At 36.0% G+C, this 72089-nt stretch overlaps 2 protein-coding genes and 1 pseudogene across 2 annotated transcripts; 2 read left to right on the top strand and 1 right to left on the bottom strand.

Annotated features, from left to right (window-relative positions):
- Positions 1–9532: 9532 nt before the first annotated feature.
- LOC136235476 (cytochrome P450 CYP82D47-like) lies at positions 9533–13642 on the top strand. Its single transcript, XM_066025171.1, has 2 exons — positions 9533–10460; positions 12885–13642. Exons 1-2 carry the CDS (start codon positions 9558–9560, stop codon positions 13506–13508), a joined length of 1527 nt encoding a protein of 508 aa, XP_065881243.1. The 5' UTR covers positions 9533–9557; the 3' UTR covers positions 13509–13642.
- A 20060-nt stretch (positions 13643–33702) lies between these two features.
- Positions 33703–36868, top strand: LOC136236036 (flavonoid-6-hydroxylase-like; annotated as a pseudogene).
- An 11516-nt stretch (positions 36869–48384) lies between these two features.
- On the bottom strand, positions 48385–54055 carry LOC136200895 (uncharacterized). Its single transcript, XM_065991400.1, has 2 exons — positions 53769–54055; positions 48385–51390 (listed from the first exon to the last, which is right to left on the bottom strand). Exon 2 carries the CDS (start codon positions 51319–51321, stop codon positions 48673–48675), a length of 2649 nt encoding a protein of 882 aa, XP_065847472.1. The 5' UTR covers positions 51322–51390; positions 53769–54055; the 3' UTR covers positions 48385–48672.
- Positions 54056–72089: the final 18034 nt, after the last annotated feature.

Genomic DNA, 72089 nt, shown 5'->3' with positions numbered 1-72089 from the left:
TTAGATGAAATGAGTAAAATTCTATAAGTAAACAGAATACATTATTTATAATGCATAACAATTATGAAGAAGATTTTTTACCTTTGCATTATTAACTACCATATTTTTCAATAGAAGGTTCATGTTCCTGCCCTCTTTTTGATATTGTACACATCCTGGAGTGTATAGAAGATGATTATGTTCTTCTTTAAACTGTGTCACTTCATAGTTTCCATTGTCGGAAAGTTTGATAATCATTTTAGCACTGCATCCTACGCGACTGAGTGTCCTTTTTCTGGTTTTTATATCACTGGATATTGCTTTTCTTTTGTGATATTTGTAACCTTCTTTATTGCATACAAAAAATTGTTCTTTTATAACACCTTGTTTCTTTCTTGAAGTTGATATCCTACTATTAAATCCAGCAGCACATGCATATGATTTGTAGAATTCTTGAGCTTTATTATAATTCTCAAATATCATTCCAAGAGCAGGTTTTAACTCATTTGAACAATTAGGAATCCATATTTTTGTTCCGTTAGGGCTGAGTCTTGTTATTACTTCTGGTGTGTAAGGTACAATTGCAGTAGAAGAGTAAGTAGGCGAAAGCAAATCTACAAAACATGTAAGAGAGTTGAGATTAGGACAAATATGTACTTTGAACAAATGGTACATTAGTTCGGAATAATTAGTATATCTAGTTCGAACAACTAATATATTATTATGGAACTAATGATATATTCACATGGAATAACAATTACAATTTGTTAGAATTTACAGTACATTTTTTGTTAATAATTAGTATAATAAATCTATTATCAAGTCTGAGAATAAGTTTAGATCAACTATTATCAAGAAATCCATATATATCAGATAAATTTAAGATAAATCTATTATCAACAAAAATGTAAAGTGTCAGATATGAGCAAAATACCTGGAGATGATGTTGTGTTGTGTTCCATATTGCACTGATTGTTGTCTTCAGATTTCATATTTTGGTGTTCGTATTCCATATTCAGATTGAATTATATGAATGCAGATGAGAAATCGATCGATAATGTTGATTTCAAGAGAATCGATCAGTAATGTTGAGAGTAGAAAAGCGAACCTTAATTCAACGGAGAAGAAACTCAGAGTTTAATCTGAATACAGATTTGAAATCGATCGATGATTGTGAGAGAATAAAATCGCATTTTTGCTATGAGGAACAGAGTAGAATTGAGATATTTGATTCGCGCGTTTTTCCTGTGTAGAACAGAGGAGAAACGCGTGTTTTTTTTTTTGAATTTTATTGCCAAAATGACGTAGTTTTGTTATGTCACACAATAAGCTCATTGTCACAACTTAAGCCCTTGTCACGCTGGATCTCACCCCTATATATATATATATATATTTGAAAAATTATTAATTTATAGAAATAATAAAATAATACATTTATAAAGGGTTGTTCTACAAAATTATTATCTTTTTAATTTATTAAAATTGATCATTTTTTGAACTGGTTAACGAAAAAAATTACTATTTAAAAAATTATTAATTTATCAAATATTAATTATTAATATTTATATATTTCTTTTTTTTTGGTAGAAACAGGAAAGAAAACAAACCAACACCGAGACAAAAGCTAACCTGTGATCAGCCTAGGAAAGCTAACCCCAACTCTGTCCTCTAAAAGGAGAGAAGAAAGATAGATAGGAGGATCAGAAAGGGTGGAAACACCTAACATCCCCTCGTGCCCAGCTGCTGCCAAGCGATCCGCAATTCGATTTTGTTCTCTGTAGATGTGGCTGAACTCTAAGGACTCAAAGGAGGAGCCAAGACTTCTTATTGCTTTGATAAGGTTCTGGCTACTAAGACAAAAAGCATGATTATTAGAGATCATACTAATAGCCTCCATATTATCAGACTCCACAGCAAGCCTTTTAATACCCAGCTTTCTGGCAAACTTGACTCCAGAAAGAATACCCCAAAGTTCCGCTAAAAAGGATGAGCCCAAACCCAGGTTATGGGTGAATCCAGACAACCAGGCACCTCCCGCGTCCCTGAGCACGCCTCCAGCCGCGATCTTTCCATTGGTGAGACAGGAGCCATCCGTGTTCAACTTAACCACCCCATCCTTCGGCCTACACCACCCAACGAGTTGAACCTCTTTATTCTGGGTAGAATTGGCAAGGGGGTCCCCTTTGAAGCTCCCCGTAATGGTAAGGAGCTTTTTAGAGAAGAACTCGGGTAAGTTTTGAATAAAAACAGTCTTCTCACCAAAGATCTCCTCGTTTCTCCACTTCCAAAGGTGGTGGCAGATAATAGCAAATAAAATGTCTCCCTGCTCCATGCTAGCCATTAGCCTACCTTTAACCCCATTAGAGAACCAGTCATTCTCAGGGTAGGCAAAGAAGGAGGGGAGAATGTGGTGCGGAAGAACTTTCTGCCAAACCTCCTTACTCTTAGGGCAGTCCCTAAGGGCATGGCACAAAGATTCAACTTGGCCTCTGCATCTACTGCAAGCACCTGAATCCGCCAAGTGACGTCTATGTCTATCCGAATTAGTCAGCAACCTGTCCTTGACTCCAAGCCACAGGAAGCTCCTCATTCGGTAAGGGATTTTCAGAGCCCAAATGGATTTCCAAGTGTCCGAAAGAGGGTCGGATCTGTCAAGAGTAAAAGCTTCAAAGGCAGACTTGTAAGAGTAAGCTCCATTTTTTGTCAGGGCCCAGCAATGCCTATCCTTGTCCTCCTCAAGGTTACTAATCTTCACTCCCCTGATTCTGAGGAGAGAATCAAGGCTCAAGAAGGAATCAAACATAGACCAAATCCAGTCCCCATCAGAGTCCACCACATCGGCAATCCTCCAGTTGCGGAAATTGCTAGGCGGGGGAGAGCAGCAAACCTCTATAAGAGGTTTATCTCCGATCCAGGTGTCATAACAGAAGCTTATGGACTTACCATTACCCACCTCCAGGCCAACCCCCGTGCAGAACTCAGCAAACACAACACTGAGCCCTTTCCAAAGGAAAGAACAATTGTCAATCCTCTCTTTAGGGCCCCCAAAGATTTTGTCCTTTCGATACTTGCCACAAAGCAATCGAACCCAAAGAGAAGAAGGGTTCTGCCACATTCTCCAGAGGAGCTTCATCAACAAGACCTTATTGTTATCTTTAGCTTGTCTGATGCCAAGACCCCCCCTGCTTTTAGGCTGGTAGACCTCCTTCCAAGGGACTAGGTGAATCTTCCTACCCTCTCCAGACTCACCCCAAAGAAAACACCGGTTGATTTTATCAAGCTCATTGAGAACCGGCTCAGGCAACTTACATGCTTGCATGATATGATTGGGAGCTGCGCAGTTGACAGACTGAATTAAGGTTAGACAGCCAACCAAGGAAAGAGAATTGGCCTTCCAACTAGCACACAACCCATTAGTTTTGTCCAGAGTCTCCTTAAAGGAGGCTTTGGAAACTCTGTCACTATGAAGGGGGATCCCAAGATACTTTCCCAAGGATTGGGTAAGAGGGATACCCAAAAGATCGCTAAGCTTATTACAGAGGCTTCTATCCATGTTCTTAGAGCAAAGCATCCGGGACTTGCGGACATTGATCTTCTGGCCAGAAGCAACGCAAAAGCACTCCAGGATATTCATGACCACACCAATTTGCTCCTCATTCCCTTCCACAAAGATCATCACATCGTCAGCGAAGAACAAGTGGGAAATAGGAGGGCAAAATCTGTTAATGGACACAGGATGGAGACTCCCCTTATTCACAGCTTCTTGAATTAGGTGAGCCAGCCTTTCCATTACTATCACAAAAAGGAAAGGGCTCATAGGATCTCCTTGACGGATACCCCTAGAAGGAGAAAACTCATTAGACAGATCTCCATTGATCAGAACCTGGAAAACAGGAGAAGACATGCAACCTTCAATCAAACTCATCCAGTTCTCAGGAATACCAGCTTTACTTAAGCTATCCAAAAGAAAGCTCCAGTTTAAACGATCATAAGCTTTCTCCAGATCAAGCTTGAGAGCCACGATCCCTTTCTTACCCTTCCTCATTTTCATGGAATGGACCATCTCCTGGGCAATTACCACATTGTCCATCATTTGCCTACCAGGAACAAAGCTATCTTGATTTTGGCTAATAATCTCAGGAAGGATCCGCCGGATCCTATTCGCCACAATCTTAGTGATAGCTTTGTATAAAACATTACATAGGCTGATCGGCCTTATTTTTAAAAAGGAGGAGGGCTTTTCAACCTTAGGGATCAGAACCATGAGGGTTTTATTCACCAGGCTAATCTCGTTGGAACCGCGGAAGACTCCAAAGATAAAATTATAGACACCTTCCTTCACCGAGTCCCAGTGTTTATGGTAGAAACTAGCAGGGATACCATCGATCCCTGGAGCTTTAGTAGCTCCAATACTGGTGAAGGCAAGATCAATTTCTTTCCGGTCGATAGGATGAAAGGCATCAACAATTACCTCCTCCTCCAGCCTAGGAAAGGTGACCCCAGAGTGGGCTTTGTCCAGATCCACAACTTCCTCTTTAAAGAGGTTTTTATAGAACTCAAGAGCAAGGCGACGAATATCTTCTTCCTCATAAATCCAGTCACCATTAGAATCTTTAATAACATCGATCTGGTTCCTTTGCCTTCTAATAATAGTAGAAAGGTGGAAGAATCTGGTGTTCCGGTCACCATCCTTAATCCAAGCCTTCCTAGATTTCTGGAACCAAAGGAGCTCTTCTTGTCTAAGGACCACTTCCAGCTCGTTCTGGAGAGATCTAAGATGACAATTCATACTGTGGTCAAAATGGATCTCCAAACAGCGTTGGATGCCTTCCATCCTCCTTAAGAGTTTATTTTTCCTTCGGATAATATGGCCAAAGATGTTTTTATTCCATCCCACCACATTTCTTCTAAACTCCTCAGCAGCAAGGAGAACATTAGAATGGGGTTGCCAATTATCCTTAACAAAGTTCCTGAACTCAGGATGGGTGTCCCAAGCAACAAGGTACCTAAACGGTCTATTCCCTTTGGGCCGATGACCTTTAACTAGCTTAACGAGGATAGGACTATGGTCCGAGTGGAGAAAAGGGAGGTTCAGCACGTTTACCTCAGGAAATCTATAGATCGCCGCTACATTCGCATACACTTTATCCAACCGAACAAACACGTTGTTCCTTTTCCAGGTGAACTTGTGGCCAGCCGCACCAAGGTCTGATAGCCCGCAAAGATCCATATTCTGCTTATGGTTAAGGCACCGGTTGATATAATGATTGCCCCCCCTTTCTGATCACTCATCCGGGCAATATCATTAAAGTCACCAGCGACCTACCAAGGATCCATCATATTCATACTAATAGAGAACAGGATCTCCCAAAGCCTCTTCCGGTTAGTCAGGATCGGATCGGCATAGACAAAGGACACAAAGAAAGGTTTGTTGCCAGGATAACACGCCTTGCTATGAATGAATTGGTTATCAATAGTAATAATATCAATACTTACACGACCTGGCTTCCAAAAAATCCAGATCCCCCCTGCTCGACCAGTCGCCTCCGACCTTACACACTTCCAATTCTTAAACTTTTTAACCACCTCATCTGCTTTAGAACCACTAACCTTGGTTTCAAGAAGAGGAAAACAAGAAGGGTTAAATTGCTTAATAAGATCATTAACATGGATGCGGGTTGCCTTGCTAGCCGCACCTCTAACATTCCAAACAAAGAAGTCCATCAGAAGGAAGACAACTGATCACAGGCACACACCCTAGAGCAGGTATTTATTCGGGGCTCCTGAGAGCCTAGAAGAGGTGCCAGCCGGCCCTCTTTTATCCCAAAAATCCAAAGAACCAAGGTTCTTTTTAAGGTTAGCCTTAGGTTTCTTCAAAAGAGACTTATTAACTCCTATAGACTTCCCAATTAGGGGGTCTACAAGGGGATTCAGGACACTAACCTCATTAAGCTTTGCTTTCCCTGTCGAGCCAGTGATCTGGGATTTCCCCTTGGCATAAGCTTTGGGATCGAAGAGAGGATTAATAGAGTCACCAAGGATGGTAGCTGGCTAAGCAGATTCCAGGCTTGGCATACTTAACTCCATGTGTTCAGCTGGTAACTCCGAATCCTGACCATCCACAATAGACAGGGCTCCGAATCTAGATCCTGAACCAGAAGATGAGTCCCTACCAACACCACTCTTAGTATCAGGAGGCCTAGCCTTGATCTCAGGAGCAATTTGGAGAGAGGTCATCTCCTTGCTGATGTCTGGAACTTGATTCCGAGAAGCATAAGCACGTGGCTTCCTTCAGGCTGACCTTTTGGCCAATATCCATGGCCCAAAATTCTTCTCCTCACCTTTGCTACCTTCATCTCTGCCTATGATAGGCACCACCACCTCCTCGACCACTTTCCTTTTTCTGGGGCAGCCATCATAGGTATGGCCAAACATACCGCATTCATAGCAGATATTGTGAATACCTTCGTATTCAATATAAAAGACTTTATTCTGAACGGAGAATTTAGACAGAAAAGGCTTAGCAAGATCAATGTCAATACAAACCCTGGCAAACTTGCCTCTTTCTGCCCCCACGGTAGTCTTGTCAACGTGGTGAACTTTCCCAACCAGGCCACCAATCTTATTCAGAAATCTTTCATTATAGTATTCAATGGGTAGACCTGGGAATCTAACCCAAGTAAGGATCCTATTAACAGAGCAATCATGCGGATTAAAATTTGGTACCCAAGGCCTCAGTGCTAAAACATGATTGGATATGATATAAGGTCCACCATTAATCACTGAATTGTAATCTTCTGCCCTTGTAAATTTTATGACATAATAGTCATTCTCCAGATCCGTGATGGTAACCTTCCCTTTCTTTGCCCATTGGGCCTGGATCCTCTGGGCAAAGTAATTGAAGCTTATCCTTTTCCCAAGAATAGTGACAATTAAGGAGAGTTTCCATTTGGATCTAAGAACCCGCTTGTCTTCCAATGAAAGTCGGATAACAGGACACAAATGGTCCTCTTGCTCACCATCCTCAATATCTGAGTCAGAAACATCTCCCTCAGAAACCTCCTCGATAATGTCATCCTCAATCATGGGTTCTTCCTCTACTACCCCCATTACCTTGTCTTTCCAAGATAAATTCCCCAGCCCTAATCCAGGGTTACCATGAATACCAGGATTAGACCTAGGAACTGAGATTTTTAGGCAAGCAGCCCCCTGGGCCAAAGCCCCGCTCAACGGGGGAGCCACAAAATCCCCAACATCCCTAAACTCCGTGCCATCCTTCGGGGCCTCGCCTTGGGCATCCATCTTTAGTGCCGGCAACCCCGCGTCGCTGCCTACACTCGTAGGAGCGCCAGGCGAAGGCCTACCGCCCTCCCCAGCCGGGGCGATAAAATCCGCAATGCAGGCCAAGGATCCCGCCCCCCGCTCATGCTCTCCCTCTCTTGCAGCCGGCAGAGAAACGGAGCCAGCGCTCCCGCCTACACCATCAACCAGTCCCAGCGCCCCCGAAGCCGCGACCGTAATCTGGCCACACTCCGAGCCACCAAGCCCCGCCCCAGCAACGCCTTCCTCCGGAACAGAAACCCGTTCCCTCGACCTTTCACGGATACGGTCGGTACTGAACCGTCTAACCCGCGGAGAAATATCCGCCGATCTCTTAGCCTCCTCCGCCAATCTTCCATCCGGATCCAGATCCACGCCCAGCCCCTTCGCCGCCACACGAGCCGTCGCCTCCTTCGCAGCCCGGCCGCCCGCTCCTCCCATCGTCACCCTAGACCTAGCCTCCCGTTCCTTCGCCATGAAAAATCGCCAAAAGAATCGCCCGTTTGTTTTTAGGATTTAGGTCTTAAATTCTACTATTAGTTATAGATAATTTAGTTATAACTAATTGAGAGAGAGAGAGAGAGAGAGAGAAATTGATCCTGTGTTTTAGAGAGAGAAGAGAGATCTGAAAGAGAGGAGATAGATCTAAAAGAGAGAAAAAAATCTAAAAGAGAGAAATAGATCTGAGAGAGAGAAAATAGATCTCAAAATTCTCCATCTTCATAAAATTCTTCACCATGACAACAGATCTGAGAGAGAGAAGATAGATCTAAAAGAGAAGAGATAGATCTCAAAACTCTCAATCTTCATAAAAATTCTTCACCATGACAACAGATCTGAGAGAGAGAAGACAGATCCGAAAAAGAGAAGATAGATCTAAAAAAGAGTGAAAGATCTAAAAGAGAAGATATAAATATTTATATATTTCTTAAAACTATTAAAAAAGTACTTATTTTATTAGAGAAAAAAAATACTAATTTTATTTTATTTTTTATCATTTATTAATGGAAAGATTATCGTCGTTCTTCATACTCTTTGAGAGTTCTTTGCGGTAGGAATAAAACTCTACAAATCATTTTGGATTCAGATTATCTTCATTAAATAGCTAAAGATACAGACAACGATAGCATTTATTGTTATTATAGCCTTGTCCAGGCTTCTGCCCTAGACAATAGATGTGGCTACTTAGGACCTCATATAATATATATATATATATATATATATATATATATATATATTATAAAACATATAATCATTTTCTTTAATATATCTTTAATATTTTATAAAATAATTATAAGAAAATAAAAACAATATTAAATATAAATTTTAATCAGTAATTTTACTAAAGCAACATAACAATTTTTAAATAATAATATTTTTATATAAATATTTTTTTTTACAAATTCTAAAGTTATAAAGTATTTTTTAATAAAAATACTTATATCATTTTATTATATGAAAAAAAGTACAAATACAGTAAGAAAAATAGTAAGAAATAATATAAAAAAACTATAAAAAATAAAAAAAGATATAAAAGATATATTTTTCGTCAAATTAAAATTATAAAGATAATATTCCCCACTCCGTCAAAATTTAACCCCCATTGGTAGGTGATCTGTAAATTCCACTGTAAACCCTCATCGAGGTCTGTGGTTTGCCCTGACCTTGGAAGTGGATAGACTTACCCTTACCTAAACTTTTTCCTACCAAAAAAAATTATATAAATAATTGTATATTAAAATTTCATTTATGGATTCAAAAAAAAAAAAAAATCATTTATATATAAAAACATGTCCACAAAACCGTAATTTATGATTGTAGCCTTAACTAAAAAAGGTTAAGCTGATAATTTAGTCTCATTTTATTATCTGATTTTAATTTTACTAATTAATTAGTTGTTAACATTTGATCATTATTCTGATATCATGTTATCTAACAAATTTACCAATTCAGCTAAAAGTTAAAACCATAGTTCACAAAACCAAATCTTCTACAAACATTGATCAATTGGAAAAAAATTCCACTCACGTTATGAACACTAAATTTTGAAAATCCAATTTGATTCAGAAATGTTGACAAAGAAAAAAATTAAAAATAATCTAATTTATTTAATTTTGTGAATGTCAAAGCAAGACAGCAAAGATCTAAGAATATGGACAAAAAAACCAAAACTGATTGTTCACATTTGGTGTCCTTTTTAGTAATATATTAAGACCTCAACTCCTACCCTTTTTCTGCATATTCTAGATTCTCCTATCATGGAAATACCCCACGACTCCCCCCATCTCATTATACCCTTTCTCATCCTCATTTTCTCCTTCCTCTTTCTCATTTCAAAATTCACCGGAAAAAAGAAACCCGGAGCCCCATTAGCCGGAGGTTCATGGCCTCTAATCGGCCATCTCCACCTCCTCGGAGGTCCAAAACCACCGCACATAGTACTAGGCGAAATGGCCGACAAACACGGCCCAATTTTCACCATCAAAATGGGGATCCGTCGCGCTTTAGTCGTCAACAACTCGGAGATAGCCAAAGAGTGCTTAACCACACACGACAAAACCTTCGCGAACCGCCCATACACTCTCGCAATGGACCTTTTAGGTTACGATCGATCCATGTTTGGCTTCAGCCCTTACGGAAACTACTGGCGCCAAATCCGGAAGCTCGCGACGGTCGAGCTGCTATCTAACCACCGTCTCGAGATGTTCAAACATGTCCGGGAATCGGAGGTCCGGGCAGCTTTACAAGAGCTGTATAAATTGGGGGGAGTGAATAAATTGGTGGAGATGAAGAAATTGGTTGGAGATATAACGTTGAATGTGATATCTAGAATAGTTGTGGGGAAATCTGGTGGATATGGGAAAGATGAGGGATGGAAAGAAGCGTTGAGGGATTTTTTTGATTTGTCAGGGAGGTTTGTGGCTGCCGATGGACTGCCGTTTTTGCGGTGGTTGGATATCGGTGGATATGAGAAAAAGATGAAGAAGACGGCGAAAGAACTTGATGTTGTGATGATGGAGTGGATTAAGGAACATAAACAGAAAAGAGCTTCTGGTGTTAATAAAGGGGAAGCAGATTTCATAGATGTGATGCTTGATGTTCTTGATGGAAATCAAACTTTTGATCGAGATTCTGATACTGTCAACAAAGCTACATGTCTGGTACGTAATTAATTTTCTTTTGAAGTAAACACTGTGTTAAGGCTGAGCATAAATCCTAGAGATTGTTGAAAAAAGATCCTTCGAAATAAAAAGATTTAAAATTAAACCGAAGATATCGTTACAATAGATTTTCTTTAATTAAACTTTTAATTTTAAGATAAATAATTTATTAGTTTTTATTTTTTTAGATAACATATTGAAAAACAAATTATAAGGTTTCTATCTTTTTTTCAATATTAACTCATTAATAAATTTTTTTTTGTTAGATTTATAACCGAATATGCCTAATTTTTTAGGATAGACATAATATGATACAAAATGACCATGTTACTTTATTATTTTTTATTTATATATTTATATTAAATACTCCCTCCATTCCATTATATAAGTCATTCTAGGATATTTCACACAAATTAAGAAATATATTGGTTAACTAAAAAAAATTCTCTCTCATGTCACTATTGGATAATAAGCATTGGAATATTAAAAAACACATGTACCAATACAAAAAATAATTCTCTCTCATGTCACTATTGGGCAATAAGTATTGGAATCCTAGAATGACTTATATTTAGGGAAAAAACTAATTTGCTAGAATGACCTATATAATGGAATGGAGGGAGTATAACGGTTAAAATCCTAAAAAAAAATAAAGAGGACCAAATGGTTAATATTGATAAAAGATAAAAAAATCTTATAATATGTTTTTCAAAATTAGAAAACTAAATAATATATTAGGTAAAAAAAATGATAATAATAAACTATTTACTCAATAATTTTATATCAAAATCCTTTTCATGGAAATGATTTATAATAAATGTGAAAGAAAGGAGGTTGAATGAAAGTTATTGATTTGAATTTCTTATGACATAATTGATTGCATGCTTTTAAGAAGTGATTTTGTTTTTATGACATGAATGAATCTCAAATGCATGATTGGATTGTGGTTGTTGTATGTGATAAGGAATTAATTAGTTTTTTAAGTTATGTGGGCAGCATGGGGGAAGATGGGGGAAGATCCAGTGGTATCTAACCCCATGTGTGTCAATAATGTTTCATGACAAAAATAGAAAATTTCTTTTGTTAAATAAATTATTTTTTTTTGGTAGGATTTGTTAAATAAATTATTAGTATGCAAGTTCAATTTATTTATTTTCAAAAATATAATATAAATTTTTTAAGTTTTCAAAAAATTAACTATTTAATCTATTCATTTAAGGCATGTCCTGGTATTTTACGGACTCTAGTCAAAATAAAAGATAAAGAGTTTCTAATATTAAAAAAAAATTATTTAAAAGTTTAAAATAGAAATTTAGTAAAAATTTTGGTCCATTTTATGCGTAAAATATCACATTATTTAGTCTGATTTTAAGCCTGAATGAATATTATAACTATATTTATAATAAATAAAAATTACTATATATATTAATTAAAAAATGGACCATTTTTTGTCATGAAACTTGGACAGCCGCACTCCTAACCTATACTCAGTTTTGTCTCCATCTACAATTTTGATATATAATAATTGAATTTTAGGATAATATTTTATTATGCTATGAGTTTATTATGAAAATATTACAGTAGTTAGAGCATCTCCAAGAGACTCTTAGTGCACTCTCTAAAAATAATATCAATAATTGACTCTTAGTGATTTAAGAGTGACTAAGATATATCATCTCCAATAATACTCTCTATATGCACTCCTTAACCTCAATAATAAATTATTAATAAAAAATGAAGTTAGGAGACACTAAGAGGTGGAGAGAGGCTCTCTATTAATAGAAAGGATGAAGAGACTCTTAGTGATTTGAGGAGCCACTAGGACACTGTTGGAGATGATTTTTAACTCTCCATCCTCAAATTTTAACTTAAGAGCCAAATTAAGAAGCTGTTAGAAATGCTTTTAGTCTCTCTATTTCTAAAAGCATGTTATAAAATTTGTTAGTTTTAACACGACATAAAATAAATATTAGATGAAAAATAGATTTATATTATTCCAAATAAAATATTATATTATTATAAATTTATTTACTTATTTTTAATTATAAATAAACTAAATAATAATATAATTTATTACTAATATTACTTTTCATACTTGTTTAAGAAAAAGAAATTGATTAATACTATTTTGGTATGTTATATATATATTTTGAAGTTAGACCTGAGTAATAGTTAACAATTAAATATGTTACATTAGCAAAATCAACAAGTCAATATATCACGTCTAACAAATAAAACTTCTAAATTAACGAAATTTAACACAATGTTTTTTAATTCACTATACAAAATACATAGTCTTAGAAACAAATATCACATTTATCTACTTGCAGGAATATAAATCCACATTGTTTTCTTCAATATATTTTTTCTATATTAAGTGTACTTGGTGGAAATATAATTGAACTCACACATATTGTATTATAGACTCTAATCCTAGCGGCTTCGGACACAACAACAGTCACTTTGATATGGGCTCTCTCTTTGTTAGTCAATAATCCCAATGTGTTAAAGAAAGCCCAAGATGAGTTAGACATCCACGTTGGTAGAGAAAGACAAGTGGTTGAATCTGATATTAGTAACTTGGTCTACCTTCAAGCCATCATCAAGGAAACATTTCGTTTATATCCGGCTGGACCACTTTCAATCCCACATGAATCAACTGAGGATTGCACAGTGGCCAATTACTATATTCCAACAGGCACAATGCTTTACCTAAATCTTTGGAAGATTCACCATGACCCACAAGTTTGGAACGATCCTTTCAAGTTTGATCCTGAAAGATTCTTTACCACTCACAAAGATTATGATGTTAGGGGACAACATTTTGACCTTATACCCTTTAGTAGTGGAAGAAGAATGTGTCCCGGTGTTTCTTTTGCTATGCAAGTTTTACATCTAATACTTGCTTCTTTACTACATGCCTTTGATTTCTCAACCCCGACCGGTGAAGCAGTTGATATGACTGAAAGCATTGGATTAACTAATCCTAGAGCTACACCTCTTCAACTTGTTGTCAATCCACGTCTGCATTCTTATCTCTATAAATAAATTGGCATATATATTTATGTATATTAGTTGATATATCATTATTAATGTGGAGTTGTTGATTTCAATATTATGGGAATAAGATATGTTTGTTGCAGTATAACATAGTATTTATAAGATTTGGTTATATTTGATTATATTTCTGATTTTAGGGTAGTTTTATACGCTTTCCGGGAGTTTGACTCTCGGAATGATGTGTTTGGGATTTAAAGTTCAGACGCTTTAGTAAATTTTGTTAGATATGTTAAGTAAATATTATGTATTTATTGCATTTACTATATTTAGCATAATTATAGGATTCAGTGTATGTATAAATACCCCACATTATTAATCAGAATACCAAGGGATTCATATTCCATCATGGTATCAGAAGCTATTTTTTAAGAAACCCTAATCCCCACGATCATGCCTTCTTCTTTTCTTCTATTCCAGCCGACCTCTTCTTCCTCACCTCTGCTTCGTCTCTCTTTCTCTGCCTTTTACTTTCAATATGACAGACAAAACAGCCTCCCCTACCCCTCACCCAGCCCTTACTATCTCCAATATTTCTACCTTCATCAAAGACCCTCTGGAATCTACCACAAGCCAATATACAACATGGTCCGAACTCTTCAAAATTCATGCTACCGCTTTTCAGGTTCTCGATCATATTATTCCCTCAACCGATGACAAATCGGAATCTTCTTCTTCGGTTATGCAAACACAGGACCCGGCCTTATGGGCTCGGATTGACACCATTGTTAAACAATGGATTTATAGCACTATATCCCGGAGTTTGCTCAACAATATTCTTATTCCCAACGCCACCGCTGCTCAAGCTTGGACCCGATTGGAGGAGCTTTTTCATGATAACAAAAATTCTCGGGCCCTGTATCTCGAACAAGAGTTCTCCAATGTGAAGATGGAGACGTTTTCTGATGTGACCTCGTATTGCCAACATTTAAAATCACTTTCCGATCAATTGGCAAATGTTGGATCCCCGGTTTCCAATGATCGCCTCGTGTTACAATTAATTTCGGGGCTAACCGATGCATATGATAATGTTGGAACTCAGATTCGTCATCTTGAGCCTCTGCCACAGTTTAATAAAGCAAGATCAATGCTTACCCTAGAAGAATCTGCCCGCAATAAGAAAACGGCGAACCAAACCGACGCCGCTGCTCTTACCGTCGCCAGCAGCCCCCCAAATGCAAGTAATTCTCCTCCGGCGACTCCTTATCGTCCGGCGTATCAGCGGCAGACTGGCGGGTAGACCTAGGCATGGGTCGGGCTGGGCCGGGCTCGGGCCGGGCCTGTCGGGCTTTTCATAAAGCCTGCTGAGCCCAAGCCCAGCCCAGCCCACAGGAAATTTATCGGGCTCGGGCTGGGCTCGGGCCTGAGATACGAATCCCAAGCCCGCCCGTCCAAGCCCATCTGTATATTTAAAAAATATATATAATTAAATTTAAAATATCACACCAAAAAAAAAGAATCCATACAACACAATACTTAATAAGTTTGGAAAAAATCTAATAAACTAATTGTCTGTCGAAACATCAAATCCAAAATAAATTTCTAACATAACAATAAAAAATAGATATCTATAAATCAAAAGCACCGATATCACTTTCGGAATCATTGTCGGTTTCTTCATAATCTTCACCGGAACTACCCGAATCATCACGTCCGAACAAACTATGCAACAAATAAACCAAAATCATGAAAAAAACACAGTGAAATTACCGAAATTAACACTAACAGGGCCGAGGATTAGAGAGAAAATGGGAGTGAGAAGAAAGACGGAGAAGGAGATAGTCGAGAAAACAAACCTGCTTCTGAAGGACTACGGTGGACAACGGCAGTGAAGGGCGGAGGTGTGAGTGTGAAGGACGGTAGGCTGCGGCAAAATCATGAAAAAAACACAGTGAAATTACCGAAATTAACAGGGCCGAGGATTAGAGAGAAAACAGGAGTGAGAGAAAAAAGAGGGAGAAGGAGATAGTCGAGAAAACAAACCTGCTTCTGAAGGACAACGGCGGTGAAGGGCGGCGATGAAGGACGGCGGTGTGAGTGTGAAGGACGGTAGGTTGCGGCTCTCTTTTCTTCTCTGCTGAAGTGGGAAGGACGGCGATAGATGAGGTAGGTTAATAAGAAATAGAATTCTTTCTTCGCTGGAGGGAATAGATTAGGTTAAGAAATAGAATTTTGATTTTTTTTATATAATTATAATATAAATTTATAATAAAACATTAATAATAATAATAATATTTATATAATTAATAATTATATAAAAACAATATATATTGTATCGGGCCGGGCCGGGCCAGCCCGATGTAATATATGCAAAGCCCAAGCTCGTCCATTTTTTAACGGGCTTATACGGGCTTGGGCCGGGCCGGGCCTGCATATATTTTTATGTGTCCAGGCCCGGCTAAATGGGCCCGGGCCGGACGGGCGGGCTCGCCGGCCCATGCCCAGGTCTACTGGCGGGTACCGCGGCGGACGCTACGGTGGCTGGAACTCTCGTGGCAGATTCCACCGTGGTGGCGGACGCAGCTCCAATCGCCCCTGGCAGAATCCTTCTTCTTGGCAGCCAAGCTATCCCCAATGGACTTACCCTCAATGGGCCTCCACACCTCAATGGGCCACTCCACCATGTCCCTATCCTGTTTGGCAGCAGCCTCGCCCATCAGCAGTCCCTCAAGCCCAACATCTTCCCATAGCTGCATCTCCACAATCTGGGCTGCTGGGCCCGCGCCCTCAACAGGCCCATCTGGGCTATGAGTATTCTCCAACAAATATTGAGCAGGCAATGCATACTTTGGCGATTCACCCACCTTCGGAGTCGTGGCATATGGACACCGGAGCTACGTCACACATGACGGCGGATGGAGGTAAACTCACATCTTATTTTAATAAGAGTAAAAATACCAGTATAATTGTCGGTAGTGGTCATTCTATTCCTGTTGTTGGCTCAGGTAATGCATGTTTAAACCCTAGCTCCAAACCTTTACATTTAACCAATGTCTTGCATGCACCCAAATTGATTAAAAACCTCGTTTCAGTCCGCAAATTTACCATTGATAATAATGTGTCTATTGAGTTTGATCCTTATGGTTTTTCTGTGAAGGAATTGCACACGGGGAGGCCTATCATGAGATGTAATAGTGCTAGTGACCTTTATCCTGTCTCGTCGACTTCATCACCACCTTTATCTTTTGCTTTGTCTGCTTTATCTAGTAGTATTTGGCACAATCGTTTGGGTCATCCAGGGGATAATGTTTTGCGAACCCTGAGAACAAATCATTTAATTTCTTGTAATACTTCATTGGATGATTCTATTTGTCATTCTTGTGTCTCTGGAAAACTAGTTAAACTTCCTTTTTATGCTTCTACTAATGTCTCAAGTATGCCTTTTGATATTGTGCACAGTGATGTTTGGACGTCTCCTACTTTAAGTTCTAGTGGTCATAAATATTATGTGATTTTTCTTGATCATTACACCAATTTCTTATGGACATTTGCTCTTGCACAAAAATCTCAAGTATATTCAGTATTTCTGTCTTTTCGTAATTATGTGCGTACTCAATTTGAAAAGGACATAAAAACATTCCAATGTGATAATGGTGGTGAATATAATAACTCTCAATTTCATGAGTTTTGCAATTTACATGGTATGCAATTTCGATTCTCTTGTCCTTATACTTCTCAAATGGCAAAGCGGAACGCACAATTCGTACAATCAATAATGTTATGCGCACACTTCTCACACACACATCTCTTCCACATATTTTTTGGCACCATGCTCTTTCTCATACTACGTATCTTCTCAATATTCTTCCTCACAAAGTTCTTGGTTTTCGTTCCCCCACTCAAGTCCTCTATCACCGTCAACCTACATATTCTCATCTCCGTACTTTTGGTTGTCTATGTTTTCCGCTAATTCCCTCTACTTCTCGCAATAAGTTGCAAGCTCGTTCTTCTCCTTGCGTCTTCTTAGGATTTCCGTCTAATCATCGCGGGTACAAGTGCTATGACATCTCAACAAAGCAGATTATTCTCTGCAGGCACGTTATTTTCGATGAACACACTTTTCCCTTTCAACAACCTAGCCCACCACCTGCTCTCTCTACTACATCCGACACCTCTTCTCTTTTACCCTCTTCTTTTATTTCCCCATCAGCCCAACCGAATCCCCTCCACAGGCCCATCACACCGCCTCAAGCCCAGCCCGTCTCGCCCCCTCACTTCCCCCAGCTTCCACGCAGCCCGCCCACCTCTCCCAGCCCAGGCCCAACTACTCCAGCCCCCCCATAACCATACCCATCTCACATCACAGGCCCAACACGCCTGGCCCCCATCCAGCTTCTACCCCGCCAAATCCATCTCCTCTGAACCAGCCCAATCCCCTTGTCTCACCAGCTACCGTCACCACAGGCCCACTAGCAGCCCCACCTACTCATGGTATGTGGACTCGAGCCCAGGACGGTATTTTTAAACCAATCCGCAAGTTAAATCTTCATACTTCCACCACTATTTCCCCTCTTCCTTCTAACCCCTCCCTTGCATTGCGTGATCCAAATTGGAGGAATGCCATGACCGATGAATATAATGCTCTTATTCAAAATAAGACGTGGGTCCTTGTACCCCGTCCGGTTAATGCTAATATTTTGCGTAGTTGGTGGATTTTCAGGCACAAACTCAATGCGGATGGCTCTTTCGAGCACTATAAGGCACGGTTAGTTGGCAATGGAGCAAATCAATTGGTAGGGGTTGACTGCGGGGAAACTTTCAGTCCTGTTGTCAAACCCGCTACTATTCGCGCAGTTCTGAGTATTGCTCTTTCCAAGAATTGGGGTCTTCATCAACTCGACGTCAAAAATGCCTTTCTCCATGGTGATCTTCATGAGACTGTTTACATGCATCAGCCTTTGGGATTTCGGGATCCTGCTAGACCAGATTATGTGTGTTTGCTCAAGAAATCTCTCTATGGTCTCAAACAGGCCCCTCGAGCTTAGTATCAACGGTTTGCAACCTTTCTCTCTACTTTGGGTTTTGCTCATAGTATGTCTGATCACTCTCTTTTTGTCTTTCACAAAGGCACGGAGATTGCCTATTTGCTTCTTTATGTTGATGATATTGTTTTGACTGCCTCATCCGGTGAACTGCGCTCCTCCATCATAGCTAAGCTGAGTCCTGAATTTGCAATGAAAGATTTGGGACCATTGAACTACTTCCTGGGGATATCTGTTACTCGATCACCAGGCTCTCTCTTTCTCTCTCAAAGGAAATACGCTTCAGAAATTATTGCGAAAACTGGTCTGAGCTCTTCCAATTATTGTACCACTCCAGTCGACACCAAACAGAAGCTCAGTATCTCTTCAGGCTCTTCCTATCATGATCCTTCTGAATACCGAAGCCTTACGGGTGCCTTGTAGTACTTGACGCTTACTCGACCGGATATATCATATGCGGTTCAGCAAGTCTGTTTATTCATGCATGATCCGAAAACACAGCACATGGCAGCTATCAAGCGAATTCTTCGGTATATCAAGGGCACATTGGATCTCGGTCTCACTCTTACTTCATCAACTCTTGGCTCATTAGTCTCTTACACTGACGCTGATTGGGGAGGATGTCCGGATACTCGACGCTCCACCTTTGGTTATTGTGTTTTTCTAGGTGACAACCTCATCTCCTGGTCAGCTAAGAGACAACCTACCCTGTCCCGCTCAAGTGCCGAAGCCGAATATAGGGGAGTAGCCAATGTTGTCTCAGAAACTTGTTGGATTCGAAATCTTCTTCTTGAGCTTCACTGTCCCATTCGGAAGTCTACATTGGTATATTGTGATAATATAAGTGCCGTTTATTTGTCCGGGAATCCAGTTCAGCACCGGAGGACCAAACACATCGAAATGGATATACATTTTGTACGCGAAAAGGTCGCCAAAGGCGAGGTTCGAGTCCTTCATATTCCTTCTCGACACCAACTTGCAGACATCTTCACCAAAGGTCTTCCTCAAGTATTGTTTGATGATTTCCGGGCTAGTCTCAACGTCCGTCCTCCTCCCGTTTCGACTACGGGGGTGTGTTAGATATGTTAAGTAAATATTATGTATTTATTGCATTTACTATATTTAGCATAATTATAGGATTCAATGTATGTATAAATACCCCACATTATTAATCAGAATACCAAGGGATTCATATTCCATCATTTAAAGTGTCTGAGCTCTAAGTCCTAGACATTATTTTTAGTTTACCGAAAAAATTGTCTGAGACTTTATGTCCATATCACATCCCGATCCTAGGTAGTTCGAAGTATAACTAATTTATTTTTTTCATGGCTCTTTAATCACCAATCAATCTCAAAATTCCAAACCCTTTGTTCCACTACAAAAAAAAAAGGTTTTTAGCGACGGTTTTTTTGCCCTGTACCGACGGTTTAAACTGTCGCTATATTGTTTACCGACGGTTTTTGTAAGTGTCGCAAAAGTGTTGTAATTGCCACTGTTGCTACATTACCGACGGTTTTTCACATGCGTCGGGGTAAGGTTTTTTTGTAGCGACACTTTTCTAAATGCGGTTTAAACCGCCGCTACAAGTGATTTTCGAACATTAAAAGAAATAGATTACTGACGGAATATTTGTCGGTAATTCGTCGGTAATGCAAAACTTACTAATTTTACCGACGGAAGATTTCTGTCGGTAATTATTTTTATGAATGATTTGCTGCTGTACATTTTTTATGGACAAAAATAAATTTCTGATCAACGATAAAAAAAAATATGATTTTCGAGAATATATTTCAATACATTGCCACTAGTAGCAAACATAACCGTATATTGCCATTCAACAATCAATTCAAGTACAATCAACAATTATGCACTCGTCTTGACATTAATATTGTCAAAATTTAGAACTAAAAGTAAGAACCACACATGACTAATCAGAAATACATGTTAAAAAATGCTATTAGAAAACAACCATAGTTTGTTTGTTTAAGAGAGTGGACTGCTCCAGAGCATTGTCTAGAGAATTTTTCATCGCATATAGAGGCCTTCTCTGTTTTAACCGGGAAAAAAACCATCATTAGACTAAACCCAATTATGGATCAAAATTGAAAGAAGAAAAAAGAAAATTGAGAAGAAATTACTTGAGAGACTTCAACGTCCTTGTGCCATATGATTTCGTCAATAATATGGTATAGTTCAAAATGCAATTGAGTACAGTTGAGCATGAACCAACCTATCCCCGGTCCATTTGTGGAAGTACTGCAGACACTTTTAACAATATCTTTAGGCTCTCTCAAGACATGTATGAGAATTCACCAACTGGATCAAACACTTAAACAAGCATATATTAGTAAATAAAAAATAGACAAATTAAATGTTTGATAAAGCAGAAAAATCAAATATGAACCATGGATCTATTACTCATTTCATGAATAGGATCAGCAGACACTTTTAACAATATCTTTAGGCTCTATCAAGACATTTATGAGATAAAATAACAACCATTATTAGTTACACCAAATAGGCTGAACTAAATATATAAGTTTAACATCCTCCTGCAACAAATATATCAAGTCAGATAGGCTGAACCAAATAAAAATTGTTTGACAGTCAAATTTCAAATTGGGCTTATAATATATAAGTTTACCATGTCACCATAAACAATTTAATTGGGCTTGCTTTTTATCCTTAGTGTCAAGTTTGCTGCAAAAGAAAGTGCAGGTAATAAACTGATTTAAAGAGATATAAAAGGAAATTGAACCTATTTTGAAGAAAATTTACTAAAAACTCAATCAAAATAAGAGAGATGTTATTAAATAGAACCAATTCTTAGAACATGAGAAAATTTCTAATGTTTGGCAAATATGTACTACATAAACAAATCAATCTAATAGCTTGAAAATGATGTTTAAGAAACAGACCCATTTCAATATGATTTGAATAACTTGGAATATGAATTAATTCATAATATGCACTATAACTTCAAAATGGGTATAAGGCATGTTAGTCACATATAAACTTTAAGATGTTCAAAACAGTTTGCATTACAAAAGTTCCACTTTCCTCAACAGAATCAAAAGATGATCCACAAAGAATATAGCCCATCAAATAATTAGGAGCAGCTGAGTGGTTCCAGTTATATATTAATAGAACCAATATTCTTTCAAATGAACTGCCTATCGAAGAATCACTTCCAACAAGGAACAACGATCATAAACATGTCACAAATTGGGTGTCCAAGTATACAATAGTATAATAAAGTAGGAAGAATTTTGAAGGCTATTGGTCTCATACTTCACTTACCTGACTCATATAGTCATTAACTTCTCTTTCAATCCCATCAAAAAAATGGGAGTTATTCACACTTAGCTCAGAGCTAGCATTGCTGCTTGTTGCAAGAGGAGAATCCAAAGCACTATTTGACTAGCTTTTTTTTTGTAGATCCTCCTGACCTCGCACTATCCACTTGCCTCCTCTGGTATGCTGGTAAGTGGCCTTAGCTTACCCGAATCTGTGATATCCTCAATTTGATGTTTGGACTATAACTCAATGTAAGCCCTTTATATAGGTAACTTGTCTGATTGAATAATGTTGAAATAATAATAATAATAATAATAATAAAGGTATATATGCACCTGCAAACAAAATAAAGGTGTATATGCACATTATAATTAATTTTAATGGGGCGTAGTTTGAATGAGGATTCTTGAAGTGGACTTAATACCAAACTACAGATAGCATAGTGTTGGAAATGCAAAACAAATTTTATTTTCTTATTTCAACTCACATATTAAGTTTCCATGTCCTGAGTTGAAATACAAGAGAATTTTTCACTTACCTCCAACTCACAGATTAAGTTTCCATGTGTTGTCTCCCATTCTTTGATTGTCTGGACCTGCAAATATTAAAAAAAAATAAAAATACTACTAGGCAATAAGAATAACTAAAAGATAGCTGACATTTAACAGTTTTTAATTTAGTTTACAAGCAAAAGATAGTAATTTGGACCAATCCACTTCAAATCTAGAACTTAAACCCAAAGAAAATTTCAAATCTAGAACTTAAACCCAAAGAAAAGTAATCAGTCAAGGTTAAGTAGGGAAATCGATCTACAATAGAAGAAGAAAAAACAGAACCCTAGAAAGGGAAGAAAACAAACCAAATTGAAACAGTAATTGAAAAAGAGAAAAAGGAAAAGTTACATAGAGATTCAGGCTTACATTGATCTAGGTTCCATGAGGAGAGAATAAATAACCCAAACAATCCATAGTTTGAAACCACCAAACACTGCGAAGAATCCATAAATCAACACTGCAGAAGTTAGATCTAGAGATAGTTTCCGGTGACCAAATGAACCGGTAGGAGAACTACAAGAACAAGAACTTTGATAAGGGGTTTACACAGGAATTCAAGCACAAGAACTACAAGAACTCACAAACAACTGATAATATTTAACACTTCACTACAAACGTTTTGAAAGAACCAATAATGTACAGAATTCAAATAAATCTACATTAGTACTTAAAACTAAGGAGCGCGCACAATCTTCCCTGAAACACAATGAAACAATAAGGACAATAAAACCAACAGCCACCATATTATACATGTACAATCAAAAACATTATAACCAGTCAAACGGAAACGTAAAAAGTAAGTTTCCATAAGTACAAATTTGAAGAGCTTTTAATAAAACGCATTAGAAGACTCACCCCCCAAAAGCCTCTCCAATACACTATAAGCACCCCTCTTGGACTTTTCCTATGAAAGTCAAAAGCAAATATTACATATTAGCTAATACCAATGCAAATAGCAAAAATCTAATTATAAGACCAAGCTACTTTCACCAATATAACCTAAGTAAAAGAAACAACCTGAACTACCAACTCTTCTTTTGGCTATTTCAAATTACTACAGAAAAAGTCTCTTACCATTACGATTTATGGGTTCGACCACAACAGACATGTTGCCTTTGAAGGGAATCTGTGTAATCCTATAACTAGACAATAAAATTCATCTCAGTTCTCTTCATGTGTTGATTGTACAATTCATCCATATGCTCCATAATAATCATTAACCAAACAACATAAGATATCATAGTTGTAGTGCTCAAATTAATCATTAACTTAAACAATAACTTGTATTGGCAAGATAATACTGAATAGAGAAAATTATCTAGTAAGGACGAACCTGAAGCTTGGTGATGATGTTAGATTTGTGAGGAAAGAGAGGAGGCAGAGGATTCCATTGCCTACAAAGGGAGGGAGATGACCATAGGCGATGAAAAACGATGGTATCCTGCCATTTGGAAGAGGCGTGAACAAAATCGAATCTAGGGTTAAGAAGAACCCTGTTTGGCTTGAGAAGAGGGAAAGGCGGGGATGAAGAGAGACTGAAGGCAGCAGCGGTCTGCATCTTCAAGATCCAAACACAGAGAGAGAGATTGGAGTGGAAGAAGTTCTAGAGAAAAAAAATTGTTTAGCAGGAGAATTTGGATCGAGAAAAAAAATGATCTAGGTTAAAAGCGAACTTCATGGAATCAGTGAATTCTATGTGTTTTTCTTTTTTTGGGGGGAAATTTACATGGAAATTCAACTTTTAAAAATTATTTGTAAAAATTATTTGTAACTTTGTCACTTAAAATTATGAATTATATCAAGTGGGTAGTTGGCAATTTTCCACTACAATTTCATCAACTAAAGCAGTTATAAAATTTGACATTTATCAAATAAAAACTTATACTTTTAATATTATATTAATTAAATTATCAATATTGACTAAATAATAAATATCATTATATATATAAATTTCATGTAAAATACCCTTTTTTTTGCTATGGGTTAAAGTGGGTTGATCCAGACTTCAATGGGCTTTCACAAGTTAAATCCAATTTAAGCCCATGAGACAGTTTTTCAAAATGTTCCTATAAAAGTGTTGGTAAAGCCTATTATTTTTGTAGTGTTTTAATATAAAGTCTCTGTTTCTATCACCAACTTCATTGGTATAATGAGTTTATATACTTACTAACCTGATTTTGTAATACAATCGTAACACTTTCATGAATCTTTCTAATTTATTTTAGCTACTTGGTTTGGATTTGATAATAACCATTATCAAGCTTTCTATACATCTCAAATGTAATTTCTTAATTTTTATTTAAATTGGGTATCAAACCTCGTAGTTCTATTCAATTTTAAAGAAAATATTTATCTATCTACACTTACATCGTTATAATTTACTCATAATTTAATAACTCAAAATAATCTAATTCAATTTTGTTTTCCTTGTTAATTTATTTACAATTACTTATTTTAACTAAACTCTAGAATATAAATGAACTTTTAGAAATATATATTGTCATTATTCACAGACACAAAGTTGAATACCCAAAACTCAAAATAGTAAATTTATAATATACCCAAAACAATTAATATGTATATTTTACCAAAATCGGCAACATGAAATCATAAGCTTACAAAATCATTTTATCAAATCAAACCATAATTAAGTACAGATTTCATTACTGATTGCAAAAGGAATGCATAAGAAGATTGGTAATGGATCAGCAACGAGAATTTGAGGAGAAGCGTGGCTAGCGGATACTCTCAACCCGCAAATTACTAGTCCACCTAATGATAATATGCCAACTGGTTATGTATCTGATCTTTTGCAGGTTACAGGTCAATGGAATCGACAGCTGATAGGCGTGTTATTCAACCAAAGAGATCAAAAGCTGATCCTTTCCATTCCTAGGAGAGTTTTGGGGCCCTGATCGATCGGGCCAATACACTGTGAAATCGGTCTACCGAATGCTTATGAAGTGTAATCCAACCGATCTGGCATCTGATAGTGGGAAATGGCGTTCTATATGGAGTTGGCAAACGACACCAAAAATCAAAAATCTGTTATGGCGGATAACTCCTGGATGCTTACCCGTAATGACCAACCTAAGGGATCGACACAGTAGCCTATCGCCGCTCTGTCCTAGATGTGGAAATATGACTGGGGATGAAAATCATGCTTTCATCCAATGCCCCTATGCATCAAAGGTTTGGACAAACTTCTTTAGGGATGATAGAATGAGCATGATTTCAATATTCACTGACTGGTTAGTAAATTTACCTTCTGCTATGGATATGAAACTTAGATGTAGCATCTCCTTTGTTGTGTGGTGGATTTGGAAATCCAGGAATAATTGGGTTTGGAATAAATTGAGCTCAACACCGGAAGAGCTGGTTCGAATTGCCGAGGTAGAAAGTTTGGAATGGCAGGCTGCAATGGTTTTGCGCAATAAGGAGGGTACTCAAAAGGATATTCAGGCCATCGCTTGGGTTCGACCGGTGGAAGGATCTTTCGTATGTAACATTGATGCTGGAATATTTCATGGCAGTGGGTACTGTTCTTACGGTTTTATTATTCGTGATCATCAAGGATCTTGTGTCTTTGCCTGTCACGGAGCTCTTGACGGTTTCTTCGAACCTGAGTTGGCGGAGGCAATAGCAGTTAAGGAGGCTCTATCATGGTTAAAAGGGAGTGGGCTCAAGAACGTTGAGCTGAGATCGGACTGTTTAGTTGTAGTACAGGCAATTAATAACGGCCTTCAGGCCAATTCATATTTTTCTGATACTATAGGTGATTGTATTCATTTGATTCATGGGCTAGACGACGCGTCTATCTCGTTAGTTAAACGTTCAGGGAACTGTGCAACTCATAGTCTTGATAGAGTGGTCAGTTCTTCGTCTGTTCGTGGGGAGTGGCATTGCACTCCTCCTTTTTTGTACCCTATTCTTTTAGCTGATATCAGCCAATAAAGTATTTTTTTAGTAAAAAAAAGTACAGATTTCATTAAATAAGCATTTTATAAAAATAAGTCATAATCAATAGTTAAAATCACTGTGTGGTTTTCCCATTCACATAACAGAATATATATAACAGATCTATTTTCGCGTCGTTTGAATGTTTTTCGTGACACTATATTAAAATCTGTCTCTGAAAGATTAAGTATAAACAACTTCAAATCACATGTGACGTTACGATGACACACGTTTGTCATCTCCAAAAAAACGCGATTTTTAATTGAAAAGATACTTCATCATCATATGACACTTGTTATATATGATTGTCATGGTTGTCTGAAAAAAAAGCGACAAACGAAACAAGTTATGCGACGACCAAAAATCTATCTTAAATTTAACGTGTTCAAACCTTTGGCTAACATTTCAGCTCATATATAATGCAAAACCTACAAAGTTAATTAAACTTCTTTGAGCTCATAAGCTTGATATGCTTCTACATGCAAGCTCTCCCATTCCTCTTATTGGCTAACTCCATAGAAGTTTCTACATTCAAACCTCTGTTTCTGAAATCAAAATATTGAACTGGTAAGCTCTATTTGATTCTCTTCCTCGATGTATTAGAGTTTTATTGTTCCTCAATCTACCTTTTTTCTGATCGAACCCGTAATATTAATCAGATTTACTCTTGCGGTAGTTGTTCAACTGCTCGAATAAGGATGTATTATGACTTACCCATGGTTGAGTGTTTCTCTTAGTTACTAACATATAGTATAAAAACAGGAAAGAAATAAAAAATAATCCTCTTCCTATGCGTAACATAATTACCTAGGAGGTGCAAACACATGAATGAAAATCTCTTGTAATATGAAAAATTCTATCATATGCAAGACATATAAGGACACCATTATATTCTGTTTTTTCAATTGAAAATATCAGTTGGTGGTAAATGAAAAATAAGCTATGAAGCACCGACTCAGGTAAGAATATGGGTGCGGGTGCTGCAAACGGAATTTAAAAAAAAAATATAAAACACGAGTGCAGCATGATAGGTTAAATTTTTATATAATTAATTATATATTTCATATCAAAATATATAGAAAACATAAAAAAAACATAATAAATCACATTTCTTTTTATATACCATAAAAAACAAGGTAAAGTACAAAAATAAACCTTGTGGTTACCCCTATTTTCGAACAACACCCATGTGGTTTAAAAGTTTGCAAAGTGGTATCATGTACTTCATTCCGTTTGCAAACACATATCAAATTGACTAACAGCGTTAAAAGTCAAAAGGAAAAGAGTTAATTTGGTCCTTATATTTATTTATTTTTATAGATCGGCCCCCTTGTTATCTAATTATCACAAACAAAACTCAAAATAAAAAATAAAAATCAAATATACCATCTCTTTCACCTCTCTTTCATTTCTTTTTTTTTTTCTTTTTTTCCCGCTTCTCTCTTTCCTCTTTGTTAATTTCTGTCTCTAAAATCAATTGAATTTCCATATTTTCAATTTAACGACACCTATACTAGAGATCGGACTGTCATCACAGGGTCCTGAAGAGAGAGTATAAGTGTGAGCATATTGTCATGGAGATTGGTCCGCTGGAGGAAATTTAAATTGGAACATTTCTTTATCTATGCTTCAGAAAAGGCAGAAGAAATAAAGGAGGCAGCAACACAGAAGGCAAAAGAAGTCAAGGACGCAGCAGCACAAAAGCCAGTGAAACTGCAGACGAGGCGAAACACAAGGCCGAAGAAGCCAAAACGAAGGCCAGAGAAACAGGCGGAATAGCATCCGACAAGGCAAAAGAAGCAAAAGAAGAAGCTGCTAGAAAAGCTGAAGAGGGATATTTATTTGTTTATGTGACTGTTTTATGTTGATACTTCGCAAAAATGAATCGGATGGTGTAAGAAATTAGATATAAATAATGTAAAATGGTTATCTAAATTACAATGTTTATCCCTTTATTTATATTTAGATATAAATAATGTAAAATGTTTATCCTTTTCTAGGGAGAAAGGGGAGTTTTTTTTATTGAATTTGAGGGATGATATATTTCATGCATTGTTTTGAGTGTAAATTGGGGGATTATGCATATAGCAGATTTTGATACTTAAATTTTCTTGAATTAAGGGCCATTTTGTGCAGATTATCGTAGGCCTGTGTCTAATGTTTTCAATATAGATCGGACTGTCATCACATGGTACTAATTACATAATAAGAAGGTCAATTTATAAAAATAAATAAATATAAGGATCAAATTAACTCTTTTCTCTTTGACTTTTAACACCGTTAATCAATTTGATATGTGTTTGCTAACGGAATGAAGGTGTTGTTTGAAAATAGGTGTATTTTTCCCTAAAAAAACATACAATTAACTATATTCTACTATAATTTGTATCATAAACATGAACCTATATAATATAAGTTCATAACTCATCTAAATCTAGATGGATGACTTACACAGAAAAGATTTAGACTCTGCATTTTGTTACTTAATTTCAGTATCAATCAGTTCAATAATTTATTATTACTTATTATAATTTTTAATTATTTATTATTATTATTATTATTATTATTAGAATTATTATTATTTTTATAAGCTTTTTATTTTAATTATTGCTATTTTTAAAAAATTATATTATTATTTCAATTTCAGTAGAATTCAGTTCAGTATTTTTTGCAGTTAAAAAGAACAAAGCCTTACACTGAAACAACTTCCACACAATAAACTTCCATAAAAAAAAGCGAAAACCAGAGATGAACAACATGATGATGAGAAGAGAAATCACGTGGAAGGAAGACTTCCACAAAATAAAATGTAATGAAGAAGAGAGAAATTGGGTTTTTATATTTATTTATTTTTATCTAACTTTTGTAATTAAACTCCTCTCTTTTAATTTTTTTTTTAACTTTTACCCATTTTCACCTGCAGCCGTCTCCCGACCATGTCCCTACCGTGTCGGAATTCAAAAAACATAAAAAAACTCAGGAGACTCGATTTTCCGTGTTGGGTGTGAATCTGATCGTGTTTTTGGTGAGTCCCATGTCCGATGAATCCAACACCGCCACTCCGATCCTAGAAATAGTCAGTGCTTCATAAAAAAAAAAATAAGCAACAAAGATAACTACATAATAACTATTATTGGTGCATGCCAGATAATTTGGAGATTGCGGCTTGAATGACTAAAATTCATAGGGATGGTCTTTTTAGGTATTCTATAATTGATTGAAAAATTATTTCAAACAAACATATTTTTCAAGAAGATGATTGTGTGCAATTAAGCAACATATTTGATGAGCTTTGACCATTAGAAGTCCAAATAAATCTACAAATCACCCAAATGAAGAAATTACAACCCAAAAAGTGGTCACAATACGTTTTATACGTCTTGTGAGCCATAAAGCAATTAGCCAATGGTACCTTACTAGACTAGATCCAATGAATACGTAACAGATTCTGCCGCTACTCTAGCCAAACCCGTCCAATAGCCGCGTAGCTTTTATACTCCATTTTTTTTTATAAATTGAAATTTCATATATATGAAATATAATTAATTCTTGACTCCAATTTAAGATTAAATTTTTTGACAATTTGCAGAGAACAAAACAATTAATTGTTATATTATTGTTAGATTATGTACAAATTTATCCTTACGGTTCCTGAGTGAAAATTGATTTAACTCTTATATACAAAACAATCAAATTTCAAGTCTCATCAATGAAATATGAGTCTTTGTTTCATGACCCAATAATGTTTTTTTATTATCGAAAAAAACTCATCATCCGCTAATGATGTTGAAATACTATCGTCTGACGAATCTTAGACTTTTATATATTTTGTATGTATATGCTAAATTTGTTTTCCTGCAATAATCATATGGCTAAATTTGTAGCGCGTCCATATTATTCTAAAGAGAAAAGTTATGAAATATTGTAATTGTTTTAAAAGACGATGACTAATAAAAAAGAGATAATTTATATTATTATTGTCGATTTTCAATTTCATTTAGTGCAATGTATTCTTGTTTTTTTTTAATATATGATTACTATTAAATTCAAACATAATATAATAACCTTCAATAATTAAAATCTCAAAAAACATTGTATTATAATTAAATTTAATTATGAATTTTATATATATAAAAAAAAAGTTAAAAAAACCATTTTTGGTTGGAGGCCCTAACCGGCCGAAGCCACCCCTAGCCCTACCTACAAAATGAATGAAGGTGTCCCCACCCACATTTGCCCTATGCCTTTCCAATCCAGGCATCACAATTTCCAGATGTGTATAGACACTCATAGCAGCAAATACACATCACAATTTTAATCTACAAGAGGTAGTATAACTCAGCTTTCACGGCTAGCTTTTCAATTGGCTTAATACATCATTTGCCTCGTACTTATCCAAAAAAACTTGATTGACCTCTTAAACTTTCAAAGTGTTTCGATAACTTTATCAACTTGCATAAAATATTCAATCAGCTCCCTCAACTTGCGTAAAATATAATCAATTGATCCATCGGTTGCAAAAAGTAAGTTAAATACGAAATATGTATTCCATGCATTTTATACAAATTGTTATATAATTCGGAAATAGATTAAAATGGAAGTTATTACTTACTCAGCTATAAAGATTTTCTTCTTTAATATTAGAACCGCATACCCTTATCTTGGTCGTTTTACTTTTTTAAGACGCGTGCAATACATCTTCCGTATTTAACTTTTTTTTTTTGCAACCGAGTGATCAATAAATTACATTTTTCACAAGTTCAAGAGGTAAAATGAACATTTCACGCAAATTGGATTGTCTATCAAAACACTTTGAAAATTCAGATTACCAATCAAACTTTTTGGATAAATTTAGGGGACAAATAATATATTAAGGCCTTTTCAATTACTCATATATGTGAACCATACATTTCCTTATACCCATGGGGGTAGATGAGGGTGTGCAAGGAGCCCTAACACTAACACACAGGGCCTCAAAATTATAAGGACCCCAAAATTTAAGACGTGGTTACTCAAATATAGATATTAGCTTAAATTAAAAAAAAAATAATATAATATAATCAAATCTATTTATATTATTTCACTCTGTTGGATGTATATGTGATTTAGATATTCAACTATTAAAAATTAACAACCTTACCATTCATTCATTTCTTTTTAAATTTTCCTAATACAAAATTTTACTAAATATTAAGGGTTTGATAAAAAAAATTAGCACAGGGTCCCAAATTTTCTTTTTATATTTTCTTCATACAAAATTCTATTAAATATTAAGGGTTTGATACAAATTTAGCATAGGGTCCCAAAAAGTTTAAGATGGTCCTGCTAATGGTTCTCATCAGGGCCGTCTCCAGTATTTTGGAGGCCCTAGACGTATTGTGCATTTTTTTCATATTTATATCTAATACTATTTTAGAAATAATAAATATTAAATAGTAAAATCAATAAATTATTAACTACAATTCAAGTCATATAATAATAACATAAAGCTAAGAAATTATTATTCTTCTTGCTTTCGTACATGTAAAATCGAGTTTATTTTTATATATTTAAAATCAAGTTTCTTCTCACCAGTCATGCGAGAAGCAAGCAGACGACAAAGTATTAATTTCTGGAAATTAATCTGGGACGGCTGAACTCGAACCTAATCGCAAGATTCTATTGAAAGAAAGAGAAGAATTTATCTTCGAGATTAAAAATTGGTTGAGTCGCATATTTATTATGAATTAGAGGCTTAAATCACTATTTGGACATCGATTGATCCAAGGAATCTTGTCATTTGGCGCTTGATCTATCCAAAATTTTATCATCTGGCCACTGAACTATCCCAATTGGTGAAATTTCAATCCAATTTGGATGGAAACTTGATAGAATTATTGACATATGATGATATTTTGATAACTAGACTTGATAAATTTAAGTTTAGAGATTTGTTTTCTTGTTTTAATCTCATTAATTATTTGGGTAAATCAACTTTAAAAGGTATGACATGTCAAGCCCATATGTCAAAATATCACCACATATCATAAGGAAACAATTTTATCAAGACATCATCAAAATTAAGTAGAATCTCATCAATTTGAATAGTATATGGTCCAAATGTGATCAAATGATAAATTAGTGGCCAACTATTAAAATTTTAAATAAATCAGAGTCTAAATAACATTTTATACCAAATTACAAATTGTAATTTATAAGTGCATTTCGTCTTGTAATTAAAAAAAATAAAAAATTTAAAAATCACTACAATAACAAAATAATATGTTATACATTGTTTCCAAATATGGAAAAAAAGTTCAGAAAAAATCAGTACATATGTTGTCAAAGGAAAAAAATAAGAGAAAAAATGAACCAATGTTGATCCAAGGAATTGACAAAATTGAGTGAAATTTTATCAATTTAAATAGTTTATGGTCTAAATATGATCAAATAATAAATTAGTGGCCAAATATTAAAATTTTAAATAAATCAGAGTCTAAATAACATTTTGCCCTAAATTACAATTTATAAGTGGATTTCATAATAACTACAATAACAAAATAATAATTCATACATTTGTGTTGTCCAAGAAAGGAAGAAAAAATAAGAGAAAATGTGAATAAAAAAATGCTATTCCAGAAAATCAAACCCTCACCATTGTAAAGGTCTCCACTATGTCTTTACCATTTAGCCTACCTATATCTTTTGTTATATATTTAAATCTATATACCTTTTAACCATAATTTTTTTAATAATTATCAAATTTAAAAAAAATTTCGATCGAAGGCCCCTCCGTAAATCGGAGGCCCTTGGCGGCCGTCTAGGCAGCCTTCCCTTAGAGCCGGCCCTGATTCTCATTATAAAAACAGAAAAAATACGGATGCGAGAAGGCATCCATGGAAGAGAGAAGGGCTAGGGTTTTAATTTGAGAGAGCAAAGAGATGAACATGAAAGAGAGAGAAGAGGAAGAGTCGATTGAATAAGTTAGAAATGAGGGAACAAGTTAGATCATACCCATATTTTAAAAAAAATATTAGGATCAGTTTTATAAAAAATATCGATGCTAGGGTCAATTTCTCAATCAAAATTGACCCCAATGATAATATTAACAACGATTTTTTTTGAAACATGACTCCTAATTTTTAAGTAGAGGTCATTAGAGTCGGTTTAAAAAAATTTGTTGCCAAACATAAACCAATAGGGTCGGTTATGCTACAAAACCCACCCGAATGATAATACTACTAGCAATGTATTTTTTTAAAACCGACTCCGAAGACTATTAGAGTCGGTTTTTTATACAAACCGTTGTCAATAAATAATTTTTAAGACTTTTTACATGAATATGACAATTAGATATAAAAATTACAACTAAATCATATTCTAAATTACAATTAGATATTCAACTAAACCACACACGATAAAGCCTTCGCAAACCGCCCCAACACTCTCGCAATGGACCTTTTAGCATATGACCGATCCATCATGTTAGGCTTCAGCCCTTACGGAAACTACTGGCGCCAAATCCGGAAACTTACTACAGTTGAGCTACTCTCGAACCACCGCCTTGAGACGTTCAAAAATGTCAGGGAATCGGAGGTCCGAACAGCTTTACAAGAGCTGTATAAATTGGGGGAAGTGAATAAATCGGTGGAGATGAAGAGATGGTTCGGGGATGTAACATTGAATGTGATATCTAGAATAATTGTGGGGAAATCTGGTGGATATGGGAAAGATGAGGGATGGAAAGAAGCATTGAGGGATTTTTTTTATTTGTCAGGGCGATGGACTGCCGTTTTTGCGGTGGTTGGATATCGGTGGATATGAGAAGAAAATGAAGAAGACGTCGGAAGAAGTTGATGTTGTGATGATTGAGTGGATTAAGGAACATAAAGAGAAAAGAGCTTCTGGTGTTAATAAAGGGAAAACTATGGATTTCATGGATGTGATGTTTGATGTTCTTGATGCTGATGCTGATGATGTCAACAAAACTCTGGATCGAGATTCTGAAACCATCAATAAAGCTACATGCCTGGTAGTTATCCATCTTTTCCTTGTCTTTTAATAAATTAAAGGTGACAATACGACATGGATTCTTCAAAAACCATGGAGTTTCAAATGAACAGGTCAGAAAATCACCGAGTGAAGTCAAGCTTACTATCTCAAAACTATAGGAATTCTCACCTCATTTCTGAAAAACTCCTAAAAGATTCATGAAAAAAATATTAATTCTTAAATATAATTTAAATACTACTAAAATAAATCTCACTGAAAATATTAATCCAATAATATAATAATTTTTCGAACATATTATTAGAATAAACTTTTTTGGATGATTGGTGTGGGACGGATTTAGAAGTAAAAGAATCTCCTAATCTCTTTTAAGAGATTTTTTGAAAGTATTAGGATGGAATGAGGAATGCATCCCGCCCTCTTGGTGCTGTATAGTCATCCATAGTGAAAATAAAAAGATGGACTCATTTAATCTAATTTACTAAATTTAATTAAAAAATAAGAAAAATAAAAATTAAGAATCAATAACTTTCAAAGGTAGAAACATTAATTATTTTTATATTCTTAATGGTCCACTAATATTATTATATATAGATTTGTGGGCGGCTCCATTAATATAAAATTATAGCAAAACATAAACATTGAATTAATCACATGTGTGCCATGTTAGCTTCGCTTTCACAGTATAATTTATAAACAAAGTCATATATAATATGTGGCAGTATCAGCAAAACTTTATCTTGTAAAACTCAAATCAAATAGCATCAGCAAAGAGGATACGAAAACTTCAAAATGTTTTCTTGTAAAAATCAATGAAAACTGACAATTGAAATCGCTGAATTTTATAAATTTTTTCCTTTTTTCACAATATTTTTCTCAGTTTTTGTGTTTTTGCGTTGTTTTTTTATTATTTTTCACGTTTTTTCTTATTATTATATTTTCTATGTTTTTCTACTTTTTACGGTTTTTTTATTTTTTTATTTCTTTATGTTTTTCCATTTTTCAGCCTTTACCGCTTTTCCTTTTTTTCGTTTTCCATGTTTTTATCCGTTTTTCTTCTTTTCACAAATTATTAAATGAGTTAAAGCGTTAATCCGACTAAATTGTGAATAAACCCGTTTATTATATGAGTTAGATGGTTTGACCCTTTTTATGATACAACTCATAAATGAGTCAACCGTAATAACATGTGATTATGGGTTAAACGAGTCGTCACATATTAGCTCAATCTTAATTGTTATTGATATGTAGTATTTAATAAATTTACCATGAGTTGTTGTTTAAAATGCTAAAAGAGTAATAAGAGAATGTATTTTTTTTTTTTGGTAGAAAATAAGAGAATGTATTAAATTAAGGGAAAAGTACAAAAAAAAAATATCTGAGGTTTGTCCAATTTGCAAATAGATGTTGTGGTTTAAAGTTTACAAATAAGGGTATGCGATATTTTTTTATTTACGTAACAAAATATTACAATTACATAATTTTTATTTTTTTTGAAAAGTACAACTACATAGTTTTTTTTAAAGTATGACTACACAGTTAAGTTTGATGACGTTCCATATTAACTTCTTGATTTAATATGACATGTGAAATTATTAAATTTTATTGATGTGTCATGTTATACGTGCCAACCAATAAAGTATTAATATGATGTAATTAACAATTCAACATGACACACAATAAAATTTAATAATTTCATATGCCACATTAAATTATTAAATTAAGAAGTCAATATGGACCGTCATCAAACTCAATTCACATTACTAAAATATAGCACTATTTGTTTGCTAATAGTATAAACAAATGGTTTTTTATTCAACAAAAAAAAATCCACAAATATGAAAGATGACTTGATGTTTTACTCATTTCTATACTTTTTCCTCTTATTTAAATAATTTCATTGCATCGTTATAATAGAACTCTCACTTTTTTTTGTGCATTATGGGCTCTAATTCTAGCAACTTCGGACACAACAACAGTCATTTTAACATGGGCTCTGTCTCTATTAGTCAACAACTCTAATGTTATAAAGAAAGTCCAAGATGAGTTAGACATCCATGTTGGCAAGGAAAGACAAGTGGATGAATTTGATGTATGTAACTTAGTCTACCTTCAAGCCATCATCAAGGAAACGTTGCGTTTATACCCAGCTGCACCACTTTCTGTCGCACATGAATCACTAGAGGATTGCAGAGTAGCTGATTACCATATTCCAAAAGGCACAATGCTTTTTCTAAATCTTTGGAAGATTCATCACGATCCACGAGTTTGGACAAACCCTTACAAGTTTAAGCCTGAAAGATTCCTTAACACTCAAAAAGATTATGATATTAGGGGACAATATTTTGAGCTTATACCTTTTGGCAGTGGAAGAAGGATGTGACCCGGTGTATCTTTTGCTATGCAAGTTTTACATCTAATACTTGCTTCTTTACTACATGCTTTTGATTTCTCAATTCCGACTGGTAAAGCAATTGATATGACTGAAAGTATTGGATTAACTAATCTTAGAGCTACACCTCTTCAACTTGTTGTCAACTCACGTGTGCACTCTCATCTCTATCGATAAACTGGCATATTAATATTTCAACTTAATAAGGTAAAGAGATGGCCAACTCAACTCTTTAGTTGAATTATATATGTATGTATAAGTATTTGATATATCATTATTGGTGGGAATTGTTGATTTCAATATTGTAGTCGCTTCTATTGAACAGATTTACAGAACTTTTAAGCATTGTTTATGGGCATGTAATATGTTTATTGCCCAATACATTGCAAGATTGGATACAATGTTCGTTTGAGTACTTTTTATTTTGTAATGGAACACGTTGCTTTTGAAGAAAGATAATTTTACGAAAATCAAGAGAGAGTTACATCTTCAAGCAACAAAAGTAGGGGTCTTAAGTCAATAAGAGGGACTATCATGTAATTGGATTGGGTTGCTTTATCAATGTTATAAGAAACCCGATTTGCTTGACATTGAACAAAAGAAAGGTTAATATACATTAAAAAAAAGGTGTGAGAACTATGAATATAATGCTTCCAAACTCAGAATGAAGGTTAGGCTTGTGATTCAAAGCATTAACCACTAGCTCAGAATCTGATTCAAGTAAAACATTACCTGAGTTTTGATCTTTCACCCAATAGAGAGTCTCAATCGACACAAAGAGCCTCCGCGATTCAACTTCATGAAGATCTGGAAGTAAATTAGAGAAGTTATCAAAAACTTGGACCAAACTATTACAAAGAACCACGCCACATCCTACCATTCCAATGTCAACAAAAATGGCAAGTATTTAGCTTCAGGAATGATGGAGAGGGCTAGGATCAATTTACTTCCACTTAGAAAAATGAATTTATCAATTACAACATCATTAAAATTCTTATTACAAGGAACTGTATATCCAAAAACTTCTTTAGAAACAATCAAACATAGTATTAAAATCGATCAACAAAAAAAGTACATGAAAAAAAATCCAATTAATAACAAAAAAAAACTCTTTATTCCAACAAATTTCATCTTAAAAAGAAATAAAAATTATGTAAAACCCATGTAAAACTATTTTAGATAATTAATAACAAGGTAACATCAACAAGAAAATAAATTAAAATAGCTAAAAACATTAATTTCATCCACTTTCATTGAATTTCAGTATTTCAAAAATCCATTAAGAATAGATGAAAAATCAAATGAAATTGGCTATTACATTTTCAAGGTATTGAAACAATTAATAAAACAAAAAATAATAATGTCTAATATATTTTAAAGAGGTGACGTCGCAATTTTACATAAATTCACATGTTTTGAAATCCATTAAAAATTAAAGAAATTGATTGCATTTGAATGAAATCCACTAAAAATATTATCAAACTCATTGGAAACATAAATAAATATTTAAAATATGTTTTAAAAAATTTAATATGTTTATAAAAAAAAAAGTGGCAGTCCAAAACCACAAAATTTTAAACCAATTTTACAAATAAAAACAACTAAAAGGGCATAAAATTCTTCTAAAAAAAGGCATAAAATTGAGTTACATTTGAAGAAATCAACTTAAACTCATATCAAAATGATTGAAACGATAAATAAACATTAAAAAATGTGTAAAAAAGTTTTTTATAACTTTCAACTTTTCATAAATACCAACCACCAAAATATCATGAACAACACCTACAAAAGATATTCAAGAGAAAAAATAATAATAGAATGTTTCATAAATAAGAATTCAGTAAACATGTGTTTAAATGCATTTTAGGCATGAACTACACACTTTCACTTGATTTGAAAGTGACTAAACATGACTATAAATGGAAAAAGTGATTCAAAGTAATTTAATGTAATCAAAAGTGACTAAAAAGTAAAAGAAAGTGGCTAATAGTAATACTAAATCAAAACGAGCTGGAAAAATGTTAAACATACTAAATAAAAAATGGAATGAGAAAATGATTCACTTACAGGAAAATGAGTTCTTTTCATCTTTGCTAATGGAAAAAGACATTCATCACTAGCATTATTCTTACTAGATACAGCTACATGAAAATCATTTAATAAATTGAGCTTAGAAACATAAAAATGACCTACATGGTAAGACATAAGTTTCATCCTTAAAATTTGGGATTTAGCATGAGCAAATTCAGAACCTAAACCTTTAAGAAATCTAATAACGTAGTCTTGTTCTTGATATTGTTTAGCTTTTTCAACAGCTTAGCACATTTTCACAATGGCTCATAAATACAAAGATTAAGAGGTCTATAATTTAGCAATTCTTCCCAAAACGACATTTGTTTTGTATATAATCTGTAACAGACAAAGTTCCTTGAGTGAAAGCCTAAAGTTCTTCTTGCAACTCTGAAATTTTTAAAGAATCACCTTGCCCAAAGCATTTTTTAAGATTCTCCCAAATTTTTAATAATTATCAAACGTTTTTAGGCTTTACGCAATATAAGAGATTACTGACGTGGTGGTCCATGAGAAGACCATTGTACTACAACACTCCTAGGCAGCTCGATTCGTATCAGATCTAGGGAATAGCAAATATCCATCAATGAAATCTATCTGATTCCAGTTCTAAAGAAAGTAGGTCTAGTATCATACAAACTGGACTTACCTAATTGGATGTCGGTACATCCAGTCTTCCATGTGAGCAACTTGAAGCTGTATTATCCAGATAGAGAAGACCATCGGCGGAACAAGACAACTAGACCACCAATTACTAAGAAGCCACCAGCGAGTCGAGACGTGGAGGAGATTTTAGCAAAACGGACGGCATCAACTAGTCGACATTCATATAAGGAGTACCTCGTCAAGTGAAGAGCGCAAAGAGATGAAGAAATTAGTTGGGAGAAGGAATCAGACCTCTAACCCTTCAAGCAGCATATCGAAGACTTCATCAAAGCTCATTCAATAGGGACATCGAACCTGTGAGTGGGGGAGAGTGTAAAGGGGGGGGGGGGACCGATGTAATTCCAACGCATGTAATGGGGGAGAGTGTATAAGTGTAATGAGGGAGAGTTTGGATGTAAAGTGGGGGAAAGTGTGCAGGCAACCGGGGGCAGTGGTGAATGGAACTTTGCAACATCTACTGCCCACGGGCCTCAAGTTGGTGTAAGAAACACTATAGGGAGAGGACTAGTCTCCCCGGGACTTAACACTAGGATAGGCCTAGGATCTTCCCCTCTCCCCCTACTGCTACAGATAGGATACTGACGGTGTAATATTGGTGCCTTAAGATTAATAAAATCAATCGTGCATTATTCATATATTGTGATGTTGTTGCTTCTGTTATGTATGATTATTGTGGCTTTCCTGTGTGATATGAATGTAAAAATTTGCCTCTATATTTTTCCCTATTTATAGCTTGTCCCTAACCCGTATATGTGCCTATTGCAAATATTGTGAGGCGTAAGGGAAAAGTAAGAGCCACAAGAGTTGGCCCCGGAGTAGATGTCCTATTAGAATGAGTCTTGGATTCTCTCCAAGATGCATGTAATATCGACTTGCTGGATTCTGCAACGAATCCACAAAACTTGCATCTGGTTGTGCTTTTTGAGTCTGCGACTGAGTCTTTTGATGATTTGACGAATAATGACTAGATTCAGTGTATGAATATGAAGATTGACTCAACTTAGATCAATGACAAGAAACAACAAAAGAATTGCAGGAAAAACCGAATATCGGAAGACGAATTAGAGAAAAACTGAAATTTCTCTAAAAAGAAAAGGATCCAGACGAAGTTGATTACAAGAAAAACGAAACACATAATGTGCTCTCTATACTTCAAATGTGGAGATTGAATTGTGATAACAACCCAAATTATTCTTGAATAAGGAATAAGGGAAAATTAATAGAAATAATGGCAAACCATTATTTCTTCTAAAAAAGATATTTATGCATGATTAATGTGGAATTAATGATAATTAATGCAGGGGTGAATATGCAAATAATGAGAAAAAGGAAGGAGTCTCTAGCATTATGCCACGCCACGTGGACCATGGCGAGATACGCCATAACGAGATACGCCCGATGAGAGCGAGTAGCGGAGACCCACCATAGCTCTCAAGGAGAGCGTACATACGCCTTGACGGATCAAAGAATACGAAAAGACGCCTTTATTACCATCCATGAATGGGAATAAATACAATTAAATGGCAATTAATAGCCATTAAAGGGGAATAAAGACTTGACTGTTCGAATACTTCAACTCTGAGGGTTTCAATGCTAAATACTGGGATTAATGGAGAATTGATAGTAATTAAAGACGAGTAATGACACGACTCTTCACCTGCTTCCCCATTAATGCTGAAGGTTACAAAAACCTATATAAATACCCTAGCTTCCTATGATCAAAGGTACACTTACTGATTCTCTACTTTTGTGCTTACAGTTTATTCTCAGAAATATTACTAACTTTGGCATCGGAGTGTCCCCGGCCGATCCCAACGGCGCCTCACAGGGAAGTGCTCCGATCAAGGATTTTTCCACAAGTTATCAATTGGTGCGGTGATCGTGGATCTCTAACAAACAGAAGATCACAAAATCTTGATTGTATAGAGTTTCACAAAGAACAAAACAATAGAGTCAACAGAATAGAAATCACAATCTCAAACTTTGGATCAATCAGTACAACAAATCTATCCAAAGATACAGTTCTCCATATATTGGTGGGAAAGAGTTTTCTACATTAAATCTGGAATTTTATGATGAAAAAGATAAGTTTCCTCCCCTTTCTTATTCCATTTTTAATTAAAGAAATTTGAGATCCCTCACTCTTATAAAGTGCTATGAATATCATTAAATGTTATTATGATAAATCTAATAAACTGTGAAAGATGAAGTCATAGACACAAATCTTTCATTAAATCTTGCATGCTTACTATGCCCTCATATTTTTATGCATGACAAGTGTAATATGATATTATCATTGAATTAGTACAAACGCATGTATAAGACCCGTAATCTTGGGATTTACAAAAAAAATCATCCATTCAATGTGATTTTGTCATTTGATATTAAAATATCATAAAATGGCTCATGTAATTACAAATGATTTAGATCAGGTCGGTCTTTTGGATGAACATGCATATAACTATTAGAAGAAATTACAAAAAAATCATATTTAGTTTTTCCTTGTACAATTCACCATCTATATGGCTTTTCTCCTATATAGTACTTTTAATATCAAAAATTCATATTTTTTAATATTGTTTTGTCAAACAGTTATTTCATTCCCTTTTTTACAATGATGTGTCTATTCATATAAAAACTGTTTATTTGACATTGTTAGAATTTCTGTTACCAACACAAGAGACTTGAAAATATTGAGTCTATTTGTAATTATCCTATAATTGTCCCTAACTATTAAGGCCATTATGGGCTGATGAATTACCAAATTTGATAAACAAAACTTTCATGTCCTGAGCTAACTACAAAATAGTGCAAGTGTCGGTTTCGGATCAGAGCATTAATTTAAGCAAAATTCTTAGGATATACATGAGAATTCCTTAAAGATTGGAGGATTGTATGTGAAGGTAGGTGAGAGTGAATTTTGAGTAATTTTCCTTACACTCCAAATTGGAGGAGAATCATGGTACATGTATTTTTCTTCCAAAATTACCCTTTCTCTTTTATTTTATTCGTACAAATGAAATGATATAAGAGTAATTTTATATATAACTATATTATTAAATCATCACTTACCTTTCTTTAATTACACCCCATTCAAATGAGGCTTTAATGATCTCTGAACGCCATTAATGTATGGATGCACAATATTAATTGCAAGTAAATAGGAACTATGTAAGATATCTTACCCAATATAGAATGTCATAACTTTTATGACGTTTAAAATAAATATGCTATTTTGGATATTAATGCGCATTGAAATACAAAAGGACATTATTCTTAAACCATTCTCATTATGGTTATTTATTAAGAATTCATTATGATATTCATGTGCAGTAGCAATCTTTATGGTTATGACCGTTATACGTGATATTATTATTAAAACAAGCACGATTAAAATTCTATTATGAATTTGTTTGACATATAATATTTACTCGGTTTTATCCTTTGACTAAGCTCATTCTAGAGTCAGGGACCAACGTGAAGGAATTATTAAGTTGATTCCAAGATGAACTAAAAATTCCATAAAGAGACATTGCATTATACATGATATTTGCCAACAAGGTCAATGCAAACAGTCTTTTGCTATGAAGTATGTTCTGTGGATCAAGCCACTGATCCCCAAGGTAAGTGAATATAGCTTTTATGCCTTACCACAATCTTTTAATAATGGACAGGGAATGCCCCACTTCTGGAGTTCTTTTAGTGCTAACCCACAGGTACAAGGGAATTGCTAATAATGCAACCAGTGCCAAACACTAGCATGAAAAATAAAGCTCAATCTAGAGAAGTGTATATTCAGAGTCACTTCAGAAAAATTCCTTGACTATGTCATTAGCAAAAAAGGAGTTAGAGCAAATCCAGATAAAGTAAAAAGCCCTGCGAGGAAAAAGGTGAAAAGAGCGCCTAAATGAAAGTCCCACTATGGGTGAGAAAGATCCAGAGGTTGAACGGGCGGATCATCGTACTAGAAAGATTGTCAACAAGCATATCAAGGTATAAAACAATTCCTAGCAGAACCACCCTTGATGAGCAGACCAATCTGAAGGGGAGACCTGCATTTGTATCAATCTATCATGGATAAAGCTATGTGCACCGTGGTTATTCAAGAAGAAGAAGGTCAGCAGTTCTCCATCTATTATGTTAGCAAAATGTTGAAGGATGCGGAGACAAGATATTCGAAGCTAGATAAAATGGCTCCCACGATTGTGACAACATCCATCCGCGTTAAACCATAGCTCCAAGCATAACCTCAACATGATCGAGATCAAGATCAAGAGCCGGCTTCACCATCATGATTCAACATTGAACACACGAATGATGAGATTGAAAGGCGAGTGCATGCCGCTCTGGATAGACAAGAGAACAATGCAGAAAGATATGCCATCCAGTTAACAGGAATTCGCCATTCACAGCGCGAATCATGGGGTACGAGGCGGAAAAAAATGATTAAAGCTTCCAACTTGCCACAATATAAAAGAATCAATATAAGCGGGACATTACATATCCCGAACCCAAAGGAGGGGAGCATGTAACCGTTGGAAGAAACGCCAAAGCGTACTACAGGTTGGCCACCACACTGAAGCTTGTTGGGAGCTGGCAAACTAGATAGCTTTGTCTAGAATAACAAATAACAAGACGACAAGTAAAAGACAGATCCCAAAAAGAAATTCAAAAGTGTCATTAATGTCATAGCAGATGGACCAGTGTATCAGCCACCCGTGGAAAAAGCAAAAATATCCGTTCTGGATAAAACATCCCTCAATTGCCCCTTTTGCAGAAACAGGTCCAGTAATCTCTCCACATACAGATGCATTGACAATTGAAGGATGGGAGATGAAATGAAGCGAGTAATGGTAGACACGGGCAGTTCTTGCAATGTCATCACCATAGGTGCATTCGCCAAACTCAAGGTTGATCCGATCCAAATAGAAACAACCATTGTTGACATCATGGGAGTGACAGGTCACACTATCCGGACCAAGGACCAGGTAACTTTGGAATGCAAGCTGGCGGATGATGATCAAGCGTGGATTGGTGATCTGGAGTTCTCTATTATGAATGGACAATCAGCTTATAACATCATTCTTAGGCGGCCGTTCATCTCAGAGGTTGCAGCCCTAATTTCCATCTGTCGTATGGCAATGTACATTCCCACCAGCAAAGGAGGAATAATGATTAGCGAGAACCAAAAGGCGGTTCAAGAGACCTACTCGACGTCGCTATCGATCCTCCCACAATTCAAAGATGACGAGGGTGAGGAAGATGAACTTGTCACTACAGCTTTGGGCAACACAGAAACGCTCCTTATTGCTGATGGAAAGCGGGTGCGGATCGCCAAAGGATTAAAACCCGAGATCAAGGAGGATGTTACGAAAGTTCTCATTGAGTTTGAAAGCCTATTTGCATAGGAGAATGAGATCCCCACAGGAGTAAGCCCAGATGTGATTACTCATAAGTTAAACATCATTCAGGATGTGGTTCTAGTTGCTCAGAAAAGACGGAACCATAGGCCTAAAAATCAGTATTTTTACGTATTCTTATATGTGCATTAAACTGTTATAGTATCCTATATTTTATAATTTATTCTTTCTCGCCATACTTCTTATATTCATTTGCCTAACTTTTATTCCTGATATACGCCCAGTGGCTGGCGAATGAAAAGTTCCACAAACGGATCAATTACCTCAAAGATAGGACAATTAATCCCCATCACGGGCGGATCCCCTTTCCACAAAGATAAGAAGCACAGACCCTCAGGAGCTTTCAAGTGAGCTCAACTCTCTCCTCAAAGACAGGAACAATATTGGTCACCATCAAAAGCGGGTTAAAATTATCTCAAACATGAGAAAATTATACCCTAAACTTTCTCCTCAAAGATAGGAGAACAATAATCTTAGCGGCGGATCGATCTACCTCAAAGATAGGAAACAATTGATCGTCGTCAGAGACAGAGTTAAAACATTTCTCAGACGTGAGAACTTTACACTCTCAAATACTCTTCCCAAAGAAGAGTCTCAAGACCTGGCGGCGGATCGATTCACCTCAAAGATAGGAAGCAAATCGATCGCCTAAGGCAGCTTAACTTCCTCACCAGGAATAAAAGCTTCTAACCTTCACAAAGGTTCACACATTGGGGTACGGCTGGCCACCTATCCTAAACAATCGGAGAAATCCTAAACCATATTCTAAAAAGTTACTTGCTAAAAGATATAATGCATTAGTAAAAATAGTTCTGGAAAGAAAAGGGTTCATCCAATAATGAAGCCTCGTCTTCATCTCTAAATAATGAAGCCTCGTCTTCATACAAATAATGAAGCCTCGTCTTCATCTCCAAATAATGAAGCCTCATCTTCATCCAAGTAATGAAGCATCGTCTTCATCCAAGTAATGAAGCCTCGTCTTCATCTCCAAATAATGAAGCCTCGTCTTCATCCAAGTAATGAAGCCTCGTCTTCATCCAAGTAATGAAGCCTCGTCTTCATCTCCAAATAATGAAGCCTCGTCTTCATCCAAGTAATGAAGTCTCGTCTTTATCTCCAAACAATGAAGCCTCGTCTTCATCAAAGTAATGAATTCACGTCTTCATCATAGAAATAACGAAGTCTCGCCTTCACAAATGCAAAGTAAAAACACTTTGGAAAATGAGTAAAGGCTAAAAAGGCAAGTGCCTAGAGTGTCAAAACCCTCCACAAAATGCACAAAAGTCCCTAAATGGCTGATCATTCTTACTGATCCCTAAGGTCGGGTCATTCTCCTCAATATGGCAGAACTGAAGAAAAAAAAGTCCCTAAGGCGAATCATAATCCTATGCGGTAGGAACAAATGGTTCCATAAAGGGCGGGTTATTCCATTTCTAAAAGAAATATAACTCTCAAAAAGCCCCTAGAGGCTAACAATGGATACAGCTGACCACCTATTCACGAATAAGAAAAAACCCCTAAAAGTGCATCATATCCATATATGATCCCATCTAGGGCGGGTCCACTTTCCTCCAAGATGGAAAAATAAAACACCATTTAGACAGCCCTAAAGAGCTTTTTATACCTTTAGGGGGGGCTTCTGATAACAACCCAAATTATTCTTGAATAAGGAATAAGGGAAAATTAATAGAAATAATGGCAAACCATTATTTCTTCTAAAAGAGATATTTATGCATGATTAATGTGGAATTAATGATAATTAATGCAGGGGCGAATATGCAAATAATGAGGAAAAGGAAGGAGTCTCTAGCATTATGCCACGCCACGTGGACCATGGCGAGATACGCCATAACGAGATACGCCCGATGAGAGCGAGTAGCGGAGACCCGCCATAGCTCTCAAGGAGAGCGTACATACGCCTTGACGGATCAAAGAATACGAAAAGGCGCCTTTATTACCATCCATGAATGGGAATAAATACAATTAAATGGCAATTAATAGCCATTAAAGGGGAATAAAGACTTGACTGTTCGAATACCTCAACTCTGAGGATTTCAATGTTAAATACTGGGATTAATGGAGAATTGATAGCACTTAAAGACGAGTAATGACACGACTCTTCACCTGCTTCCTCATTAATGCTGAATGTTACAAAAACCTATATAAATACCCTAGCTTCCTAAGATCAAAGGTACACTTACTGATTCTCTACTTTTGTGCTTACAGTTTATTCTCAGAAATATTACTGACTTTGGCATCGGAGTGTCCCCGGCCGATCCCAACAGCGCCTCACAGGGAAGTGCTCCGATCAAGGATTTTTCCACAAGTTATCAAATTGAGTACTTCACCAAATTGGTGAAGTAAATTACAAGAAAACTAAAGAGTAATCTAGAGAGCAAAAAACGAAAGAACAGGGAATTGTGATTGCAACCATATTGTTTTTTCTCTCCTCAAACCTTAGTGATATTTTCAAATAACGCTAATTTTAATCTTGTCACGTGTGGATTGGGTGAGGACATGCCAGAGAAATGTAAATTCTCAATTATGTAGATGGTGAAGTTTATGCGTGCCAACTTAAAATCTAATCAAAATGATTGGTGAAGGACGCAAGGTTGAAAAAATCCCTATTAAATTCCTAACGCCGTTATAGAAACTTTGTTAGAATGATTTTAGGACGTTAAGAACGAGTTTGTATAAGAATTGGGGACGTTTTTGGAATGAAATTAGAGCTAAAAACTTAGGAAAATGAAGAACAAAGTTTAGAGTAATTTTGGCATAGTTTAGGTGTTCTTGTTTGGTTGGTTGGGGTTTGGAATGGAAGCTTTGGGTCTTATTTATAGTGTTTTTCAGATTATGGTGGTTGTACATGTTCCCGCTTCTCCATAAATCACTCATATCTTTTTTTTCCAATCTTTGCATTCATCACACTTCTCCTGTTTTTGCTCCATTCTTTAGCCATTTCATCCCACTTCTCCTTGATCTATAGTGTAGTGGGTAGTGGATGCCCTTTTTGCACATGTGTAAATGAGGTGTCAGACTTCAGAGATGAGGCATTGATTTGGTTGTTAGCTCATTGATACGTCTCACAATCCCGAATCTCCGAACCATTCCTGAGTGGTGCTGTCAGTTTTCTGTCCCACACGTCATGTGGCTCCCGTTTACACGCAACTTGAAGTTGCGTTTTATGTCTCACACGGCGTGTGAGTTAAGTCACACGTCGTGGAGTTGATTTCTGACCTAAAAGATGCATATCTTCTAACTTAGTCATTTCGTGTGGGAAATTCACACAGCTCAAGTGTGAGTTTTTTTCTTAAACTTTACATTAAATTTGTTATATTCTTTTTTTTCAAGTGTGGTCCAATAATACCCAATCTAAACTAATCATCAAACTAGCAGTTACAAAGTTATATTTTCATCTACAAATAGGAAATATAACCCAATAGCAAAGTAAAAAATTTGAAAAGCAGAACATGATCATATAAGTATATACCAAACACTATTCTTGCAGTATCACGCGATAAAAGAATATACATGCAGTTAAAGAATTCATCAAGCACCAAAATTTTGGTATATATGAAATATCTGATATGTACAAACTCCTTTGCCAAAAATAATGTAGATGCATTGCAAGTAAAATTTAAACTAACAGTGCAGAAATAATGAAGAACATGTATCCTCTAACTTATATTGGTGAGCCAACGTTTTCTGACTCTTCTTACCTCCAGTGATCAAGTTAAAGCAATGAAATACAGAAGCGAAATAGAAAAATTTCAGGCCGAAGCCGAACCGAAAGATCTCCAGTTAGAAATTTTGAGTCTTACAGAGCTAGGAAGTCCTCTGTCTAAAACCAAGTTGGCAAGAGTCCCATCCTCCATCTGGTTCTCTTCTCTTCTTAGGTGTATCAAAGAAAGCAAGTTGTTGGAAAGGCCTCATTTGATCATTTGGTTTATTGTTTACAGGAACAGACATATGCCTGCCATTCCGGCCCCAGCTTCCATTTTCAGATGAACCTACACCTCCATTTGGATCAAAACTAGGTTTAGCAATGTCACCAGAGTTGACTCCAAGACCATGCCTGATATACGGTGTCCCAGAGAAAGTAGGAGGGGCACCTGAAGCTACTATCTGGGGGAAGAAACAAGTTTCTTTAACGGCACCAGGAGCATAGACGCTTGAGGATAAGCGGTTGTTGGGATCAATGAAGAACCTATTATCATACATAAATGTTTGAGATGGAAGAGATGTTGGAGGTCCATATGATGTGTAAGTTTGCCTTGGCTGCGGGGGAACCATATTTAGAATTCGTTCGCTTGGGGGAAGGATAGCTGGAGCATCCATCAAGAAGGGTTTGGCCTGACCATGACTAAACCTCTGCAGAGAACTTAAGTCTACATGGTAAGCTGGACTTGTACTGTTAGCTTCTGACTCTTTTACATTTCCCCAGAAAGTGACCACAGAATCACCAAAAGTTCTGTTTCTCTGCACCGAGGGGCACTGTGACGAAAGGCAAGGATCACCGGATTCATCTGCAGATGTTGGATTGTAATTTAAATCAAAACACTTAACAGCGTTTGTATATGATGATGCTGGTAAACACAGTTGATGACCGTTGTCATCATCCTCACCAACACAATTGAGATCAATATCGAATTTTTCTGCTCGTGTAGCACTAACATTAGATGGCTCTTCGGAAGGGAAACTTGAAAATGCTTGGACATGTTTCTCTACAAGAAACTCCATGTCACAATCACCTCCTTCAGCAGCAACGTTGAGATCAATTCTATCAGGCTGCAAAAATTCTGAGTCCTTGGAAACAATCATGGCAGATGATGCTACTATTCTACTCATACATTGAGGAAAAGTAGCCCGAAAAGCACTAGTTGCTGCGGATCCCTTCCAACCACTTGCCTCATCAAGTTGGATATCGCATGTAGGAAATCCTATGGACATTCCTGATTTAGCCACCATAGGTATTGGCTTTAATAAAATCTGTGCATGAAAAGATACCATCTCTTTGATTGATAATTTGGAGTTATCCACTTCTTCAGCAAATATTTCCTCGTTGAGATCAAATCTGGAAACAAAATTATGCTTATGAATAGTAGCAGTTAAATATTCTGGATTCGTTGTAAGAGGAGATGAACCCTGCACATGTAGACCAACATTATCTTTGTCCTTCTCTTCGTGATCCCTGTATTTTGATGTGTCTTTAGCATCTAGGCTTCTTATTGACATTTTGAGATCAAACTCATCTTTTTCCAAAAAGGAACTGTCACACCTATCCAGTGCATTTCCCAAATGGAACTTGCTTCCAGTTTCTGTTGAGCAGTCTTTATCTGAAACTGCAGAAGCAACAGAGCTCATATGGATAATCTCACCACTTTCACCTCGCACAGAAGAAGAGCAACTTCCTGAGGCTTCCCTATATCTCCGAACCTCTGGTGCCACATCACTCAGGACCACCTCTGGTGCATTATTTAGCTCAAAACAAGGCTTGAATTCAGGAAAATCTGAATTTTCTTTCTCAGATGAATTGGATTTCTGAAGCTCACTTTTCTCTGCAGTTACAAGATTATAATCTGTTATCATCCCCACAAGCTCATCACATCTTGTTCCAGCACTATCTACAGTTTTCAGTCGGTTATCCAAATGGCTTATGTTTTCAGGTGAAAAGCCTGTGAGATGCACTCCATATTGTGAAGCATTTTGAGTATCTATAACAGACGCTGAACTTTTGACTGCAGATCCCTCTGGACTGCATTTAAAGTCAGTAGCTATACAACTATCAGTGCCACTATGTTTACCACGATCACGTGAATTTGCATTTACTGATGTTTCCTGGGAGCTATCATTCGAAGAAGCTGGAAGGATAACCCGTGTCGAGTTGGAAGACGTGGACTCAGTTTCAGGTTGCTTACTATGACAAGTTGCCACTAGTGATTTAGAACTATCTCCATCAACATGTAGCCAATGCTCATTCATTTTTCTGTCCACTAATTCATTTCTCTCTCTGTCAGGGGTTAGTCTGTCATCCATGCTGACATCACTCTTCATGGAAATATTCTTGGGGGGTGATGCAGATGCACCAGAATCCTGATTTCCATTTCCTGACATTACCCTGCAAGATACTTCAGCTAAATTCTCTTTAACAAGTTCGGAACATTGAGGAGAAACAACAGAAGATAAGAGCAGAGAGTCATCAGCATTTTCTTTGCTGCAATACAGGGAAGAAAGATGATCATGAGTTAAAGATGTCCTTTCAGTTGCAGCTGATTGTGCAGATTCATAACAATTGACTTCATGATCAGAAACAGAACTATGTTTCTTTCTATCCGATTCATTACAACCATCAGAAATTACTTCATGAGAATTAGATGAGCTCTTTGCCTTCCCTAAAGGATCTGGCATTTCAGGAGAATGGAAGTTCCTAAAACTGTTGGCCACTCCACTTGTTCTTAAGTCATGCTGATCCATCTTTTCCCCCCTACTATATCTTCAAGGCAGATAGATGTAGTGCACCTTTTTCAATGACGACCAAATCCTCTGAATAGTCAATTAACCAATATTAGTAGGCCTTCGAAAACACGTAGCACACCATTACACAAAAAACTAACAAGAAGGAGCAAGGATGAGCAAGTTCAATGCAACAACTAAAATATACATTTTGTTTTTGCAGTTTAAGGAATAAAGATATCAAGTTTCAAGAAAATAGACAACAGCTCCACAGGATACTTTCAAATGCAGGCATAAGGACAACAATGAACAAGGTTATTCACGAAAAAAGGGCTTACAATAAATTAGGAGGTAAGCAACATTATTTAGCAGGAAATATCAGCATTAGAAAAGAAGTAGGAAAGTAAAAAAGAGAAGGAAAAGTTAAAAGTTGTATTTATACAATGAGACAAACCACATTATGCAAAGAAGTAAATGCAGACATGATTCAGTAACTTATATTCCATGCTGCCACCGCTAAGAAGTTATCCTAGTTGTCCATAAACATGTTAATATATAATAAATTGCTTGCAAAATCACTATTAGGTCATCAAATTGATATAGGATCACAAATTATGTTGAAAAAAAATCAAACTAATAGGTTATCATCAGTAGAGAGAGAGAGAGAGAGAGAGAGAAATTAGGGGGTAGAACCCTTAAAGTACACTGAACTGAATGAATCTGGTGCATAAAGTCACAGATACTGAAAAACTAATATTGCTAAAGCTTAATGTGCATTGAAGAACAAATCGAAATTCATAGTTCCGTGGGTCATGACTGTATCAGCCTCTGACCATCGGAGAATTGCAAGGCAATGTTTGAAGTAAACCTAATTTGATGCAAGTATCCCTCTTTTTAATGAAACAAATGAAGTAACCTAAATGTCATGCAATTACCTCTATTTCTTAAGAGACACAAGAAGGTCAAAATTATATTTGGCAATAAGATCAATTTCATAGTTAATTAACTACAAAGAAATCAAAAGTAGCTCCGGAATGTGGAAGCTTGTGCTCTGGATCCGATCCAGAATTTTCAGAAGAATATCATTCCTTATGGATATCATTATGTGTTTAAGAGTAACTAGAGAATAGCTAAATGAGAATCTATACACTGTGGTACACATTTCACATTGAAGAATACAAGGGATGTCAATACAACCAAATGTAACAATTGAATCTATGACAAACAAACCTCCAAAACAAAATAACTGATCATTTAATTGCAATATGTTTGGTACCTTAGATTGATCTGATGATACATCACAGTCTAGAACATATGAGACTATGGGTTGGAATCCCTCAATGGGCTGTAGTAATATATATATTTTACATTTTATATTCCTACAATTTAGATTATGATTTCTCAAGTAATTCTCTTGACTCTTTGGCTAATCAAATTGAAATCTGCCTTTCTTAGTGCTACAAATAATATTGCAGCAGCCAAGGGCAGAGTGAATAGGAAGATGCTTTCCTAACAAATCTTACATTTGAAAACCTTGTCCATGGTTCTCCTCATTTATTTGCAAAACATCTATTAAGAATTTCCAGACATGCTTAACAGAAAAACAAGAAAAATAACGATCATAAAATGAAAAATTTCTAAATAACATGGAAACCAATTTATAATACTAAAAACAAAATGCCTTGCAATAAAGAACAGAGCAATATCATGCGCACACTATAACATTACAGCCTTCTTTGTTTGCACTCTACTGAGGGACAACTAGCCACGACGCCACATTTTGAAAAGAAAAAGAAAAATTGAGTAACAAAAAATGTACAAACTGTTGGGATGCAGGCTCCCAGAATTCTAACACAAACAGAAAACCATTCCCTGCCTATGTTCATTGCCTAATCCATATTCACTACGAGAGGAATATTACTGTTACATTAACCAAGAGTTGCATTAATTACAGCTTTGGTGGTGGAAGTCAGTAATCATGATAATGGAAATCCACCTAAAATAGAGGACTAGGATTGTTACTCTATATTCATTCCGAATTACATCACCTGTTTCTGAAATCAGGACGAAAAGAACAACTCAATGCCAAATTCATGTTTCTTTTCTTCCATTTTATGATCAATGAAGATTTGAACATAAAAATAGCAGCTTCTGCCATGAAGTAAAAGAAGAAAAACGGAACTAATCTATAGAATGCAGAAAAGTATGTTTCAGTCAAAGCAGCCCAATTCTCAATAAATAAATAAACAAATAAAAGAACGATCAAGCGCGATGATGATAGAACCTTAAACCCCATTGAACCAGGAGCTTAATCTCATTTCTTTACCCCTCCCCCAGAATTTTCACACAAATCAAACAAACAGAGAGAAGGAAAATGTGGAAATTGAGCAAAAACCAAAAAATATAACAAAAATGGAAGAGGAATGATGAGGATAATGATGGATGAAAGCAATAAATGAGGCGGGTACCTGATTGTTAATTGATGAAAGAAAGCCAAATGTACATTAAATACACTGAGGTTTAGCTTTCAGAGCAACGCCAAGACAGTAGGGTTTTGATTCTGCACGCATCCAGCTAGGAAGAGAAAGAGAGAGAGAGAGAGAGAGAGAGAGAGAGAGAAAAGCCCTGCAAAAGCTGAAAAGTTTCTATCTTCAATCTTCGTAATAAAGAAAATGAAAGCTAGCTTTGGTTTCCTTAGTCCCATCAAACAAGTCCAAACCAACCAAACGGATCCCCACTTTTCTCTCCCTTACTCAGAGAGAGACAGTGGAGAACAATCTTTTAAAATCCGTAAAAAAATATATTATTATGAAAATAAATTAGGGTAAATAATGATAAGGTTTTATATTTTTTTTAGCAACTCACTGTTTAGTCATGTCTTTTTAAAAATAATTATATAGTTTTTCGGTTTTTATTTTTTGTTAACTTTTTAGTTTTTATATTTGAATTAATGGTCAAACTATATTAAATAAATTTTAAAATACCAAAATTACCTTTTATATTTTTTTCTCTTTTTTCCTACATAATCACAATCTCTCCAATATAATTTTTATATAATCATAGAACTTTAATTTGCCAACATAAATTTTTTTAACTAAAAAATAAATAAAAAATATTTCAAAAATTATTAAAATAGGAGTAAGACTATAATTGTAAAAAAGTTATTTTTTACAACTCTAATAAATTTTACGAATAAATAAAAAAATATATGATTTTTAAAAAATCATAAAAATTATAATAATATTTAATGCTAGTTTAAAGATATTATATTAAAAATAAATAAAAAAATTATAATTTAAAAAAATAATAATACGTTTTTTCAAATATATTAATTTCGGTGTATATGTAGTTCAAAAACTTCATTAAAACTAATTAGATTAAATTTGAAACTAAAAGATAAAAAAAAATTATGCATATAACTAGGGGCAATTTTGGACTTTCATTTACAAAAATAAATTGAAGGACTAAGAAACTGATTAAGATAAAACTTAAAGAAAACGTGATAGGAGGCGGCGGATGACCTAATCTCCCGATATGGCACCCTCCCCGCCAGCCACCGGCGATCCGGCATCCTTTGTGATTGCCCATCTGTTTGATAGAACCTCATTTAGTAAATTCTCTGCTTCATGTAATACTCGGACCTCTGCTAAAATTTCCTTTGTTGATATTTTGAAGCATTCCACTCCCTCAACGGCGATTCCTGCACCGACGATCGCTACGGCGATTCCCACGCCATCAATACGGCTGGTCTCGAAAGAAGGAGGATTTAAGGCGGTCAGAATTCCTCAACTGATCTATGAGGAGAGAATCAAAGTTGTTCAGCATTCGGTAATTGGACGGGTGTCGCTCAACAAAGGCGAGAAACCATGGAAGCATGCCGAGCTTAAGCATAAGCTGAATCAGATATGGAAGCGCAACCTTGACTGGAAGATGATTTCACTCGGGAAGGGATTTTATCAGATTGTCATGCCTGATGAGAGAGCTCTTCAATCCATTTGGGGACATGGTGCAATTTCTCTTAAACCAGGCATCATCAGATTCTCGCCTTGGACTCCTGGATTCAACCCAGATCTTCACAAATCCACGTCTACGCAAGTCTGGGTAAGATTCTATAACCTGCCTTGGGAATTCTGGGATACCAGAATCATTGTTAGCATTACTAGAGTTGTTGGTGTTCCGCTTAGATTTGATAATAACACGGTCAATGGTGAATTTGGGCACTATGCCAGAGTGCTAATTGATGTAGAATTGAATGGGGAAATTCAGGATAGGCTACGGATTGACACGGATAATCAAAAGCAATGGGTTTTCTTAGAGTATGAGAATCTTCCCATGCTCTGTGGCACTTGTTATGCCATTGGGCATTCTTCAGCTAATTGTCGTAGGAATCCTACTGTTTCTAAACCGCAGGTCCAGACAAGCAAGCATCCTAAACAATCGAAGTATGACCTGGCAACGAAATCAACAGGTCGATTCGATCAGCAATGAGAAAAGGGATGAGGAGGTGAATATTTTGAATCAAGAAGAAAACTCAATCGAGGCAGGTAAGAAATCTGAGGCTAATTTACAATTAGTGTTGCACAGATCTGAAGTAAATGGGTCTGAGGAAGGGGATGCTTGGGGAGAACGCAGTGATGATGACAGCAGGGATGCGTCGGATACAGACGGCTTTGAAGTTCGATTACCGGTAGGTCTTCCAAAAGAGGTAAACTTTCTTACTGAATCCTCTGAATGGACACAACATATGATTAGATCACACAACAGAGAGTTATGTATATTGAATGACTATGCGGCTGAGAGCAGTGATTGGATAACAACTCATAAGAAAGCAAAGAGCAAAGCCATTAATTCGCACCTGACAGGGCGAGTCCGACCTCCAATCAAATACATATGAATATCCTGTATTGCAATTGCAGGGGAATTTTGAACCTGGGAACTCAGAGGGCCCTTAAATTGATCTGCAGAACTAATCACCTAGATCTTCTGTGTTTATCCGAGCCCATGGTTGAAATCGATAGAATTCCTAACATGTTCTGGAATTCAATTGGTTTGCAGTTAGTTGCACATAATGATCTCAACTCTATATGGATTTTCTGTAAAATCGGCAGCATGAGTCATTGCTCTATTCTTGTTAATCATGATCAGCATATTTCTATGAGGTACAATCTCAACCATTCCGATTACCAAATTTCCTTTGTATATGGTCATAACAATGCTGGCAGGAGACGAATTCTCTAGGAATCTCTTCTCTCAGTAGAAAATTGTGATAAAAAACTAGTTTTGGGTGATTTTAATGCTATCACTGGAGCCCATGAGAAAACGAGTAGAAGCCCACCTGAGAGCAGCTGCCGTGATTTCAGAGAATTCATTCGGAATGGAGAACTAACTGAAGTTGAAAGCACTGGTTTACAATTTACCTGGTCGAATGGAAGAAGAGGTGCAGAGCATGTTGAATGTAAATTAGACAGGGCCTTGGTACATGACAATTTTATTGACAGCTGGGACCGATTAAGTTGTTCGGTTCTTCCTCGCAGCAAGTCAGACCATAGTCTGATTCTTCTCTCTTGTGCATCGGGTATCATCAGAAAGAGCAGATTTCGTTTTCTCTCGATGTGGACTACTCATACCTCTCTGCACAAGATAATGTCTGATCACTGGGCCTCCTGTAATATATCTCTTCTGCCTGCTCAACTGCTCTGCCATAAGCTTAAGACTCTTAGGCCTAAGCTTAGAACATGGAACAATGAGGTGTTTGGATTTGTGGATAGCAATATTAATGCTGCTATGTCTAAACTTGAACATATTCAAAGCCTAATATCTAGGGAGGGCCTCAGTGATGTTCGGTTTTCACAAGAGCTTGAAGCTCAGCAGGATATGGACTTACAGTTGTACAGGCAAGAGCTTCTTCTCAGAGACAAAAGCAGGGAAAAATGGCTTGCTGCTGGGGATCGAAATTCCAATTTCTTTCACAAATCTGCCAAAAGTAGAAAGGTGCAGTTCTCACTAGATAACCTTTTAATTGACAACACGATTGTCAAAGATGAACAGGTCATTGCTCAGCATGTGGTCAATTACTATGAATCGTTATTCACGGGTAGCCTACGGCATGCTGATTATGAAAATATCATCTCTGTCATCCCTCATAGCGTGTCAAAAATTGATAATGACCTCCTGGCCCAGCGCCCAACTAGTGATGAGGTTCGTAAAGTTGTATTTAGCATGAGCAGAGACAGTTCGCCTGGACCTGACGGGTTTGGAGGTACGTTTTACCAGCACTATTGGGATATTATTAGCCATGATGTTTGTCAGATGGTTTTCAGCTTTTTTGACTCCGATTACATGCTGCCTGGGATGAATTCAAGCATCATTGCGCTCATTCCCAAGGTAGAAGGAGCAAACGAAATTCAGCGATTCCGGCCTGTGGCTATGGGAAACTTTAACTACAAGATTATTTTGAAGATTATCTCTGACATGCTTGCCCCTATTGCTTCAAAAATCATTTCTGACAATCGGTTTGGATTCATAGCAGGCAGAAGCATTCACCATTGCATTGCGGCAGCTTCTGAGGGGGTCAACATGCTTAAAAAGAAATGCTTTGGGGGTAACATGGCTCTGAAAATTGATATCAGAAAGGCATTTGCACCCTTGATTGGAACTTCTTGCTGGCAGTCCTTGAATCCTTTGGTTTCTCTTTAAAATTTAGAGGCTGGATTCTGGAAATTCTGAGATCTACTAGAATTTCAATTGCTCTTGGGGGTGGGATCAAAGGCTTTTTTAGTTGTTCCTGTAGTGTTAGGCAGGGGGACCCGCTCTCTTCCACACTGTTTGGGCTTGCTGAGGACTTTCCATCGCACCTTCTATATGCTGATGATATGATGATTTTTGTCCGTGCATCGACAAAAAATATGAAATGCATTCGGGATATCTTCAATATGTATGAAGCCTATTCTGGTCAGGCTGTCAATTGGAGCAAATCACATGCTTTATTCGGCAATTTTATACCCGTTTTACGCAGAAATCGGCTAGCTGAGATTCTAGGAATTATTCAGGCTACTCTTCCTTTCAACTATCTAGGTGTTCCGCTATTTCAGGGGGGCCCTAGAGCTTGATATTTGAACCCTGTGATAGACAAATTCCTTAGCAAGTTCAGCCTATGGCATGGGCATACGTTATCTTTTGCTGGGAGGCTTACTCTTATCAAATCGGCCTTGACTGGAGCTCTTGTCCATTCGTTTCTCATATACCGTTGGCCTGAGGCACTTATATCGAGGATTAACAGGGTTGTCCGCAATTTCCTTTGGACTGGTGACAGAGATCGTAGGAAGCTTATAACGGTCCCTTGGAAGACCTGCTGTCAACAGACGATTAACAGAGGTTTGGGAATCAAAGACTATAGACTATTTAATTCTGCTTTTCTTGCTAAATTCAGTTGGGAATTGATTTAAGGTCAGGGTTTTATCATTAACATGCTTCGTCTGCGGTTTCTTGAAGTTTCTGGGATTGCTAAAAAGTACATTGCTAATTCTTCTATTTGGTCCTTTTTTAGAACAATTTTTGAAGAAGTTAGTCTTGATACCGTCTGGTGGATCGGAGAAGGATCAGTATTGAACTTTTGGGTTGACAAGTGGGTGGTACCCTCTATTGCAGATCAAATGAATATCCCCGCATATTCTCAGATCAATCTATATGAGCATATCTACAATTTTAGGCAAAATGGATTCTGGTTTAATCTGCAGTCGCTAACAGAAGGCGTTCAGGCATCCGTTAATCAGATTGAGGTGACGAATGAGTCAGATTCATGCATCTAGGAGCCGTCAGAATCGGGCAGGCTTACAGCCAAGGCGTACTATGAAAATCATCTTCCGGGAGATCAGGTCAGCTGGAGCAGGTTTCTTGGGAATTCGTTTATTCCTCCAAAACGGGCAGCCACTTGCTGGAAGTTGTTACACGGGAAACTGGCTCTTCAATATCTGCTGCAAAATCATGGTTTTCATCTGGCTCAGAGGTGCGAGCTATGCAAGAATGGGGAAGAATCGGTTTCTCACTTGTTTGTAGGATGCGATGTAGTTAAGGCGCTGTGGACTATGGTTTTTAATGAGTTTAATATCAGCTGCTGCTATAATGTTTCCTTTTCTGATTTTTTCACATCGTTGAGAATGTTGAGAGTAAGGCTAGGTAGGAGGAAAGAGTGGACATTCGCTGTTGTCACCTGCGTTTGGTTTATTTGGTCGATCAGAAACCGAGCTATTTTTTATTCAGATCTCCCTTCAATCCAAACTCTTAAGCACAGGTTAATGCTCTATATCAGAGAAGGGTGCGCTGCTACTATTGCTGATGCACGCCCGCCCCCAGAGCCAGATTTTGTTACCATTCGATGGCTAATGCCTCCGACTTATTGGCTAAAGGTAAATATAGATGGGGCAGTGAGCGCCATGGGAAATGTCGGTGCGGGAGGTATCTTCAGAAATTCGTTTATTCCTCCAAAACTGGCAGCCACTTGCTGGAAGTTGTTACACGGGAAACTGGCTCTTCAATATCTGCTGCAAAATCATGGTTTTCATCTGGCTCAGAGGTGCGAGCTATGCAAGAATGGGGAAGAATCGGTTTCTCACTTGTTTGTAGGATGCGATGTAGTTAAGGCGCTGTGGACTATGGTTTTTAATGAGTTTAATATCAGCTGCTGCTATAATGTTTCCTTTTCTGATTTTTTCACATCGTTGAGAATGTTGAGAGTAAGGCTAGGTAGGAGGAAAGAGTGGACATTCGCTGTTGTCACCTGCGTTTGGTTTATTTGGTCGATCAGAAACCGAGCTATTTTTTATTCAGATCTCCCTTCAATCCAAACTCTTAAGCACAGGTTAATGCTCTATATCAGAGAAGGGTGCGCTGCTACTATTGCTGATGCACGCCCGCCCCCAGAGCCAGATTTTGTTACCATTCGATGGCTAATGCCTCCGACTTATTGGCTAAAGGTAAATATAGATGGGGCAGTGAGCGCCACGGGAAATGCCGGTGCGGGAGGTATCTTCAGAAATTCAAGAGGCTTTGTTGTTGGTTGTTTTGCAATTCCTATGCAATGCTCGCCTGCTCATATTGCTGAGCTCAAAGCGATTGTGTTCGCCGTCAACTCTGCTTGAGAAAGAAATTGGAGGAGCATCTGGATTGAATTAGATTCAGCATATGCCGTGCAGCTTCTAAATAATAGAAGGACTGGCCTTGGAAAATAAGGAGAGAATGGCAATCCTGCTTAGCTCAGCTTACTGATATGAACTAGCGTGCTACGCATATCTATAGAGAAGGGAATCAAACAGCGGATCGGCTGGCTAATCATGGGAAATCAGTCCCCTCTATTTGCTAGTGGCATTCGGCACCACATTTCTGTCAGGGTTTTATGTTTGATGACATTTGCAATGTAGCTTACATTCGTGTTCTGTAACTTCCTGTTCTTTCATTTCTTTTATTTTTTCCTTTCTCCCTGTGTAATTTTTCATTTTTTAATAATACTCAGGTTGTTGGTTGTGCCGGGGGTGCCAGCCTAGCTGGGATGTCCGGCATGCCTTCGCGTCCCAACTTTGATTCAAAAAAAATAATATTATAATAGACTTACTAGTGTATTGAGTAAAAACATAAGAATCTTATAATTGTTTACCCAATAAATTATTGCATCCTTTGCATTTACAACATATTTCTTTCTTCTTCTTTTTCTATCTAAACCGAAATTTGGTTTAAAAAAAATGGATCAAGTCTCTGAATTTAATAGTGTTTTCACAAATTAAAATTTATATCACTTTAAATAAATTTAATTAATCAATATATCACTTTAAGTAAGTTTATGAAAGCAATATGTCAACTGAAATAAATTTAATAGGAATCGGACCCAAGATTTCTTCTTAAGAATTTAGTTTATGGTGGCAACTGTCCTATAACACGTAGATAACATTTTTATTTCTCTATGTCGCTAATTATCCTAACGTGTATTATCATACAATAACTAAAATTTTGTATCTTAGATTGTAATGGCTTAGTTCGGAAGCGTCGGAATAGAAGACATGAGCAATGAGCGGTCCTAAGGGATTGTATGATAGGGGGCATGAACGAACGGAATCCTACATTGAATATGGAGAGATACTGACTGGGACTTATTAGTAGGATGAATATCTAATACAACTAGACACATTTTACAGTCGTCAAATCCAAAGTGTTGGATTTGGGTCAAAAAAGACAATATTTACATGGTATTGAGCCGGACTGCTACAATTCGTACATATCCATTCTCCATGTACGATGTGTGGTTTGGGGACGAATTAGGCAAAAACTGGTGGACATATAATGATCCAGTCCAAAGTGGGTGGAGTTGGAGTAGAAAATCTTAGTAAGAAGCGGCTCTAAAGGGTGACGATAAAGGATATAAATACTGAATCTCACATCAGATATGGAGATAGAGTGAATGTAGCTTATTAGTAAAATGTATATCAAACACATATAAATACATCTTAAAAATGATTAATTTGAGTTAAAGCAGATAAAATCTTTATACATATTATTGAATCATACAGTTACATACACAAATTTTATGCTTTACAATAAATTTCTTTTCAGTTGAAAAATTCGAAATTATTTTTTATAAACTAGACAACACTTATATTTAAAAGTTCATTTTAAAAAATTCATTATACTAATCTTAGTTCAATACTAGAATTTTATGGTCATTATTAGAGGTCTACATAGTAAGTTAACTAGCCTATTAACGAAAAATTTATCAATTTATTAATCCGATCATTAAAATCGGTTAATCATATGTCGATTAATCTATTATCAGGCTCAATTAAAAGGATATGCAACAAGTTTTATTGCACGTCTCAAAATCTAATATATCGATTGTATTAGTTTAAGTCTATTCGTTTACTTTTTTTATTCTTTAAAAGCATCCACAATAGTTGGTAACAACTATTATGATTATGGAGACATTAGTAACAAGGGTTGGTAACATTCCATTAGAGGGGGTTGTTATTTAAACTTTTGTGGGGTAATTTTTTTTATTAATTATATATAGGAACCAAAACTGTAATTTTCTATAAATCAAACTTGTAAATTTATTATACCAAAAGGCAGATTTCGTCTTAAAAGAATGGTGCAATATGTTTTTGGTTGTAACTAAAATTAGTAACAAACCAATTTTAGTTATAATCCCTCTAATGTTTGGTTGATACTAATTAAGAGAAAGTAACAACCAAATGAGATGCACCAGATGTGCTCTAATATCTTAGAAAATCTTCATTTGCAAATGTATGGGTTAATTCATAAAGATAAACATAACATAAGCTAAAATATTATTGATTTTAAAATGAGCATAATATTATAAGCGGAAATAAAAAAAAATGAAAAAAAATAACACTTTTAAACCTTTGAATCAGCAGAAACGAAAGTTGGTTGTGTTGAGGTCTGAAACTACTCATTTTCTTTAAGATAAGATTTTTCCCGTAAGGATCAAACCATCTCCCAAGATACAACAACCCTATAGGCAAACTCAAATTGTACATGTAGCTATAACCGGAGGCAAGAGCTGAAGAACGTCGGAACGAGAATAGAAGAACAATCAGCTCCGTGTTTTTGGAAGAAAATATTTTCTGAGTTTGCAATACTCTCAACTGACCAAGATTGGACAAAATAATCCAGTGTTTATTCATATATAAAGGTGTTGGGAAAAAAACGTTAGAGACAAATTAATTAATACCAAAAAAAAAAAAATTAATGTAATTAATTAGTCAATTGGATGCAATTAAGCTCAACGTTACATACGATTCAATTGAATGCTATTAAGTACAGTTGTTACAACTATTTCAATTAAATGCAATTAATCTATCAATTGGATGAAATTAATTTCAACGTTTCAGAAATTGAATGCAATTAATAAGTCAATTGAATGAAATTAATTCCAAATGGTTCATATTGAGTTTTAATTTCTCATTCATCGTTTGTCCATTTTGAGCTTGCATTATACAGTTGAAATGCTCTCATGGCATAGAATACTTTGATGTATTTCAAGTTATTCTAAGGGTCATTTATCCATTATATATCTAAGCCCCGCGTTGACAAAATAACACTACAAAAGTGTTATATTACATATTTTTCCAGCAATCCCCCACATGAATGAAATTCGGGTGAAAAAGAATTTGATGTGGTGATAACTAACTACATTTGATATCTGCATAGGGTAGGTAGGCAGCGACTCTTGAACATTCCCTTGTGAAAGTATATTTAATTTACAAGCTGACTAGTAGACGCGATGTCCTTGAACTATTCCATCATTTGTGTAAACGATGGTACACTCCATATAGATACCAATGAAACACGGTTTTTTGGTTCTTAATGTTATGTTCATTATGGTCATAAATATTTCCTGGTTCTGCAAAAGTTCAAGAGCACTAAGCCCTATTAGTCTCCCTTGAAGCGACCCCGCTTCACTCTCAAATAGGTGATTTCTTTTGCTCTGACACACTGAAGCACAAAGAATCATTAAAAGTATAGCTTAACCTTTTCTATTTTACATCAATGTCTGCATCATAAGAATGGACTCGGGGTTGGCCCCATGGTGATCCCACAAGGTTTATGAGATTAGGTTGTCCTAGTGAACCTAGATCTTAGGATCTCCCATCAAGAAGGTTGGATTTTCCTTCACGTAAAGCCTTAAATATTAATGGACTTTAGTCCTATTCCTCTCGATGCATTTTGAACTTGATCTCGATTTAACCCTTTGGTTAGCGGATTCGTTGTGTTTTATTTTGATCCCACAAAATCAATAGAAATGGTACCTATTGAGATCAGTTGTGTGAAGGTGTTATGTTGATGACATGTGTGTCTATTCTTATCTTTATACATCACAATATATGCTCTATTAATCATTGCTTGATTATCACAATGTATATGAATTATAGGCACATGTTAAGGCCATACAGGAATATCCTCCAAGAAGTTTCGTAGTCACTCAACTTCTTTTCTAGCTTTATCTAAAGCAAAAAAAAACTCAGATTTCATAGTGGATCTAGTTATTATCATTTGCCTTGAGGATTTAATTTGTAATCATGTCGAAATTGGACATCTGTAGCATCCTGTGTGAAGATAAATTAAATGAATCAAACTTCACTGACTGGTTTCAAAGCCTAAAAAATATTTTAAAACTGAGAAAATTGGGAATGTACTTGATACGCTGATACCCAATAACCCTGAGGATAGTTCGCCCTTGGAGGAAATAGATTCTTACATGAAGCACAAAGAAGATGGTGACATGGTAGCTTGTATCATGTTAGCATCAATCCAACCTGACTTGTAAAAAGAGCATGAAAATATGGATGACAGGTCCACGATTATACATATGAAGGATCTGTTTAGGAAACGGACTCAGAATGAGCGATATGAGATATTAAAGCTCTTATTCCTCTCCAAAATGTAGGAAGGTACCTTTGTGGTGGCACATTGTGTCAAGATGATAGGATATGTCAAGAAGCTTAGTGACTTCAATTTTATCATGGATCATGAGCTAAGTGTGGACTTAATTCTTTAGTCTCTTCTTGATAGTTATTCATAGTTTATAATGAACTATCAAATGAATCATCTTAAGACATCATTGACAGATCTTTTAAACATGTTAAAAGCTATTGAACCGACTGTCAAGAAGAAGGGTAAATCCCATATGCGTAAGGTTGATGCACTTGTTATTGGGGATTAATCTCTTATTTGCCATCTGAACTTATTTCGTGATCAAGAAATTGTTTATTTATTCCGGATATGTCTCGTAACATTATTTCAATTAATTGGTTAGACAATGGTGGTTTTGAAATTTCAATTAAAAATAACGGTTGCGCCTTTCATAAGAATGGTGTTTATTACTTTTCTAGTATTGTCGTTGATGGAATTTATATGCAAAAAATGAAATCCTAGTTTATACCATTATACCAAGAGACCAAATTAGTGAGAAACATGTGTCTAAGTTGCATAGAGATGGACTCTTAGATCCGTTTGATTTTGAATCAATAGGAACATGTGAATCTTGCTTAAAAGGTAAAATAACAAAGACACTTTTTAGCAATAATGGCGAAAGAGTTTCAGAAATCTTAGGGCTCATACATAGTGATGTATGATGTCCTATGTCTACACAAGATATGGGCGGGTTTAACTACTTCGTTGGTTTCATAGATGATCACTCCAGATATGGATACATTTATCTCATGAAACATAAATCTGAAGAAGCAAACTGGAATGCTTTAGAAACAACCCTCTTCACCCTCAACTGAATCCTAACTAAGTCTGCCTATATAACTACTTGTGAACTGTTTAAGGAAAGGAAACCGACTTTCTTATTTATGAGGATGTTCAGTGTATTATATCAGATAAGTTAGAGCCTAAGTTTGATATATGTGTCTTCCTTGGATACTCAAAGGAAACTGTGGGATATTACTTTTATCATTCAGATGAACAGAAAGTAATTGTATCCAAACATGTTTTGTTTCTAGAAAAGGAGTTTCTATTAGAAAAGCATATAGATAATGTGATTGAACTTGATGAAGATTAAAAGCATAGTGAAAAATAATTTGAAACAATGGAATAACTGGTGGGAGCCCAACTTGTAATCCAATAAAAGACATAGGAGGCACAAGCACCTCGTAAGTCTAGTAGGATACGTCAAAACCCAAAGAGATATGGATTTATAGTGGGAGATGATGAGACACATGTCATAGATAATGAGCCTACAAACTACGAGGACGTCTTGGACAATCCAAAATCCGACAAATGGCTAGAAGCCATTAATTCTGAAATGGACTCCATGTACCAAAACCGAGTTTGGACCTTGGTGGATCCACCTAAGGGAATTAAGCCCATAGGGTGCAGATGGGCCTTCAAGAAGAAGACTGGCATGGATGGTAAGGTCGGTACCTATAAGGCACAACTGATAGCTAAAGGATATCATTATAGATAAGAAATTGACTGTGACTAGACATTTTCTCATGTATCCATGTCAAAATCCATTAGAATGTTGCTTGGTGTCATTTCTCGTCATGATTATGAGATTTGGCAAATGAATATGAAAACAACTTTCCTTAATGGAAACTTGATTGAGGATGTATACATGATGTAACCCAAAGGTTTCATATCGAAAGATGCAAATAAGGTTTACAAACTTCAAAGGTCCGTATATGGACTTAAGCAAGAATCAAGGAGTTGGAACAAATGTTTTGATAAAACTGTAAAAGAATATGATTTTGAATAAAACTTTGACGAACCTTGTGTATATAAGAAGATCAGTGGGAGTGAAATCATATTCCTAGTGTTGTAACATGCAAGAATCGAAAAGAGGTAACTTGCCCACGTATCATAGGGTCAAGTTAAAAGTTGATCAGTCCATAAAGGCTAAATAGAAAATGAATCATATGGCAGACTCTATAATCTAATTAGAGTACATTGCAGTTGTAGAAGTGGATAAAGAGGCGGTTTGGATGAAGAAGTTCATTCCTAAACTATGAGTGGTGCCTGACATTGTTAAACTCTTTACCTTGTATGGTGATAACAAATGAGCTATTATATAAGAAAAAGACCCACAGTCTCATAATGCATCCAAATATTACCTCAGACACTACCATCTCATCAGGTAGATAATAGCTAGGGGAGGTAAGAATAGAAAGAGTACCCACCGAGGATAAAATAGCAGATCCATTGACGAATGACTTATCCCATAAGATTTATGATGGTCATGCAAACTCTTATGTGATTAGTTTCAAGAACAATTGGATTTAGTACAAGTGGGAGAATGTTGGTGTTATGTCCTAAAGGCAATTATTTTAGGATACTTTTGTTAATAAATAAATTGTTCATTTTGAGTTATTTGATTCATACAATATAATAATTAACTATTAACAAGCATTTTAACTTTTGTCATATAAATCATAAAGATAGAAGAAATTCTTAGTTTATATTCATAGCATAAAGTGTTCATACAAGATGAAGTGAGATTATACTTTATGATTCTAATTAAATGATAATAAACTTAAAGAACCAAAGTCAAGCATTATGTTATAGGATTGACATAACGTTGTTGAGACTTGCATGTAATAATATCTTATGTTCCTAGATATGAAGCTGGTCTCACAAGTTAGAAATGTGTAGATATCTAGATAGTACATAGATGTGTAAGCAAGCAGCGAATGGGTTCAACGCCTCCCGGGCTGATTATTCTGAATTTGGAATGATCATTCAATAGTGCAAATTCCTGCTCATTGATAGACAAGACGTGATGGTGTCGTTTATATCTCGGAATGGGAATGGAGTTGTCCACTTAACTGCAAGGCAATCTATTTCCAATACTTTTGAGTTTGTGTGTTTCCAAATTCCTAGTTGGTTATGTAACTCTATTTATAAGAATTTATCATTTTTTCTATTAATTGAAAGTTGTTTCTTACTACAAAAAATATAATTAAGGATTAGGATTTATAAATTAGGAATCTATAATGTTTTTTAGGATTTAAAATTTATGAATTGATGTTTAGAATTTTTAAATTAAAGTATAAAAACATACTTTATTTGTGATACATAGTAAACAATAATATATTAAGTTCAGGAACAGTTAGATCGAAGCCTATGTACAAACAGTGTTCTAAAAATCGGCCAAGGCGGTCGCCTAGGCGGAGATTTTTAAAACACCGTCCCGATTTCCATTAATCCGGTGGCATAAATCGGTTGACCGATTTTTGGCCTTCTAGGCGGTCTCAGGCGGTTCTAGGCGGGTCTAGGCGGGTCCTAGACGGTCCCAGGCGGGCTTTTTGAAAAAAATGGTCCTTAAATATTATGTCAATTTTTTTAATTTAAAAAAAATATTAAATAACAAAAAAAAAACCTTACACTATTAAATTTATTTTTAAGAATATTAATTTCACTTTATTTTGACACATTTTGTTATAAATGTCATTTTATTGATCTATTTGTCATTTTTTTAAGGACATTAATGTAAATAATATTAAAATATGTATGTTTTTCTATCCTAAACATTTTATATTATTAATTTTACATAGTATAATTCATATATTAATTGTATTTATATGATACTTTACTTAATAAAAATAAATAAATACAAAAAATACAAATCTGATTAATCCCGATTAATAAGTAAGGGCCTTGTCTGCCCGACTAGCACCTAGTGTCTTTTACAACCTTGTGTACAAATGCGTGGGGGAGACGTTTTCCTGGTAATTTTTGTGTTAATTCTATTGCTCCCATTTCAGATCACTCCCCAATAATTTTGCATACGTCAACCGACTCAACAGTTTCGAGGCAAAAACAGTTCATATTCGAGCAATGATGGCTAAGGGATGAGGAGATTCGGGATGTGATTAAGGAGGCATGGGGATCAGACAGGCGAACGGTATTGAGTTCGCGTTTAACGCATGTGGAAGAAGCGCTTATGAGATGAGGCAGAAGTAGTGATGTCAATTTTCATCAGAGAATTAAACATTTACAGGCGAAGCTAATACAACTACGTGATGTGGGGGATCCGAATAATAGTGATGAGTATGAGTCGACTCGAGCTGAGTATGTGAGAATTATGGTTCAAGAGGAAGATCACTGGAAACAGAGAGCAAAAGTTTTATGGCTTTATGAAGGAGATTTGAATACTCATCTTTACCACTCTTTTGCCAATGGAAGGAGGAAGCAGAATAGTTTAAAGGGCTCAGTAATAATGCAGGAGAATGGATTGATGATAAAGATGGGATGGGGTAGATTGCAATACAGTATTTTGAATCAGTTTTCTCTAACAGTAATAGCGAGTGGAGTGAAGTAGCAGATTTAATGCAGCCACGCATCACTGTTCGGGACAATGAGCAATTACTGCGACCACTTACAAAACAGGAATTCAAGAGAGCATTATTTGATATGCATCCTGATAAGGCTCCAGGGCCTGATGGATTTAATCTAGGATTTTATTAAAAACTTTGGGACATAATTGGGGATGATATCTTCCCCTCTGAGCTTAACAGTACTATCATCACTCTCATTCCAAAGTGTGAGAATCCTGTTATTATGAACTTCGTCCAATAGTATTGTGTAATGTCATACTCAGAATTTTCTCGAAAGTCTTAGCAAATAGATTGAAAATGCTTTTGCCTGGGATTATCTCTGAAAATCAATCTGCTTTTATTAAAGGGAGGTCTATTCATGACAATGTTTTGATCGCATTTGAACTTATTCATAGCATTAACAGTAACGTTGCTAAGAAAGTATGTAATGTGGCATTAAAAGTTGATATGAGTAAAGCATATGACAGGGTGGATTGGAATTATCTAAGAGAATTGATGCTGAAGTTGGGTTTTGAAGATAAATGGGTAAATTTGATAATGCATTGTGTATCTTCTGTGCAATATATGGTTAGAATAAATGATCAGTTGGTTGGTCCTGTTTGCCCAAAAAGAGGACTTCGCCAAGGTGATCCACTATCACCGTACTTATTTCTTCTTTGTGTTGAAGGGTTAACGTCATTATTGATTACAGCTGAGAATATGGGGTTATTGCATGGTTGCCGAGTTAAGCGAGGGGCGCATGCGATTTCACATTTGCTCTTTGCTGATGATGCATTTTTATTTTGCCAGGCTATAATTTCTGAAATTAGAATGTTAAAACAATTACTCAGATCATATGAATTAGCTTCAGGGCAAGCTATAAATTTTCAAAAATCTGGAATCATGTTCAGTAGAAATGTAGCAGAAGACCTGACTATGGGAATTTCTAGCATTTTGGGTATTACTAGTCCGTTGAATATAGGAAGATATCTAGGTGTGCCATCGTTGGTGGGCAGAACGAGACAAGCAATCTTTGCACACTTCAGAGACAGGTTATGACAGCAGCTACAATGCTAGAGAGGGAAAGGAATATCAAAAGCTGGTAAAGCTACACTTATTCGAGCAGCTGGTCAAGCCATCCCAATTTATTTCATGAGTGTATTCCTGCTTCCTATATCGACGGTTGAGGAATTACAACGAATGCTGAATTCGTTTTGGTGTGGTAATAAAAAGTCAAGAGAGAGATGACTAAATTGGATGGCATGGGACAAATTATGTGCGCCAAAATTGATGGGAGGACTGAGTTTCCGAAATTTCACAGCCTTTAATCTTGCTATGTTGGGAAAACAGGGATGTCAGTTATTTACCAATCCATCTTCGCTTGTTAGTAAAGTTTTCAAAGCTAAATATTATCCAAGAGGGGATTTTATGGGGGCCTCATTGGGGCATTCACCAAGTTTTATATGGCGAAGTATCTGGAATTCTCAACTAATTATTAAAGAAGAAGTCTGGTGAAAAATTGGAAACGATCAATCTATAAATGTGTGGAGTGAGAGATGGTTGCGTGATGAAGAGGATGGCTATATATGAACCCCTATGGTGGAAGGGTTGGAGTATTTGAAAGTTAATGATTTATTTATCCATAATTCCATGGACTGAGATGAAGAGTTGTTGGAGGAAATTTTTGAGCATAGCGATATTACGGAAATTCATAAACTATCTATTGGTAGTTTGAGTAATGAGGATCGGTTAATATGGCAATTCCATTCTCCAAGAAGATACACGGTGAAAAGCACTTATCGACTGGCTACAAAGTTAGAAGCAGGAGAGAGATTTCATGTCCAGGGAGCATGGAAAAAATTATGGTATGCTGAAATTCCACACAAGGTACGGTACTTTGGCTGGAAACTAGCACACAATTGGCTCCCCACCCGTGTAAATCTTCAATTTCACAGATTACAGGTATGTAGTAATTGTGTGATATGTAACGAACCGTGGGAGGATGGATGGCATCTTTTTATTGAATGTGCAGGAGCTATAAGAGTGTGGCAGAAGGCGGGACTTCTGGATCGAATTAATGCGGAGGCAACGGTGGTTGAGAACTTGACAGCATGGTTTCATAATATAATTAGAGCAGCCCCGGAACAAATTGTTACAACATTCTTGATGCACCTCTGGAGCTTATAGCAAGCTAAAAATACCCGTCTTTGGAAGTATGAGATTCGCACAATATATCAGATTGTGGCTCAAGCTTGTACTGTACTTAATGATTGGTCAGAAGCTAATGCTTTGAGGAATCAGACTGGTATGGAGGAACATCAGATCGGAAATACAGCAGTAGGAAATATCTCATTTGCTGGTTGCACGGCTTGGCACCCACCATCGGAAGGACTTCTCTCGTGTTGTGTTGATGCCGCATGTTTTAACACTGATGGTCGTGCATGGATGGGAGTAGCAGTACGGGATGCAAATGGGCAGTTTGTAATAGGGAGATGTGCGGGTCTATTATGTTGTTCGACAACAAGAGAATGTGAGGCCGAAACTCTATTATAGGCTATGCAATGGTTAGAAGCTGGTGGAATAAGGAATGTGGTCTTCGAATTTGATGCTAAACAAGTGATTGATGCTATAAATTCTACATTTGTTGATGATTCTGAATTTGGGGATAGAATTATTCAAATACGATTGATTCTCACATCAAATGACTCTTACTCAGTCAAATGGATATGGCGGCAAGCGAATGGGATGACACATGTGTTAGCACAGTCTTCTCGTTTATCCACTTGCCTTTCTTTTTTTTAATTTATTACCGAGTTTGTTTCTGTTTCATTGTTATAATTTTGCCAAGATTTGGCTCATTAATTTATCGTTATCTTTGATTCAAAAAAAATATATATTAAGAATTAATATTTATAATATGATTTAATTGTAATTTTATAACTTATGGTTATTTTTAGTTAGAAAGTC

This window comes from Euphorbia lathyris, chromosome 7 (genome assembly GCF_963576675.1).
Source record: "Euphorbia lathyris chromosome 7, ddEupLath1.1, whole genome shotgun sequence".
Lineage (NCBI taxonomy): Eukaryota > Viridiplantae > Streptophyta > Magnoliopsida > Malpighiales > Euphorbiaceae > Euphorbia > Euphorbia lathyris.
This window is presented reverse-complemented; position numbering and strand designations above follow the sequence as displayed.

What these genes read in the sequence shown, in the direction of transcription:
- LOC136235476 (XM_066025171.1), top strand. Translation starts at nt 9,558, where the DNA reads ATGGAAATACCCCACGACTCCCCCCATCTCATTATACCCTTTCTCATC. An exon ending in TCAACAAAGCTACATGTCTG is followed by an intron (nt 10,461 to 12,884) that starts GTACGTAATTAA and finishes ATTGTATTATAG; the next exon opens with ACTCTAATCCTAGCGGCTTC.
- LOC136200895 (XM_065991400.1), bottom strand. Translation starts at nt 51,321, where the DNA reads ATGGATCAGCATGACTTAAGAACAAGTGGAGTGGCCAACAGTTTTAGG.